The sequence below is a fragment of the Amborella trichopoda genome, chromosome 13 (genome assembly GCF_054954075.1).
Source record: "Amborella trichopoda isolate Santa Cruz 75 chromosome 13, AtrichopodaSantaCruz75HAP2 v2.0, whole genome shotgun sequence".
In the NCBI taxonomy this organism is placed as follows: domain Eukaryota; kingdom Viridiplantae; phylum Streptophyta; class Magnoliopsida; order Amborellales; family Amborellaceae; genus Amborella; species Amborella trichopoda.
The window spans coordinates 9,270,441-9,342,529 of record NC_142348.1 but is presented as its reverse complement, the minus strand read 5'-3'; the positions used below and the strand labels follow the sequence as shown (position 1 = coordinate 9,342,529).

Genomic DNA, 72,089 nt, shown 5'->3' with positions numbered 1-72,089 from the left:
TCTAAATTATCTATTTTCAAGATTTTCATGCATTTATATATCTGCTTGATTTGAAGTATTTTTGGAATTCAAAATTTTATGATGAGAAACAAAAATAGATTTTCACATCATCCTAAGAGTTTTCGACACCAAAATTATGTCTCAGGACAAAGTGTAGGGAGCATCTTTACTTGGTTGTTTAAGGTTGCAATCTTATGTAAACCACACACTTTTAAGTTAAGGGCAAGCTTTATATGTTTCCTCTACAATATAAAACTTATATACTTCCCTTTATCCAACCGTCCAGTCAGAATGGAGGGCTAAGATTGCCCCAATCACAATGTCACATCTTTACACTATTTTATTTTTAATGTTTTTTTTATAAACTATTTTGATACCAAATTTTTGGTGTCCAATCCTCTATTAAACTTGCACTAGTAAAAAATATAAAAAAAATATTTTCAATAAAATAAAATGATCAAAATACCCTTAAAATTTTCAAGGGGTATTTTGTTCATTATACTTTATCAAAAAATTATTTTTAATATTTTTTATAAGTGCAACCAAATGAGAAGATGATAGGTACGAAATTTCATATTCATACAATTTGTAAAAAAAAATTAAAAATAAAATACTTTAATACGTCGGATCTAAGATCAAATGGTGAGTGGTTCTCTTGATCAAAATTGGATGGCTGGATGTTAAGGGAAGCTTAGATCTTCTATGCTGTAGAGGAAGTATAGAAACATTTCCCTTAAGTTAATAGGTACTATTATTAATATCCATTATAGAAGTTGGAAATAGTGAGAAAGTATATAGGGATTATGACATCATTGAAGGTATGGCCCTTATTAAAACGGAATAATGGGCCATGAGTCATGTAGCTTACCTTAATTATTTAGGAGAAAAGCTTTAACACTGATACCGATGATCATTCAAGGCTCAAATTCTTTTCAAAAATAAAAGAGATCGTCGCCCTAACTACTTGATATTTTATTTTACCAATATTTTCCTAATAAATTTATTCGTATCTTGTTTTTTAGATACCATTGGATGGGTACTTCATATCTCATTTTTTATGTTTCGCGTTGATATAATTTAGGGGTCCTCTGGGTACATCCCCAAAACGTGAAACTTACCTTATGTGGTGTCGTTTCATCAAGCCTAAATTTTTGCTATCACGAAAAGGGAGATTTTGTTTTTATATAAATGAATTCACAATTGCCATTCAAATCATAAAATAAATTGGGATGCAGTTTCTATAAGGCTTAGTAACAAAAAATAAAAAATCCTAAAGCCTCACCTCTAAATTTCATTCGAAGAGACTTTGGACATGGGAAATTTCTATGATGCTCGAAAATCCATTTTTACCATCGATTATGGAACATGTAGCTCAAATAATAATACAAATCTTGTGGATTTGTGATTACTTTGAAATGGGATCTAGATAATGTGTGATAATATATGTTATTTTTAATACTTGAAATTTTAAAATTTTCACAACCATAGTGGTGAAAGTCAAAATTTGAAAGTTTTTCTCAACAAACATAGCAATTTTCTATGAGTTTTGAAGTGAGGCTTTCTTATTTTGATACAGTTCCAGCCCTAAAAATTATATTTCATAAATTATTTCATAACTTCACAATATTGGCACAAATTCCAATGTTCATCGGTTTTTGCCCCAAAAACTTAACCAAGAGTTACAGGGCACATGGTGAAATGCATATGCCTATAAAAACTAAAAATGGCAACACTGACTATTAATGGCTACTTTTCAAAATTAATCCATTTACTTGGAGAAAAAGATTTTTAATGATGATGACTATTCAAAAGTATAAAATCCATCAAAATCTAACTTCTCCTCTCTTCTTCGGCCTCCGTACCCATCTTTCTTCCTTATTCCTCTTCATTAATTAGGTAAGGTTTGCCTTTATATTTTCAAATCTTTTTATTCCATTTTTTGTCTTTGTTAGATTTCTCGTCTTTGCATTCTCATTCTATCCTTTCTAATCCGCATTGACTTGGCCACAGATGTTTTTTAATTAACCCTCTATTTCTTTTTACGGGAAATTTAGATACTGATTATGTTGTGTCAAGTACAACATGAAAACACGTTTATGTCAAATTATAGGCCGTACCTCTTTCTTTGTTCTTTTTTTATTTTTTTTGCATTTTATTTTTTTTATTTTTATTTTTTATTTTTTATAGCTAAGCCTGTCCAATAAACCCGAATATTAGGTGGGTTTTTTAATTTGAATGAAAAACAACTACCTTCTAAATACCGGGCAGCCATCTCTCTATTCTTTTTACCTTGCTAATACGTATTCTTGGTCCATAAAATCTGTCTCTAAAACCATTCCAAATCTATTGTCTGCCCCCGCTTTCTCTCTGTAGCTCTCTTTCTCTCTTGTCTACCTCTGCTCTCTCTCTCTCTCTATCTGTACGTCTCTTTTCTCTGCATAAACAAAGGAAGATCATCACCCACTCTCGCACCATTATCCTGACATAAAATCTTTCGTTCATTAACAATCCAAAGGAATGAGAATTTTCCATTTTAAAAAGGAGAACCACAGGAATCACATGATATAAAAATACTTCCTCGAGAACCCTCATACATATTCCAACAATGGCCACTGTTGATTGTGATGTCCAAGGCCACTCCAATCGAGAATTACGTAATTCGGCATTTTTGGCTGTCAATTTTAGAAGGGATTTCAAAGATTACAAGTATTGCGAAAATTGCAGTTGCCCATCATTCAGCAGAGGAGTCATTTGCTGTAAATCAAGCGATCTTGGAATATAAAACCAACTGCGCCCTTTGTTACAAAAAAAACCTTTACTGCAACAAACCCCATCATTCTCTTTCTCTCAAACAATCAACAAATCTTCAATGTTTTTAGAGACATAAACCCGGTTTCATCATTCTCAAAGAAAATCCACAACCCGGGAGCCATGGGAACCAAAACAAGAAGCAACAAAAAAACCCATGGACCTTACACTCATTGCTTCTTTGTCGCCTCCATTCTCTCAAGTAAAGTTGCATTCTCCGCTTCCATCCTCATCTTCAGATTCTGGTAATCACAACATAAAAACAACCACCTTTGCCAACAGCTGAGGAACAAATTTCTTTTAATGAACCGAGCAACCATTTTGGTTGCTCTGGTTGTAGAGAGAGAAGAAGGAGAGAGTGTCGTATAGAAGAGAAATGAGGGAAACAAATGGTGAAGTTGGTTTTAGGTTTCAGAGAGCTGTTAGGTAATTGCATTATCGAACGCTTGTTTTCGTTCAAACTAAAAAAACTCATTTCAATGTTCGGTTTACAAGAGGAGATAACTTAAAAAAAAAAAAAAACTTCTCGGAAGAGAGACAGCCGCCCGTAACTTTGGATAAAAGTGTTCCCATATTTTATTTAACGCTGCCAATATGACCTTCACATAAATTTTTCTTTTTTTTATTATTACTATTATAGAGTAAGTAGGTGGGGGAGAAGGACCCTACCTATTTTTCATTAATAAAAATTAAGACAGGACAACTTCATTATTTTTCACATAGCCTTCACTTTCATGTCAAAAACTTAATAACATTAAAAATACTTGCAAAAATCCATTTTGTCATATTCTACCTTGGCAAATTCCCAATTTCCTCAACATCTCAAGGTAATTTGATCTCTATATAAGTGCATACTAACCACCAAGGTTGCAAGAAACAAGAGGGACCATAATGGCTTCTTCCCAGTGGCGTCTACATTCGATGGCCTTCATTATTTCCCTGGCTTTGCTTTCTCAAACTTGCAAGAACATGCCATGGTCAATATTGTAAAATCTCAAATTCAAGAACAATTTTTAGCTTTTGTTTAAATTTTTAACTCATTTTTTGTTTGGTTTTGATCAACAGTTTGGATGAAAGGATTGATGACAAAACTGGAGCCACACAAGACGTGGGGATTATTAAAATGAGGCATATTTTAAAGGCACTAAGAGAACCGGTGGCGAGTCCACTGCCTCCCAGATTAAATCCGCAGAGTCCGTGGTCCAAAGCTCAGGATGGTCCAAACTAATCGCAATGTCAATTATATATATTATCATCATATATGAGACCACATATGGATTGTGTTATTCCTAGAATTATATATAAAAAATGATATTATTTGGAGAAATCTCTAATTGGATGGAACAATTATCGCTCTTGATTTCCTCTTTCTACTGAATTTACGTGTGCTCGTACATTATTCTTAAACGTAGAAAATTTATTGAAAAATATTGTATTTTAATGCTTCTTAATGGTACATTTGTTTCGCTCTTCGGTTGTTGCACAAAGTTTGAGAAATTTTTGTTTTTTTTGTTTTTAACTTTGAGTTTAGTCAATGAAACACTCTCAACCATCGGATTTGAAATCTGACAGACAAGAATGATTGTGATCTACATGTATTAAAAGTAATTGGTCTCTTTATATACTTTTCCCGAAAATAAATGTTGCCAATGGAAAGCAAATGATGTATTGATCATTTCCTAATTAAAGGATAAACAATATTAGTTGCTTTGGAAGTCCAAAGAAGCTCACCACCATGCTCAATTGTAAACAAACGATCAGGAAAACTCCAGGAACTAATATTTAACCAACAGGTCGCTTTAATTAGGGAAAGCATCGTTAAAGGTTGGGGTAGAAGGGGAGGGAGAGGGGCTGTTGGCCCATAATATTATTGCTCACCAATGAAATCCGTGGTCAATTACAAGTTTCATCTTGAAATCATGACAAGATTTTATGTACTTCAAAATTTCAAATATCTCTCTCCTAGAAAAAAGGTTTATACCTCCGAGGGTTATTACGCCCTTATGACAATGTGGGCAATTCTGTATGGCGAGAATCTTCGAATAGAGACTCAAGGGAAGATCTCCTCTTTGGAGAGGAGAATGATGGCTTAGGAGGTAAAACTAAAGTTTGCGAGTTACCATCAAGCATTTCAACCACCTTCATCATACTTAGACGGTCAGCAGCGTTGGTCTGTATGCATCAGAAACCAACCACAATCATCCTTTTTTCCATTTTCTTTTCCTTTCTTTTGATATCTCCCAATTCAAGATCTCCTCCACATTCAAGGTGAGAATATACCCAATCTGGAAAGTATGCCTCGCTAGAATTAGTCGCTTGTTGATCAAAATTCTTTCTCCCACCAACCATTTCCAAAAGCAACATTCCAAAGCTATATGCATCTGATTTATGTGAAACAACCCCAAATAATCTTGAATATACTTCAGGAGCCATGTAACCGATCATTCTTGGCACGCCAGTTAGTGCTATTACACTTAAATTGTTGGAGTATAGCTTTGCGAGACCAAAATAAAAAATCTTGGGGCAAAAATCTTCATCCAACAAAATGTTATGAGGCTTGATGTCGAGATGGAGTGTGCGATTTTCGCAACCACGGTGCAAATACTTGGCCCACGACTTGTACCAAGTGCTACTTTGTGCAGTGTTTCCCAATGGAGGCTGTGGCTTCACGGTTTGTCAAAGAAAATGAATCTTTCAAGCGATCCATTGGGCATGAAGTCATATATAAGTGCTCTTTTCCAACATTGCTCAAAAACCAATAAGGCGAACCACATTTATGTGGTGTATACAGCCAATGGTTGCCACTTCATTAGTAAATTCTGCATCACTACCCTTTGGTTCTACTAGCACCTTTACAGCAATGAGGCGCCCGTCAATGAGTTTACCCTTGTAAACACTTTCAAAGCCTCCCTGACCTAACTTTTCTCTCAGGTTGTTGGTCATTTTCTTGATGTCCTTATATGAGTATCTTGTGGGCATTTAATTTCCATAATTATTAAGGAACTCCTCAACATTCTGGCCCTTAACTCCTTTGGACATTCTTAATGTTCCTTTGGACGTCTTGACAGCTGCTATTGTTACAATTAGTATTGCTCCCATTGCAATTGAAACACATGTAAGAAGAGATAAAACATTTATGAGCAACAATGGCATAGTGGCAAGATGTCTAGCAAGAGTGAGATCTGTGAGATATGGGTAGGAATCAAAAGTTTGTAAGGATAATATCGGAGGATGATAAATAAATTTTTCAAACTCCAACATGGAAGGTCATGCTGGTCCCAAGCCCAAATAAAAGAGGAGGATAGCGTTAGTAGGCGGTCAGTATAATCTACATATTTTCTTGAATCCTAAACTGGTGGAACAAGATTCGTGTAACCAACCCCAAATAGTTGAGGTAAGGATCGGATGATGATGATTATTATTATTATTTAACTTGGTTATTGATTTGGATTATTCATTCTAAATAAGTGAAATTTGCACTAAACATCAAAAATATATCCATCCAATTAGATAGTCATTGGAGAAGTCAGAATAGCTGGAATAATACGGATGATAGACAGAGAGAGAGAGAGAAAGAAGGTCATTGATTTGGATTATTCATTCAAAATAAGAGAAATTTGCCCCAAACATCAAAGATTCGTCCATCAATTAGACAGTCGAAGGTAAAGTTCGAATAATAGGCATACTTTGGGAGAGAGAGAGAGAGAGAGAGAGAGAGAAGAGATTTTTGCTGCCTCTGTCATTACCTGCAAATTAGCAATCCAGATAAACAACATTAGAGAGAGGAGAATAAAATGAGTAACTGATAAAAAAATTAAAAAAAAAATAATTACTACATATTTCTATGTCAAACCATGATGAGATCGCCATGAATGTTTCTCAATAAACCACAAAATTAGATTAGAAAAATGAAGATCTTGTTATACACATCATTTACTTGTTGGGCAAGTCGCAACGAAAAAACTTAAACTTGACAACCAATAAATATAGAGAAGATAGAAATTTCTGACCCCACGAAATGATTCACATTTCTCCAAGATATTACTTCTTTTATGAATTTTTCAGGAGTACTATTATCAAACTCAAGGTCATTGATTTGGATTATTCATTCGAAATATGTACAATTTATACTAAACATAAAAAATCTATCCATCCAATCAGATAGTCATTGAAGTTTAAATATAGACATAATTGGGATGTGAGAGAGAGAGAAAGACCTATTATCAATTACTGGCAAAATAGCATTCCAAAATAAATATTATAAAGAGGAGAATAGAATATATAGTTAATTAAAAATGTTAATTACTTAGTACATACTTATATGTCCAACCATGATGACATCACTAAGAATGTTTCTCAATATTCCACAAAATTAGATTAGAAATATAAAGATCTTGTTATGTACATTGTTGGCTTGGAGGGCGAGCCACAATGGAAACAATAACCTAATAGCTAATAAATATGGAGTAGAGAGAAATTTCTTACCTCGCAAATAATTCACATTTGTCTATGACTTTGCTTCTTTTACGCTTTGACACACTTACTTTTCAAAACTCAGAGGGTGACTTTCTCATCCTCAAGCCAAATTCTTGAAAAAAAGACACATATAAACAGTGCAAATCCTTGAGTCTCAAAGAAGTAGACTCAAGAAATTCATGCGACAAAAGCCAAGAGGAGAGTGTGTCCTAGCCATCTCAAATGTGTCAGTTAAAATCTATTATTATGACTCCAAAATATAGAGGGACAAATTCCTCCTTAAGTTTCATATAATAGAAATAATGGTTTTTTATATAAAACTGGGCTTTGCAAGGAGTTCCAAGGACTTTCATCCCTTGTTATATTTTACATCACACCTCCTTATCAGTCAGGGCACCATTGATTTGGGTCTTGAAGCATATACCTAAAAACTAAGAGACCCAAGTTAAAAGGAATCTAATCCCATATAATAGGGATTAAGAATACAAGATAATTATCAACAGATCTCAACCTTGGCTTAAATTCTAAAAATAAAATTCATTGTCTTCTCCACACGCACCCTATAGGTGTTTACCATGGCGATACATTAATTAAGTGCAAGCATAGCTTGAACTTCTATAATAGAACCAGCTTTGTCAATATATCTGCAACATTCTTTTCAATGTCAATCTTCAATAAAAAAGATATTTCCTTAAGTTATTATCCCATGGATAAAATGATACCTGACATCAATATATTTTATCCTTGCATGATATATTTGGTTCTTTGTCAAATGTATTGTAATAATCCCTTTCTGTTGTAACCTCAAATTACTTACAAGCCCTTTAAGCCAAATGGATTCTTTTACAGCCTTAGTAACTGCCATGTATTTTGTTTCAGTCGTAGACAAGGCAATAACGGTTTATAGCATCAACCTCTAACTGATCGGAGTTCCTACAAGTGTAAATACATAACCTGCAGTAGATCTTCTACAATCCAAATCACCTGAAAAGTCAGCATCAACCACCAAATTCGTTATCTTTATCAAAGACCAGACCTACATCTTATGTACCCCTTAGGTAGCGAAGAATCCATTTTACCGCATGTCAATGCTCCTTTCTTGGATTAGCCATATACTTACTAACAACACTAATGACATGAGAAATACCTAGACGAGTGCAAATCATTGCATACATGAAGTTTCCAACTGTACTCGTATAGAGAACACGTAGAATGTATTCCTTCCAGCATCTGAACTTGGAGATAATGCTGCCGACAATTTGAAATGAGCAACAAGAGGAGTACCCACGGGCTTTGAATTTTCCTCTCGAATCTAACGATGGCCTTCTCAATGTACTCTTTTTAAGATAGCCACAATTTATCCAACTTTCGATCTCTGCAAATCTCCATGCCCAAAATTTTCTTCGCTAAACTTAAATCTTTCATTTCAAATTCTCTGGCAAACCGAGTCTTCAATTTACTTATTTTTGAAGAACTCTTCATAGCAATAAGCATATCATCCATATAAAGCAATAAATAAATGAAAAAACCATCAGTAAATCTCTTAAAATAGACACAGTTGTTATACTTACTTTTGATATACCCGTGTCCAATCATGAATGTATCAAAATGCTTGTACCACTGCCTAAGAGACTGTTTTTACAATGACTTTTTCAGCTTGCAGACATGACCCTCTTTTCCTTTAACAACAAACCCTTCTGGCTACGTCATATAAATCTGTTCTTCTAATTCTCCATGAAGGAATGCAGTCTTAAAATCAAGTTGTTCTAACTCCATATCAAACAATGCAACCATGGCTAGTAAATCTCGATTAGAAGTGTGTTTCACAACTGGGGAGAAAATCTCATTATAGTGAACATCTTCTTTCTGTGCATGACTTTTTGCAACTAAACGCCTTAAACCGATCACCACCAGTCTCAGGTGACTCATCTTTCTTCTTATAAACCCATTGACAGCCAATGACTCTCTTGCATTTAGGCAACTTCACGAGATCCCAAGTACGATTCTTTTGAGAATATTTTATTTCTTCATATGTGGCTTCACTCCACATGCTACTGCCACTATCTTGTGTAGATTCTTTAAAAGTTGATGGCTCTTAGCATGTGGGAGCCAAGCCATCATTTCCTCATAACCGTACTACACCACTGTCTTTTTTATTCTCTTTCTCTTTCCAAGTTGAAGCTCTTTCTCAAGTGGAGTAGACTCAACAACCTCTTCATGGAAAACATCTTCTTCCACTCTCTCACAGGGAATTTCTGACACATATTTTGAAGTATTTTTTAGAGTTGTCAACTTAACTTCAACTGCATCACTATTGCTGCAATTTTCTTTTTCTACATCTTTCTGAATGTGCTTTAACATGGCAGGCTTATCAAATTTAATAAACTTACTGACTTAGAATCTGGGCATCACATTCTATAGCCCTTAACCCTATCCATGTAACCAAGGAAAATACATTTCTTTGATGTAAGACTCAATTTGTCTTCCTTCACATGAACATAAGTAGGACAACTAAAAATTCTTAAATGAGAATAAACAATAGGTTTATCATACCATACTTCTTGCGGTATTTTGTAATCGATTGTTGTAGATGGTGACCTGTTGACGAGGTAACACGCCATATTGACCGCCTTTTCCTAAAAGTCCTTTAGCACATTAGCTTTACTCAACATGTTGCGGGCCTTCTCTAGAAGTGTCTTGTTCATGCGCTGACCAACTCCTTTATGTTGCAGCGTCTCTAGAGTGGTGAAGTGACAAACGATTCATTTGCTCTTACAAAAATTCACAAACTCCGTTAAAGTGTACTCTCCACCATTATCAGTCCTCAAGCACTTAACCTTCTTTCTAGTCTATCTTTGGACCATAGCTTTCCAATATTTGAATGTTTTAAATGCATCTGCCTTTTTCTTTAGTGTGGAAATCCACACCTTCTTAGAGAAATCATCTATGAAGGAAACAAGTATAGAGATCCACTTTTCGAGACAATGGAAAGTATGGCCCCATACATATGAATGAATATAATCAAGAATGCTTTTTGTGGTATGTTCTGATGTGCGAAACTGCATCATACACTGTTTACCATAGACACAGTGCTCATATAAGTCCAACTTGCACTTCTTCATGCCATTGATCAATTGGCGTTTACTAAGTTTCGTCAAAATTCTCTTACCTCCAAATGCATATGCCACAACTGAGTCAAGTCAGAATCACCATCATCAAATACGAAAACTATTGCTTTATCTGTGATAACATTCCCAAGCAACACATAAATTTGGTCTGATGTTCTTGCCTTTCATTACAACCGGAGCACCCTTAAGAATCTTCAAGACTCCACCTTCTCCAAAAAATTTACAACCATTGAAGTTTAAGGTGCCCAAAGAAATAATATTTTTCTTCAAAGCTGAAACGTGTCTAGCATCAGTAAATGTTCTGACAACTCCATCATACATCTTGAGAGTAATTGTCATAGCACCAATGGTCTTGCAAGCTGCATCATCCACCATTAATGCTCTTGTATGTGGTAAACCAAACCCGATGATAGCACATATGATAGGAACATCCTGAATCAAGAACCCACGAGTTTTTAGAGTTGTCAAGACCGACAACACATTATATGTTCCACTTACTCAAGCTTCTATCAAATATATTGGCTGCATCAAAAGCTCGTCTTTCTTTCTCTTTGAGTTCCAACAATATTTTTTAATATGCCTTTTTTTTTTTTGCAATAATTGCAATAAATATTATATTTTCTTGATCTAGATTTGGATCTGGACCAACCCTGTTTTCCATGTCTCTTTCCAGTTCTCTCAACATGTCTCCCTCAAGCCATTAAACCATCTGCATGTGGCAGAACATTATCCTGTCTCGTCCTCAATCATTAAAGAAAAGAGTCGGAGTCATATCTTCCATTTCTATGGTATCTTTTTCATATAGCAATATTGTGACTAGATGCTCATATGAATGAAGGAGTGATGATAACAAAATTATAGCCTTATCCTCATCATCCATTTTAATACCAATATGCAATATTGACAAATAATTTTATTAAAATATTTCTGGTGTTCATGGATATATAGATACCTTCATTCATCCGCAGGGTATACACTTTTTGCTTAAAAAATAATTTATTTGTTAGAGACTTCATCATTTATAAACTCTCAAGCTTCAATTAAAAACTTGATGTCGAATCCTCATTGACGATAGTAAATACCACTGCACTCGAAAAGAACAATCGAATAGTGCTTATAGCCCTCAAATCTAAGTCTTCCCAATCCTCATCAAATATAGATTTCGTTTTCTTGGACTTTCCTTTAAGAGCTTTATGTAAATCTTGTTGCACTAACAAATCCCGAACATTCATTTGCCAAATTCCAAAATTATTTTTGCATTCGAACTTTGCCTTCGAAACATTTATTGCTATTCCGAAAAACCAAAACCAGGCTCTGATACCATTTGTTGTGCGTGAAAGCTCCAAACCTCATAGGGTGATTTTTGACAAATAAAATATGAAAAATATAGAACCGACAAAAACAAAAAACAAGCAACAAAAAAATAAAGTAAGAAAGAAATAACATAAAAAAAAAAAATACCAGATTTTACGTGGTTCGTTACGTATGTGATTACATCCACAGATGAAGACGGTCGATGTTTTTCACTAAATCAAATGAAGAAAATTACAAGGCAACTTACTTGAGAGGACTAGAGATTCAATCTCCCATAACTCATTCTTCTATACAATTTTCTCTCTCTACAAAAACCTTCAAAAGTTTCGCTCTATTTTTCTCGATATTTTGCTCTTTCTAATTAAACCAATATATAGAAAAAGCAAACCACCCAAAAGAGGCATACGTGATGGCCTCCCTTTTTTTCCTAACTTTATCTACTTGTAGACCCAAGGCCCCATCCTAATCCAAGTAAGACTTATCCATAAACTTAGATTCCAAATAATATGCTCTATTTAAAAAATAGTAGACCAAAATTAAAAAGAATCCAATCCCATAAAAGAGGGATCAAGAATTTAAGACAATTATCAACAATATCATAGATGTTGTTGAGACGATTGATCAAAAGAGTGTGCCGAGCTTGTCAAAAATCAGAAAGATGACTTTGGAGATTTTTAGAAAGGCAATTGTATGAGAGAACATGTGGGAAAGAAATAAAAGAACTTCTATTGATGGAATTTCTTTGGATGACGATAGCATTAAAATAAATCTTGCAAATGCTATGGTGTGGGTTTGGCATAAATAAGGTGGGAGAAGGTGTTTCAATAGCGGATCTCGAAGAATTTTATTAATCAATTCCCTACAAAGCGAGGCCTAAAGGGAGATAGATACCACCATTGTCGAGGTGCATTAAGCTTAATTTTGATGAGACTTCTTTAGGGAACCCGTTGGTATTGGTTCTAGTGGCGATATCATTTTTACTATGCGAAAGGGCGGAACTTTGTGCTCTCTTACAAGGTTTGAGGATAATTAAGGAAGGTAAATTAATAATTACTATTTAATAGACTATCTTAATGTTTATAGATATTGGAGTCAGTACTCAGTGCATATTCTATCTTCTGGATCTTATCATTTAGTTTACTAAAATGAACTTGCAATTTAATTGAAAGGCTGCAAAGAAATTTTCTATGGCCAAGTGTGGCAGAAAAAAGGGTGTTCATCTTGTTAAATGGAACGCAATATAGTCGATTTTAATAGTGCATGAATGATGAAGTTGGTATAGAGAATCTTGGTAATATTTCTATATGGGAGGTCAAGGCGAAACCGTATTATTCCCATGCTTGGAAGGGCATTCTATTGGGTTTATCTCATCTGAAAGATAATGTTCAATGGATTATTGGAGATGGTCAGCTTGTGAATTTTTGGGCTGATCCCAGGTTATCAAGACAGTTCATATGAGATTCCTATGGTGGCAGTGTACGTGTGTATCTAGGGGACTTCGTTGGTCAGAAAGTTTCTAATTACATCGACGGATCTCCTCAGTCGTGGGTTCTTCCTTGACCCACATCAGATTCCCTGGTCAGATTATGGGGCGAGGTTGAGAACTACACTATATCTGTACAACTTAAAAATGATTTCTTAGTATGGATAAACTCTGCGAGTGATATGTTTCGATTAAAGAAGCTTGGTATTTTATTCGAAATAAAGGACCATCGCAACCTATTTTTTTGTGCCCTTTGGTCATCCAAATGTTATCCTAGGCCAAACGGTTTTTTTGGCTGGCCCTACACAACTGCTTACCCATTGCTTTTTTTTTAAAACAACATGGTATGGATCTAGATTCTGTATGCCCTTTTAGTAGGAACCATGATTATAGCCTTTGTCATCTCCTGTTTCACTATGCATTCTCACAGGGTGTATGGAGATTAGTTGCATGAGGGTATAGTAAGGGATTCACCCCTGGCATTTCTACTCCTGGTATGTTGGGAAGTTGGTTAGTATTCAAATTTCAATCTGATGGTCTTCTTAAATTTATTTTTATTTTCTTCACAACAATTTGGTTTTTATGGGATGAGTGAAATAGGAGAATTTTTCAGTCAACATCTACAAGAAGGGAACATTTAGTTAAGTGAATTTCGACCCATATTAAGGAGTTGGCAAATGCAAAAAAACTGGGTTTTTCCATTTGTCAGAGAGAACAGTCATTGATAATTTTCGTATCACATGGTGTCACCAGAAGCCTAGATCCCTTATTCCAGTGGCCTCCTTACTTGTGAATGTCATCCATGACCGTTGTTGTGCCCCATGGAAGTTACAAACAGTTACAATTAATTGTCAGAGCTCACTTTTACCACATTTATGCTCAATATCTCATGTTTTTCATGAGGCCAATATGGTAGTCGATGCCCTTGTTAAGAAGATTTTTTTGAATTCTGGAGCTACTATTTGATGCTTTCAACCGTCAGACTTTATTTCTCTGCTTTTACTCTATGATTTGGTATAACTGCTCTATTATAGGGTTGTAAAATAATGAACTATTTTTTTTTTATTTTTTATTATTGAAAAATGGATAAGAGTCTACTCCCCCACTCACTTACATAAAAAAAAAGTAAAATAAAATAAAATAATACAAAACACTATCTTAATGTCATCAATTGGTGCAAGAAGCCCTCAAATCACCGTAGATGATGAGGAGGATTTCGCTTGAAGGATGGACATATGTGGTAATTAGAGGTTTTCTAAATTATACAACGGATTGTCTTTGAAAAGAGAGGATTACGTCTTGATGTGGCACGAGTTCGGGGTGTATGAGCTGTATTAGGCCCCTTTTGTTTTATATTAATAAATACCGGATAGGGCCTTTTACCCTGTTGAGTTTAAATATCTATAATATATATATATATATATATATATATTTTAAAAAGAAAATTCTGTTTCAGATGACCTCTCTTATTATAATGGGAGGTCGAGGTCTTATTTCAACCTTTTCCTTTGTCTACGATAAATTTCTCAAAATTTTGAATATGCTTTCCGTTGTTCCCCCAAGGAGAGAGAAAGACCGAGAGGAGAGAGAGCTTGGTGTTCATCCTCTCTCGCTCTCTCCAACACGGCAGGTGAGAGAGCATGAGGGTTTCACACGATTATAATTATCTTGTGGAATTCTGTTTATTTGGAAAAGCGAATATCATTTTCAACGCGGAGCTGCACAAGTCTTACAATCCGGAAGTTTTTTTTTTGTCTTTTTTAATACATGTGTGTGAGACTTTATAAATACAAATTTTCATTGAAGAGTAAGTTTTGTAAACAAAAATTTTATTCCCCGTCTGCCATGGTTTTGACCAATGGTTTAAAAACTGGATCGGTGACCTGGATCGGGCTTTTCAAAAAACCGATCCAGATCGGCGAATCAGCGATTCGGATCGGCGAATCGGCGATCCGGATCGACGAATCGGCGATCCGGATCGGAATCGGGTGAATCGGTCAGAATAAAGCTTCAAAAAAATCCGAAAAAATTATTAAAATTCATTATAAATATTGTTTTTTAAGAATTCAATAAAAAAATGAGGGTACTCCATTAAGAATTTTCATGTTTTTGCATGCACTAGGGACACTAGTGCATGCAGAAACTTCTCCCTTAACTCCTGCCAAGTGTTGCTTGAACCTATGTACCCCACTACTTATCACTCTTTGACAGTAATTACAAATAATTTTGTCTTTCTTGTTGGGATCAAGTCTGACCCATGTTGCCATGCAGGGTCTTCTGTAGATCTTGACATGATTCAACTGTTTAAGATGTAAAAAGTTTAAATTAACCTGACAGTTCAAAAAGAAAAATAATCACCATATGTAGTGATAATATGTTGCGGTAGTTCATGTAGTCATATTCGTTGTTATTTGTTATTGCAAAATACCTTTTTTGACAATAATATTTTCGTACATATCAATTACAAACATTTAGAATAATACAAAATGCAAGCTCCAAACATGGCTACAACTCAATTATCAAGAACATACATTTTTTGCATTAAAAAATTAATAATAAAAACAATTCTTCAAAGAGCCGGCTAACATCAACCATCCAACTAAAAAATCCATGAACAACAGATAAAAAAAATACAGTTTTGTATTGAAAATATAATAACATGCATTTTTTTGCATAAATAATCCATCAACATACAATTTTTTCAACAAAAACTTTAACAATAAAAATTTAAAATATGGTTTAATACCTCATGATAATTAAAACCTTGTCACGATTTTCACATCTTTTCGGAAAATCATCATTTTTCAAAAAATTCGATCATGGAAAAAAAAAAAAAAAAATTACAGCAAACTCAAACAATAAAAATTAAAAATTGGGTTTAAATGTTTAATACATCATGATAATCAAAACTTTATCACGATTTTCACATCTTTTCGAAAAATCATCATTTTTCCAAAAATTCGATCATGGATAAAAAGAAATAAAAAAAAAAAAGTACAGCAAATTTTCAAAAAATTCGATCATGGATTAAAAAAAAAAATTAACAAATTTTCAGAAAGTTCGATCATGGATTAAAAAAAAAAAATCATAAATTTTCTAAAAAATCGATCATGGATTACAAAAAATTCGATCATGGATTACAAAAAATTCGATCATGGATTGCAAAAAATTCGATCATGGATTACATAAAATTCGATCATGGATTACAAAAAAAAAAAAAAAACATAAAAAAACAAAAAATTCGATCGTGGATTACAAGAACAGAAAAAAACAATTTGATCATGGATTACATAAAATTCGATCATGGATTACAAAAAAAAAAAAAAAACATAAAAAAACAAAAAATTCGATCGTGGATTACAAGAACAGAAAAAAACAATTCGATCATGGATTACAAAAAATTCAATCATGGGTTAATAAAAAAAAAAAAAAAACAAAAAATTCGATCATGGATTACAAGTAAAAAAAACAAACATTTCGATCATGGATTACAAAAAAGTCGATCATGGATTACAGAAAATTCTATCATGGATTACAAAAAATTCGATCATGGATTACATAAAATTCGATCATGGATTACAAAAAAAAAAAAAAAAAAAAAAAATTCGATCGTGGATTACATAAAATTCGATCATGGATTACAAAAAAAAACAAAAACAAAAAATTCGATCGTGGATTACAAAAAAAGAAAAAAACATTTACATCATGGATAACAAAAAATTCAATCATAGATTACAAAAAACTCTATCATGGGTTACATAAAAAACAAAAAACAAAAAATTCGATCATGGATTACAAAAAAAAACAAACATTTCGATCATGGATTACAAAACATTCGATCATGGATTACAAAAAATTCTGTCATGGGTTATAAAAATAAAAAATAAAAAATAAAATTCGATCATGGATTACAAGAAAAAAAAACAAACATTTCGATCATGGATTACAAAAAATTCGATCATGGATTACAAAAAATTCTATCACGGGCTACAAAAAAAAAAAAAAAAAATGTTCTTCACAGAGTCGTTTTACATAAGCGATTTTAACTCAAAAATTCACCTCTAAGTGAATAAATTACATCCAATTGAGTATATTTTCTGATAAACAACAATATAAGGAATCAAAAACCTAAATTTTTAACACATTATTTCTAATATATCATGAAAACAAAATCAAAAGGCGGAAAAAAAAAAAAAAAAACAGCGGAATTTGGTTCCGCAGACATCTCACTGTTCATATCAAATTTCTTGCTGTAATTGACTAGATTACGTAAAATTGAAAATTTTAAATCATACTAGACACAATAAAGATTAAAAACCCTAATTATTGAACTCATTTTGTTCAAAATATGCCGTGAAATAAATCAAATGGCGGAAAAAAAAAAAAAAACCCAAAGTTCTTACCTGTTTTTGTGAACCGAAGCCTTCAATCTCCAAAAAACTCTGTTTTTCTCAACGATTATCACAAATTAGTAATAAAAGGTTTTGATTCACAGCTTTAAGATCAAAATTCCTACAAATTTTGAAAGATTCATGCCCTATTTGGCATGAAATTTCAGAAAAGGCGGAAACCCTAAACCCCGAAATTTTCGTGATCCAAAAGCAACCAATTTTTCCACCATTTAATTCTTGAAAAAGCTGAATAAAGCTGTTTACAGCCTGCAAATCAGATCACATGCCAAAAAAAACAAAAAAAATGATCAAAAAATGACAAATTTGAAAGAATCCGTGAAGAACACTGTGCAACCCGTGTTCTTCACGGACTCGCCGATTCCGCACAGTGAATCGGCGAGTCACTGTGCGGAATCGTCCGGTTCTCTCTTGAACCGGACGATTCCCGATTTTTGAAACGATCCGGTCGGTTTTCGTGAAATCCGAGTCGAACCGGGCGAGTCCGGTTCGACTCGGCGATTTTTTAAACGCTGGTTTTGACCTTCGAAGTTTGAGGCCAGAGCTACTGTACCACTGTTGACCCTTGTTTTGAAGTCGTATAATCAATCACAGTTATATTAGAATTTTCCTAACATGTTGCTTGTGATCAGATGGAGATAATCTCACATTACATTTTGCTGCTCTGGTTTATCTTCATCTCTATTTAAATTCAACCCAATGCTTTCGCGCTGCTTCATGCTGCTCTTCTTACTCCTTGTCACTTTTAATGGCGAATTTGCTTCTGCAGATGCACAATCCCAAGCTTGTTTCTCGCAAGTTTGTGGTGGTTTCAATATCAGTTACCCATTTTGGTTACAAACAGAGGATGGAGCTTACTGCGGCTACGAAGGGTTCGAGATCAAATGTTCAAAAGCAAGGCCTATTTTAGATCTTAACTCCGATGCATACTTTGTCAAAGGAATCAATTACAATTCAAAGACTCTTACTGTAATCGACACAGAATTGGAGAGCAATGCGTGCCCACGACCTGAAAAAAACGTTAGTTTTGGCAATTCACCCCTTACTTATGCCCCCCAAGACACTGAGTTGTTCTTCTTCTTCAATTGCTCAAATGATATCATAGTTGCCCCTCCGTCAGGCTATCTATTACCCTGCCTCGTTAACTCTGATAATCATTCCTCTTATGCTTTTCTCACCCGACCCGCAATGGCCAATTTATATGATCACTGTGAAGAGGTGGTGGTTGTTCCTATATTGGAGAGTGCAGCATCGGACTGGTCTGGTGGTGTTGGTGGGGTGGTGGATAAGGGGTTTAATTTGACATGGGGCTCTGATGACTCTGGTTGTATCAGTTGTGAAAACTCTGGTGGGAGCTGTGGTTACAACACGAGTACAGAGAGCTTCGTCTGTTATTGCAAGGATCGACCACACTCAAGAAACTGCAGTGATGGTATGCTCTGTTAATACCTGGTTTAATTCTTCTTGGTTTCATATTGGCCTGTTCATACTAAGTTTTAACTGTTCTCGTTCCTGCTTATACCCATATTAGTACTTGATTTGGTTCTTGATGTGATTATGCATCTAGTTAATAGTAATACCATTGTTTCTTGACTTCGGTTCTCGGTCCTGGCCCAAGCCGAATAATTCAGATGAGTCCGAGTGGATCTGTCAGTATTGTTAATTCTTTGTACCCAAATTTGATTTGGTCTTTGCTAATTCTTGCTTTAGTTCTCATGATGAGTCTGTTAATAGTTTCATTCATGCTAGAGGACCTGCCTGTTAGTGCCTAGTTTAACTCCTCCTTTTATGACTGGTGCTAAGCCTGTTGACCCAATTTAACGTTTGTTTCCACATTGATTAATTTGAGATCCTTTAGATTTTAATGTGGGTAATGTTTAATGCTTGTGATTCTGGTAGCTGGTTGGTCGAAAATCTGTTTCAGGTACACCATTAAAAACCTTTTATTTTTCCCATCTGATAAATGAAAGAACTAAAACCTGCAAAAGGGTGAAATGTAGGGAAAATAAATAATGCAGAAAGGTAATTGGGTTTCTGGTTAAATTTTTTGGTCTTCTATTTGAAAAGTAATAAGGGAAATCGCAACAGCCATTAATTTCCTTCTTCTTGACCCACGAGTCTTTTTTTTATACGGTTTCGGCACCGAAATTTCACAAGTTGATTTCGATCAATTGTCATCCGATAGTGTTCTCATTTAATGGATAATATTCTCTTGGGTCGTCACCTTTCAGGCTTAAAATTCCGGGTGCATCTCTCATCCTCTTGGTTTTGATTTGTCTAAACAATGTCGAAACCTAAACTTCTGACCCTTCTAAATTCAACAGATATTTTGGGATAAGGTTTGAATTCTCCCTTGCTGTTCATATGATAAATGAAGAACAGAAATAGACTTTGAGATTTCCAAACCGTTGAATGACAACAAGATGGGATCACAGTATCAGACCTCTCTACCCCTCTCTCTCTCTCTTTCTCTCTATATATATATATATATATATAATAATTACTCAGAAATGTCGATTATTAGTTTACAAATTATCTTTATGATTCTTTAATTAACTTGAAGTTAGGAACACCTCAAAGCGAAGTTTTAATTGGTGGAGTGTATATTAGGCCACCGTTGGAATTTGTCCTTTTGAAATATTATATTTTTTTAGGGTAAATCATAGGGCTGGCATTGGACCGGACCGCCGGCCTAGCCTAAAAAAGTAGGTTATGGGATGAAAACAGTTGCCTGAGGGCTGGGCTAAGGCTAGAGCCGGTTCGGTTTGACGGGCTTGGGCCTTATTTTTTTCTTCTTCCTCTTTTTAGTTTTTCTTGCTTTTGGCCGAACCTGCCATGGCTCGCCCGGCCGGTCGCCACCCTTGGTTTTTCATATTGGAATATTATAGAAAATATATCTATCTGGAAGGGCTTTCTGCAGAGACAGCGAGGGAAATGAGTGCTCACACGCCTGTCAGCATTGGACCTTGTCATTTCGAGAGACTTTGTCACCATGAAATTCAGAAATTACCAGTTCTTTTAAGAAGTTTCTCTTAGAAGACACTTTGTTAACATTGAATTTAAGAGAAGGTTTGTATTGTGGAAATGCAAAAATAATTATTTTGTATGATTAGGTGTGGAAATATTTTTATATAAAGGAGTCATGTGTGTTTTTTCACACCAATTGACAGTTAATAGTTGTAAAAATATTCTCGCATCTAACTACATGAACAAATTTTTTTATACAAAAATATTTCTCCATAAATAGTTTCACAAAACCAAATGTGCCGTTAGGTAAAAGGAAAAGTTTATATAGAACCGAGGCTCTAAACAATCAAATTTGAGCCACCTCAAAAATTTCACTAGAAGAGGTTGTTTTGATTTCCAAATATCCTTAAATCAATCATCTCGATATCAAGATCCATGAACATGAGAAAATGGATTTGGAGTTTTGAAAATTATGTATTTTATAATGTATTTTTTGACCATCAATATTCAAGATTTTCAAGTTTTAATAGATCGAAGCTTTAAACTTTATAAATAAAAATGAAAGTATATTTTAAGCCTATCACAAATATTTTCAACATTCAAACTACATTTCTCAATACTATTTGAGAGCAGGCTCTAATTTGATTGTTTAGAGCCTAGGCCCTATACAAACCGCACCCATAGATAAATAGACTAAAGAGGGACTCCTCTTCTAACAAGGTCAAGCCCTTATATTGGAAAATATACTAAACATGGACTCTTCTTTTACCAAGATCTAGGTGAACCCGCTCCGAATACCTTGTTATTTTAAAATATTATATAATATTTTTATGTATAAATTTATAAAAGTTAGTATAATAATATATACATACTCTTTGATCTTCTTTTGGCACTCTTTATATATATATATATATATATATATCAACCATTTTTATGTTATATATAAAATATAAAGGTTATATATATTAATATAGATTATTTTATACATGCTTTTCATTTTTTTTACAAATCTTCTTATTAAAAAGTTGATAAATTATTGCCCAAGTGTTTTTGGTAATTTTTAGTAATTTTTGGTACACATTATTAAGTAATTTTTAAATTTTTAGCTATTTTTCTACTTTTATGTATAATCCGAGAGGTCTTCTAAATAATTTCTGGGTCCGGGGCCCGAGATCTAGACCCGACCGGGTCTAGATATCTCATGTATGAATTTCGGGTCGGGTCGCGTCTTGATCCAGCTCCAGGCATACCCAGACCCAACCCGACCTATTCCCACCCCTATTTTTAAAAGAACCCAAATATTCTCACTTTATAGGCAATAAACCCAACCTGGTCAAACTATGGCGGCTCGACGTATTTTTCCTCTCCATTAATGCAATTCAAACCAGCTCCATCACTCGCCAATCTCCTCCAATAACCGAGCACAACTTCATACGAATGCGCGTTTCAAAGTAAAAACCCATTAAATAATGAATGAGGAAGAGATCGTCGGGTTGCATCCATCGAGCTTTCTCTCTCTTCTCTCTGCTTCTTCAGGTCGCATCCATCGAGCATTCTCTCTGCTTCTTCCTGTTCTTGCCACCATGCTTGGGTTTCTCTCTCTAAGCACCCACTTGATGCTTGGGTTTCTCTCTCTAAACACCCACTTGCTTCGTTCAAGACCACCTGTTGCTCTACTTGTTTTCCTTCCTCTCTTTTGGGTTCCTGTTTTCTCTGCGGATTCCCGGTATGAGGCCTGTGGCGCTTACGATTGTGGTCTCATTAGTATCCGCTACCCTTTCGCGGTCGATGACCAGCGGCCTGAATTCTGCACTTCTAGTGGCTTCAATCTCAATTGCACCAACAACACCCCCCTCCTAAACTTGAACAATCAATTATACCAAGTGACACATATCGATTACCAGACTAGCACCATTTCCGTAGTAGCTGAAAGCATAATTAACACTACGGAATGCCCCAATCCTAGACATAATGTCACCCTCGACAATTCTCCATTCCAGTACTCCGCTGGAGTCATGACGCTTCTGGTTTACACGGATTGTCCTGCATCGCTTCGTAGCTTGCCACCGGCGACTTGCCTCGGAGAAAATTCTTTTGCCATGCCTTCTGGCGCGGCTTATCCAGATGATTATCGACGTTGTCGGTTTTTGGTGGAGGTTCCAGTTTTAGAGAGGTCGGATTTGAGACTTTCTTCCGACTCTTATGCAGCAGTTGTGGAGGCGGGTGTCATGGACTGCAGATGGGTGCGCACCGTGCATGGAGTCGGGTGGCCGGTGCGGATATAATCAGAGCCCGCCAGTATTCATGTGTTTTTGTGAGGACCGGCCTTATCCTGACGCATGTCGTCCACTTGATACCAGTAAGCCCATCCCTAACCCATTCTCTTCATTGCTTGCGCTGAGAAATAGGAAGCATTAGATAGAGCTCTTCCCCATAATGCTTTTACAATAACCAAAAGTAAAACCTTTCAGTAATTTAGAATCTCATCTCTGTTTTGGAAAATTAAGCTATAAGAGGATTCAGTAACATTCCCAACATACCCAAACTTTTGTCTGAAATTGCCCTGTTTTTTTGTAGTTTGTGCTTGTTATATGTCCTATGTGACTACTGCTTTGTATTTGTTGTAAGGCTCTAGATGCCCAGGTTTTAGTTATTTCTTTTCACTCTTATTGGTGAAGTGATTGACTTGCAGATAAAGTTTTTCATATTGTGATGATCTACAAAATGCAGTACAGTTGTTGCTTTCATTCCTTTGGATTGTCTCCTTTCCATCCTGGCAATCCAAATTTAAGTTCAGGTTGCTTGAATATGTGAGAGAGCAGAATGAAAAGGATGTGTTGTTCATTGTCAAGGATGAGAGAGAGAGAGAGAGAGAGAGAGAGAAGAGAGAGAACCTATTTCGTATTCATGTATACATACATATAAATCATTTACAGGTCGTGTATGTATGGTGCCTTGTCCATATGTAGGTATCTAGTCATAGACTCTCTCTTCTTTAGCTTTGGGCTATGGTCTTCATACCCAGGGATGAGGAGCATGAGTTTTAGTGAGGACCCAAATCTATTCATTAAGAATTACCCAACCACTGGAAACCCCTTTTGTTAAGGTATATGAGCGTTAGCTTTACAAATAAAATGCTAAAATGCCTTACTTTTCATTAACGTTTGCACTGATTATTTCAATCCTTGGTATCACTGGTCAATTTCCTCCTAGGGTCCTCACAATTGGACGTGTGGCTTTATACTCCTAAAGAGAAAGCCCAAATTCAACTGTTGTATGGTTAAAAGTAAAATGCAATTAATGAGTAAGAAAGCGATCTTTCAGTTGGGCTACCCTTTGAGCATTCTCTTTCTACTCCTGGTTTCTCTCTCTTGCCACCATAAAAGCTACCAGGCTTAGATTTATCTCGCTAAACACTCAAGTATTTGACTCAGGTCTTGTTGCCCTATGCTTCTTGTTTGCTCTCTTGGGATGTCCTGTCTTTTCAGCAGATTACCAGTATAAAGACAATTGCAGTCCATGATCACCAGCCAGTTATTTTCACTTACAATGGCTTCAATCGCACCTGCAAGGACTACATCCCCTTTCTTAACCTTGCCAAACAAATATACCAAGTAAAAGATATCATTCACCAGCCTAGCACCATTCCCATAACTGCTTAACTGCTAAAGAGAAGGTAAGGAATGCCCCAATCCTGGTCATAATGTCACCCTTGACAATTCCCCGTTCATTAAACGTCAGAAATGCCCTCTGTCCTTGGCGTCAGCAGTTTCAGTTTCTTGACTTGGAGACTCTTAAGCAACGCCTTGTGGTCTGGCTTATCCAAATGAATGTGGAGTTTGTAAGCCACTGGTGGATGTTCCAGTGTTGGAGAGGTTGGCTTCGAGACTTTTGTCTTCTGGGGGTTACACAAGGATTGTGGAGGCCGGGTTCAATCTGTCATGAACTGCAGATATGCGCAAACAGTGCATACGGTCGGTTGGCTGGTGCGGATCATATAATTGACCTGATTCCAGTAAGCCCATCCCTACCCAATTCTCTTCATTGTTTGAGCTAAGGAATAGGAAGCATCAGATGTAGCTCTTTTCCATTATGACTTTCCAACAACTAAAAGTAAATAAGATAATCTTGCTGAAACTAAATATTCCCTATATACCCCAAAGTTGTCTGCTTGTCTTGATGTTTTCCTAATTTTGTAGTGCGAGTATAACCTCAGAATGATCGTGTGGCAGTTATCTGATTCCTTTGATTTTTTTTAGTGGAATGAATCCCAACAATTTCAGATCTAATGATCCGGTTATCAAATTTGTTTCTAGTTTATTATATATTTGCTGGCTTTGGTGAAGCTCATTGTTAGTGTGAGAAACTTCCACCCAACCATTGAAATAGAGATTTGAAATTCATTTATTTTGCCAAAGTTTACACTGGAACTCCAGGGTTGCATTGATAGGACATTATTGGAGAGAAAATTTTGATTTATCCAACTTTCCGAATGAGTGGTCCATATTTCCTTTGTTCTTCTAACATGCCTCAAGAGTTAAGGCCTCTCTCCTTTTATTATATGTTTTTTAATTTTTTATTCTGCTATATAGATAAAGGGTCAAGTCTTCCTTGACTCCCAAGGGGCAGAGCTCCCATATTTTAAGTCTCTAGCCTTAAGTGGTGTGGGTGCGGAGTTTCTCATCTTGAACATCACTCAGTGCCTCACTCTTGCTCAATAATCATCATCCCACACAGTGGTGAACTCCTCCCTCTCTCTCTCTTTCGCACAAACTCACATGTTCACACATGGTGAATCCCCAACAGTTTAGAGCCACCGGTGCTGCTATGACTACATGCTTTCTGTCTCTTCTTCTTTCTTGCATTCTCTGTCAGGGTGATGATCTTAATATTTACAAACCCTTTGCTCCTTTCAATTGATCGGGCATACAGTATAGAATATCCTCTCTGCTGCTCCCAGTCCAGGATTCTGTGGTTTCTCAGAACTTATTGCCCGGGGTTAAGCCAACCACCAGCTATCAAATTCATGGACAAAAACATTGATTTTAACTACGTATTGTATTATAAGCACATGATCCACATCACTATTCCTGTATTCGATTGAGTACTTTGACAATGGGAATCGTTTCGTCCCCTGACAATTCCCTTCCGTACCACATTGAGGGTTTCTACCTTCCTTGCTCCTATGTTTACATCAGCATCTCAAGTGTTCGAATTACACTGAAAACATTAACCTCACTGAAAACTTGAGGGTTGGAAAGCACCACAAGTTTTACTGCAGTTATAATCTTAAAATGTAGGAAGTTTATGTCTTCCACCTGATTCTTCTTGGACTCCACATCGTCTGCGACGATCCAGTCTTGAGGCTATGAAAGATGGCATTCAATTCTGGAGATCTGAGATGATTTGAGAGACGGGAATTTCCCTTCAATGGGAGCAATTTCCTTCAGAGTGCTTGAACCGCACGAGTTCTGGTGGTTGCTAATGCCACTGAAAGAACCACAACTGCTTGTCTCCCAAAGATGGATAACCTAGTAGGGAAGCCTGGTGAGGTATCCTTTCACAGATGACTTTCGTCATCTCATTATTCTACTGTGTTGAAGCATTTATGATTCTTTGGTAGCGAACCTCATAAATAGCTTTCAGTTTTAAGTGAATTTTATAAGACAGACTTGATTTTGCATCAGCATGATGCTTCTTTGGCATTTTTGTTATTTTTATGATCAATGCCTGTCTATTTTCAAACAGGTCACGTCAATTTTCTTGTCACTTTAGCAACTGTGGATAGATACATTGAATAGGAAACATGTAGATTGAACCCTGGATTGGTCTTCTTTCCTCATCTTACTCTGTTTCTGTGTTTGATATATTAAGCACCTCATGTTGCTGTAGAATTTCATGATAACATGCTGATAGATACATAGTCTCATGAGTTCGAAGATCGAAAATGGGTGGACCAAAAGGCTTTTACAGTAACTTGATGGTCTTGTTGAAAGAACATGCCCCATGCTCACCGTTTTTGTGAATCATGAGCCAGCCTCTGAGTTGTCCATGCTCACCTTGCTGAAAAAGGGGGTCCCTGGTTATCACCAAAATAAGTTTTATCATCAATCTAGTTGTAATGGTTTCAATCTAGACGTTAGACCATGTTTTTATCATCAATCTGGCGAAGATTTGTTAAAATTTGTTTGTTCTATTTATTGGAAATTGCATTTTCCAATCCTTATGCACCACATTCACTTTTCATATACAAGGAGCCGATTGCTCTTTGCGATTTGAATAGAAACAAATGCCTTTATGGTACAATCACTATTAGAAAATAAAATGCTTTTGTTGTTGAAAAATGTAATAGTAATGGTTTTCAAATCGTGTCTAACATATCACAATGTTATGTAATTGCTTGTAACTTAGTATTCATGTATTTTGAACCACGTATAACCCTAGTGAGAGAGAGTTTGAAGTGTATCCTGTTGCAAAGCAAATAACTTGATAAAAAATTGCATCGTAAAATTTGCTTGATAAACTGCTGCATTATGGCACTAGTAATTGGGTTTCTTTGGATATCTTCTTCCTTTACATAATGGGTTGTGTATAAATCAAGGTTGCTGCATTTCTTTGAATAACGTAGATTAATGGGCTCCTCTCTTTCTTAGGTGTTTGAAAACTTGTGAAGTTTAGTTTCTATTGCTTACTAGCTTGTTTGTTTCTATTCTTGAATTTGTTCTTCACTCAATGGTTTTATTTGTTCTCATTATTTATTGAAATTGCTTTACTTTTTTTTTTTTTTTTAGAAATTGCTTTACATGTGGTGTCGTCCCTTTTTCCTTTTTTGTTGATAAAATGCTATAGGACTTTGTCAATACATCTGGTGTGGGAATTTTTTCCATGAGTAGATAACTATGGGAATATTAGTTTTTTTTTTTTCCATGAGTAGATAATTATGGTTATCAAACACAGAAACCAAGAACTTCTTTAACTTCCTAAGTGGTTATCAAACACAGAAACCAGGAACTTTTCTAACTTCCCAATGGTTATCAAACACAGAAACCAAGTAGTTCTTTAACTTCTCAGGAGGTTATCAAACACAGAAACTGTGGACTTCTTAAAGTAACTTCTATCTTCCCAGCAAAGAGGAATTTCTAATTTACAGTTCATGAACTTGCTTCCAGTTATCAATCAGGCCCTATATAAACCTCACCCTTAAATAAAAGAAAATTGTTTCATGCGGGCTGGATCACATTTCTACAATATGCCGTCCATAGGTAAAAAGCATCCATCTTAGAGATGGATGCAAATAGGTGGTTCATCTAAAAACAAATGTAATTAACAGTCCAAATGTTTTTTTAATATAATTATTATTTCTATTTTTCAAATTTTTTTTTAATATTCATGATCTCCATGTTAAAGATTTTATATTCACTAAAAACTAAGATCAAATTATATTTAAAAATATATTTATTGCCAAGCCCGTATTTCTACAATATGCGGGCTGGCCACATAAAAACCATGTCCTTCAATAAAGGAAAATTGTTTCATGCCGGCTGGACCGCATTTCTATATATGCAGTCTAGAAATTGTAAAGCATCCATCTTTAAGATGGATGCAAGTAGGTGTTCCCTTTAAAAACAATGAAAAGTAACGGTCCAAATGTTTTTTTACTAGAATTATTATTTATAGTTTTTAAAATTTGTTTATTTTTTCATATTCATGTTCTCTATGTTAGAGATTACATGTCCTTAAAAATTAAGTCTTAAAATCCATCTCAAAAATAGATTTACTAAGAGGCCCGCATTCCTACATATTCGGGCTTGGCCGCATAGAAACCGGGTCCTTAATAAATAAAGGAAAAAGTGTATATAAGGATGCTGAAAAACCCTTTGATTGATCATCTCGACATCGAGATGTATGACTATGAAAAATAAAAATATTTCAAGTCTTAGAAATAGTGCATTTTACAACATATTATCTATACCGTCCATTTTCAAGATTTTCATTTGCAACCTGAAACAATCCAATCCGGCGCAACTTCAAATTTTGTCCTAATATATAGTTTTTTTAAAAAACACTTCTTAGAATTATCTAAAAATCTATTTTCATGTCTAATTATAAAATTTTAAACTTCAAAAATGGTTAAAATCAGATATATAAACATATGAAAATCTTGAAAATGGACGGTATGGATAATGTGTTGCAAGAGACGCTATTTTTAGGACTCAAACTCTTCTTTTTTTCATACTCATGTTGAGATGATCAATTAGGGCGTTTTCAACATTAAAACTACTTTTTTCAATGGATTCTTTAGGTGCATCTTTATTTCTACATTTTAAGGTTGCAACCTTACATAAACTTTTTTTCGACTCTGGGGCCAGAAGCCAACCTCTTGTTTTTTCTTTTTGTTTTTTTTTTTTTTTTTTTTGTTTTAAGTAAATGGCTTAACAGTCAAGTCCAAAGTGTTCAAAATTTTAAGCTCTCTCTCTCCTGTTTACATATATGCACATGAATTTGGCCAAGCCTATAACTCGCTTACTCTCTCTCTAGAAGTGACTTGCGGTTGACGATCTCTCTAGGATTCTAGAGGTTATTACCAGTTGGTTTGTGTTGAATTCTGTTGAGGGCACCTCTTACACACTGATTCCTTCATCTTCTCTCGGTGTCAGCCATGGCTGCTACTCTACCTGCTTGGTTTCTCGCTCTTCTCTTTTGTTGTATTCTCTCTCGAGGTTACGATTTTAATCCTTATGAAGAATGCGCTCCTCTCAATTGCTCGGGCATCAATATACACTTCCCATTCTCTGCTGCTTCCAGTCCAGAGCTATGTGGACTCTTCAAAATTGATTGTGGAGGGTTAAGCTCCCCAACCACTATCAAATTCCTGGACAAATCGTATGATGTTAAGAACATATCCTACCCTGAGCGCACTATCAATATCACTGCTCCCTTATCTGATTTCTTTGACAATGGGAAATGTAATTATTTCCTTCACAAAATTACCCTTCCAGACCACATCGAGGGTTTCCATCTTCTTTCCTCCTATGTTAATATCAGCATCTTCTACAATTGTGATACTCACTCTTCCTTCAATAACCAAGAAACCATTTGGGCCTTTAAAGGGTGCGAGAAGAACCAGGAGATTTATTACACTGATAAACAAGAAATAGTAAATAATTTAACTCCTCCATCTGCTTGTTCTTGGATTCAGTATCCTGTGCTAGAATCCAGTCTTAAGGCTATGAAACATGTCAATAGATCCTGGACCCTTCTGGAGCTTTTAAAGGAGGGTATTGCCCTTCAATGGGAGCAATTTCCTTCAGAGTGCTCAAATTGCACTAGTTCTGGTGGCCGCTGTGCGTTGAATGCCACTGATAGAAGGACGACTGCTTGTTACTGCAAGGATGGGGAAGCTTGTGACAGCGGTATTCTTCTATGGTTGATTTCATTCTTATCCATGTTCGGTTTCTTCCACAGTTCTTTTATAATTTTTTTAAAGAAATTTGTCGTGACATATATAGTTCTTTGGTTACTTAGCTCTTATATTGCTCTTGGTTTTTGTGAAATTGATCATATACTGGATTTTTTATCAGCATCATTATTGGTGAACTTTATCAAACCAAACCTAAAAATCCTAATTTCAATAATTCATTCTTATAAATAAAATTAACAAAAATAAAATTAAAATTATTAGCCACTAGATTTTGATCTGCATTAATTTTTGTTGATATTTTTTATCAATTACTTGTGGCATTCATGATTCGTGAGTAGCTTACCTCATTGCTTTTGTGAGACCATATAATTGTTTTTGGATTGGCAGGATGTTTCTTTGGTTAACCGTTAACCACATAAAAAATGCTGGTTTTACGTGTCCTGATTAGTTTGAATGGGAAAGGGGATCAAGTTATTTTGCATTCTCGAAAGAGGTTTTGTGCAGGTCACCAGGTCCAAGTAAATTCTGGGTTCAGGTCCGGATCCAGGTATTTTGGATTCGACTGGGTCCAGTTCTGGGATCAAGGTATTCTAGGCTCGACCGGGTCCAGTTCCGGGTCTGGGTCCCATGTATGAATTTCAGTCTAGGTTCAGCCGTACTAGGACCCTACCGGACCCGTTCCCACCCCAATAATAGTGGTGGGTATTGTTGCCTATATTTTTGAAAGAAAAATATTCACACTTTATAAGACAATTAAAACCGTGGAGAAGAAACCCAACCTGGTCAAATTATTCCGGCTCCGATTCTACATAAACAACTTACTTTTTTATCTCTATCAATTCAAACCTGCTTCATCACTCGCCAATTTGAAATGAATTGTGCCTATAAAAGTAAACGCCCATTAATTAAATAATGAGGAAGAGATCTTCAAGTTTCACCCATCGAGCTTTCTCTCTGCTTTTTTCTCCTCTTGCAACCATGCTTGGCTGTCTCTCCCTATACACCCACTTGATGCTTGGGTTTCTCTCTCTAAACACCCACTTGTTTCATTCAAGACCGCTTGTTGCTCTACTTGTTTTCCTTCCCCTCTTTTGGGTTCCTGTTTTCTCTGCGGATTCCCAGTATGAAGCCTGTGGTGCTTACGATTGTGGTGCCATTCGTGTCAGCTACCCTTTCACAGTCGATTACCGGCGGCCAGAATTCTGCACTAACATGGGCCTCAATCTCACCTGCATCGACAACACCCCCCTCCTAAACTTGACCAATCAATTATACCAAGTGAGATATATCGATTACCAGACTAGCACCATTTCCGTAGTTGCTCAAAGCATAATTGACAGTATGGAATGCCCCTATCCTAAACATAATGTCACCCTTGACAATTATCCATTCAATTACTCCACTGGAGTCATGACGCTTCTGGCTTATATGGATTGTCCTGCATCACTTCGTAGCTGGCCAACTGCGATTCAGGTGCCTTGCCTCGGAAATTCTTTTGCCATGTTTTATGGCTTATCCATTGATTATCCACGTTGTCGGTTTTTGGTGGAGGTTCCAGTTTTAGAGAGGTTTGCTTTGAGACATTCTTCCGATTCTTTGTGGAGGCGGGTTTCAGTGTGTCATGGACTGCAGATGGGTGCGCACCATGCATGGAGTCGGGTGGCCGGTGCGGATATAATCAGAGCCCGCCAGGATTCATGTGTTTCTGTGAGGACCGGCCTTATCCTGACGCATGTCCTCCACTTGATACCAGTAAGCCCATCCCTAACCCATTCTCTTCATTGCTTGAGCTGAGAAATAGGAAGCATTAGATAAAGCTCTTCCCCATAATGCTTTTACAATAACCGAAAGTAAAACCTTTCAGTAATTTAGAATTTCATCTCTGTTTTGGAAAATAAACAATAAGAGGATTCAGTAACATTCCCAACATACCCAAACTTGTCTGAAATTGCGCTGTTTTTTTGTAGTTTGTGCCCTGAAAATATTTTATTAAAAGCTCCGAGTGATTGTAGACAAAAAGACCCGTTATGGGCTTTTCTTGAGTTTTCAATTTCGATTACTTTAAAATTGTTAAAAGAATATGGTCAATTTGGTTACTATTATGTTAAAAATATACATGAAGTGGGTTTGGGTCCTTCGCTTCGATGATAGATGAGGGAGGGGGTTAACAAAGACTCGAATGATAAATTTTGGAGAGGGAAAATTAATGCAGTTAACAAAAATTATTTTAAGAAAAAAGTTTTTATCAAGCTCGTAATTTTACTTGTAAACGTAAAGTTGCAGTAACCTAAACCGTCGATTTTATTTAAAAGCAAAGTTGAGGCCTGTTTCCAAGGCCACCATCGAGGAGGTACAGAGTCTCAAAAAATGAGTTATGTGACGAACTGCGGCAATAACTTTCACAGAGGATCCAAGTATAATACTGAAACAAAGCACATATGCATTAAGCATGATTGAGCATAATCATAACACATATTCCCACTAGCTGAATGGCAGATACTTTGACTATGTCGAGAGATTGAGAGATTTGTAATATAATCATATCAAGGTATGGGTTTTAGGAGTCCTTGATTCTATTCATGGTCATACTTATTGTTTATAGAATGAGTGTAGCAGATATGAGGATGTTTAAATGGATGAGTAGTAAGACAAGAAGAAAAGAATTCGAAATGAATGTTGTGTTTATACGTCCTTTAAAAGCCTTATGAGAGTTTGTATGAGCATTTTATATAGTGAAACATAAGCTCAGTGGGAATGTGGTACTCTTGTGGATCATATTGGGCAAATGTGATTTGTCAATACTTTTGACTAGGCTCGACGTGCTAGGCCAGCCGAGTTTGGAAAAACCCAAGATACCTGGGCATAGAGATCTATTGAGAAAGTTTTTGTATGTTAGCCTTTGATGATGTCGGAGTATGCCCAGATGAGAGCTGAGGGACTGTATGGCCCTTCCGTGTGATAAACAACTTTTAGAAGCATAACTAAAAACCTCATCTTTATATCATCTCACGACATGTACATAGATAACCATATTGAGACTCACCAATGAGGGTGAAACGTGTACATGTGCGAAAGATTACCCCTATTCACCATAGAGTCATGGTTGCATCATGGTCTGAAGGACTATAATTTTTTGGTCTCTAGGGGAGAACCTGAAATCCATGTAATGGGATTGCGTCCCTTAGTCTATCGGCTGATTTTGGTAGTCCAATCATGAGCCCCTGCAGTGGACTGTGAGTCATGGAAACTGTTAGGTTAGTTTGAGAAAACTAGGTGGATCGTGATCCGCAGTTGAAGGTGGAGTGTTCCTGTATATTGATAAATTCCTAGATCTAACGGATCCCATTCCCATCAAAATTAATTAGCTTTAATTAATTTTATGATATATGATTTTTAGAATGTTTATTTGAATTTTTGTGAATCTTCTGATATTTTATTTTTGTCATTTGGATTTATAAGTTAAGGAAAATTAATTTTTCAATATTTTAAATAAAATATAAGATTTAAAAATTTCAAATACAAAATAAAATATTTTCTAAAAATATATGAGACCTCCATAAATATGGGGGCTCAATTTTGAACATGTGGGATTGGGTGGGCCAACGTATGGTCACCAAAGGGTGGCACGCCCCACCCATTGTGACTAACGTCTTCACCAAGATTGGGTGATAGTTGTCCCCTTGTTTGTTGGCTTTTTCTTTTGGTTATAGCTAACTTATGTGATAAGATTAAATATTTGAAATATTTAGTAAATCTTTGAATCAAGATTGCTTGATCTAATAAATAAGAATTAGATATTTTAAAATAGAAACTTTCCTTATTTGAAAGCTTTGATGGGAATGGAACTAGGAAAGGGAGGATGAGGCTCTAGCACACCCCTTTGAATCTTGATGGTGGATCAAAGGGATGAATCACTCACATCTCTCACCTTACAAGTCTCCCTAGATCTACAGTCAAGATTTGACCATACAAATTGATGCAAACCCTAAGACATAGAAAATCTATAAAAAGATGCTCTCCCACTTTATAAAATCTCTACACCTATTATCTCTTCTCTCTTTATCTCTCTCTAAAAAATTTTAATTTATATACACCGTGTTTGATTGCATAATCCAACTTTCAATGAATACATTTGGGAGAATTTAGGCGTGACACCAATAAGCAATTAGATGAAAGAAAGTAGACTTACATGTGCTAGCCATGGATAGCGCAGACCCAATACAACACCTGTTAGGAGGTGCGAGCTAGTTCAAGTGGAATGCTTAAGAAAGATAAAGGATAGGCCCGAAAGGACATAGTTGCAAATAGAAAAGATATGAAGACTTTTGGCCGCATTGAGACTATGACCCATATTAAAGAATAATGACGGACCAAAATTTGTGTAGCAGATGCTAATTACATAGAGAAATGCTTTGATGACGACTCATTCTATCTGTGGATGTTATATGGATCTTTTTCCATTTATACGATTGTTTTATCTTGTTATGTATTGCTCATGCACAAAGGGTTTGGACATACATTTCACATGCACAAGGACACATGATATTTTTTGTTTAAATCATCAGAAAGTGAGGTTCAACACTCACATAGCATTAATCACCTCAATTCGAGACATAGGTAGATGAAACATACGTGTGATTTGTAATTATGACATCGATGAAAGGTTGAGGCTCTATGTCAGGAACCAACATGTTTCATGTAACATACGTCTTAATAAAAAATTGTATACGAAAGCCAAATTTGAGCTATGTGGTTCATATTTCTTCAAAGTGGCAACCAGGTGGTACAGGGCCCCTAAGCTCTGTGGTTCATATTTGTCTAGAGTAAGTTGATCCAAATATTTTGAACCACATGTTGGCTGCTTTATTTTATTTTATTTTCTCTTCAAGGGCTCCATATATTCATTTGATCTTAGTTTGTTTAAGAAACCCTTTTTCCTTATTACTATGTAATTAGATCTTTTTTGTTTTTTAAGAAACCTTTTTTCCTTACTACTATGTAATGAGATCTTTTTCTTTTTCTGTTGTATGATTTTTCATCTCCTCATATTTTTTTGCATTATCTAGGTTTCGTTCGTCGGGTTTTGTGACGTTATTCTCAACTAAGAAATATTCTTTCTTTCTTTCTTTTGCATGCAAACCCCAATTTGGGTTTTTTTTTTTTCCAATTTCAGACCATTATGTTGCTTGCATTTTTTTTTTGCTGAGGATGTTGGTGTTTTCACTTTTTTTTTTTTTTTTTCTTCTGATTGTTTATTTATATTCTTGATTGCATAGTGAACCTGATGCCTCCTCATTTTATCATTGTTTGCTCCTACTGTTTTGACAAAAGTTATAGTTCTTGCTTCTATGAAATTGTTTTTGCTACCAGATCTGTAACTATATCTTTTTATTCCTGGTTTTGTTTGAACTGCTTATACTATCATTTAAAACCTGGGTTTTGTTTGCCCTTTTCAACTGGCTTGCTTACCTATTCAGTATTTCCTTTTGCAAAATCTCAACTCTTTTTATTTCTTTGCTTTTATTTTGTCACCGCTCAACTTCTAAAATTTGAAAACCTTCTTATCGTCAGATTTTTTTTTCTACAATGATCCCTTGCTGAGTGAGATGCAGTCTGTAATCCCTATTTATCAGCCAAAGTTAAAGTCTGCATTTTTCTTCCTTTTACATTGCAAGGTGCAATTATTATGCACATTTTGATTCTTGTTTATAGCATTTTATTTGTTGTTTATCAAATCTCATTTTTGTACCCATTTGCACATTGACAGTGGTTTTGTTACCCTATTTCTTTCGTAATATATGTTAAAAATTTCTATTATTGGGTCACCTCCTCAATATTAATGTGTGTTAATGATTTCTTTTGCCGAGTTGCCTCCTTGACAGCCCTGATGGCATCATATTTCGTGCATCTTTTGACATTTTCTTGCTCACAAGGATAAGAGCCAAATTAATTTTTTTTTTCTTTTTGTCTCTTGTGATTAGTTACATTTTGGTCTAATAAGGGTGGAGACTTTAAACTTTCCCTTAACCCATCCCAAGTCCGGATAAAGGAGTTGGGTTAGTTAGGCAGGTAGTGTAAAATTTTGCCACATCTTATCATAGAGGAATATGATTCATATAGTCGACTTCGGATAATTGGGATAAGGTTTGGATGATGATGATGATACAAAAGCAAAGTTTGAAATGGGAATGTTTATGCTGGGCCGACCTTGGAGCAATTAGTTAAAATGAGGCAAAAATGGGATGCGATTTGACTAAGACCTGCATGTAGTGCATCCGACGTGCATCCTAGTTCTTTCTATCAATTACACCACGATGTGTGATTCAGTTGCACTGGCTTAGCGAGACCACTAATATTGATATTATAAATATTTGTATATACATAAAAGGTGAATAGAATGATCTTAACTCTTATTGCACTGAACGCGAAATGTTGATCATCGAGTGACCTTGTGTACTCTCACTATCCTAAGATTATATTAAAGAGTGGAGACTTGATGTTGCTAATTAACTTGCTACCATATCGTGATAATTTATTTAGCAGGAATAGGGGTAAGAAAGTTGTCAGGTGAAAAAAGAATAATAACATGGTTGGAGTAAGACTATTGGCATCACATTATATTTGGTATACAGTGACATTCATATATAACATGATACTTATATGTTGTAATTATATAAGTTTTTACTGAGTTCATTCTATTAAAGACAATTTTGGGAAAAGTATTACATGTGATATATGTCCTTTTTGTAAATGATTTCTTAGACTCCATGAGCATGTTTGATTAAATGATGAGTATTAGCTTGCGTAATGAACCCAAAACTTTTAGGATTGCTAAGATTTGAAACCCATGAGATATATAAAGTTTCATAAGACTAGCGGAAATGCTAATTTAATCATAATTTTCTGGTGAGCTTGATTTTGACATAATCCTATCAAAACTAAATAAATGATTAATTTGGATGAGTGTAATCTATGTCAAATACCATTCAAATTAGGAGGAGAAGAGAAGTTGTCTTATTGTTAGCAAGTCTATGATATAACTTATTATTAAGATATAATGGGAAAAGAATCCAGTGGTTAACACGACATCTGTTCCTCCTTCCTTTCCCTACACACTTCTTCCTTTTTCTCCTTGTACAAAAATAATAGGCTCTATCTGTCATTTTCTCTCGCTTCTGAAGAAATATTGACTGTTGGATGTGTTTTTTGAGCTAAAACGCAAGGAAAAACACACTTTGAATCTCCACAATTATAGGAAAGAGATAATCTTAAAATGATAAGAGCCCAGCAGTTGTCAAACCCATATATGTTTAACATACTATAGGTCATGATGAAAAGCTAATGTACATGATTATAGAATATATTTGCACAATACACTTCAAATATCTAGCTAGGTGTAGCAAAATGAGGACTTGCCATCTAGGGCCCTGATACATCGTAAAACCCGGTCATATATCTTGGTGAATGGTTTGTTATAAAAGACTATCAAATAATTTGATATGAGATCAAAATCTGGGACTTATATTCCAAGAGTCCCTAAATGCCACTCCGCATGATATTAGAGGAGATTGGTGTTATTTGTTATGTATTTAGATTTGTCGTTCATCAAAGAGGGTTTGACATCTGGACCTTGTGAAACCTCAGCAAATCATATCAAAATGAGGTGTTTCTTTGCAGATATTGACGATACGACCTTATATACCTCTGGTCCAAGAATTATACAAATTAGACATCATTTGATACATCAACGAAATTCATTGGTCGCCATAAGATTCCCTAACTGCCATTTCCCTAATGTTATTAGGAGATTGATCCAAAACTTTTGGAAAGTCATATGTAGGTATAATAATCCTCTCCTAAAGTTTACGATTAGTTGGAGATTATCGGACCCTTATCTGTACCTATGGGCAACCAAGGCTCATATCAGTCATCTACGAGGTTTGTACTCATGAGCTAGGTTGACCTCTCGGCACTATTATTGAGATATCTCCCAATCTGCAAGTAGTTTTCTCATGGGGCCTAGACCTTTGGGTTCTTGCCCCAATGCCCTATCAATTATGGGAGGGTGGCAATCTATGGATCTGGCGTGTGGATGCAATTGAAGCTACAATAGAAGTCATAAAACTATGCAAAAGCATGATCGCCAAACCTAAATATCTACCAAGATATGGAGCGTTTTGGCTCCAAATTTTGTGAAGATATGCATCATGAGCCCTTCTACTAGATTATCAAGTTCCCAGGGTCCATAAGTCCGTGTGATGATACGATTGTGCCCCCAATGGTCAGTTCTACTGTTGAAATATACGATAGAAAATGCATCAACTTTGAATGGAAATATCTGCCTCGTTGCTATTTTATTTCAGGTGAGACTTGGATTGTTGGATTCGTCTTTAAGTCCTCTATCATCATGTAAATTTGAAGTCAATAGAACTAGTCATTAGAAAGTAGCATCAATTAGACTTAGCCATGGTAGTATTGCACACTGGTTTGATTGATAATAGATGTAGATATGCTTCAAAACCTAAATCAATGGTGTTCTGACCGCTATAAAGGTCTAATGTAGCCCCAATTTTCGAAAAAAAATCATTTTTTTTCCATTATATGAAAGTTAAGGGGAATTTGTCCCTCTATAGGTTAGTTCTCTTGTTCCTTAAATATTCTTTTTCTTTAAATATTTTGGGGTCATAATAATATATTTTCACATACACATTTTGGCAAACACGGACAAACTCTCTTCTTGGTTTTTGCGCAAGAATGTCTTGAGTCTACTCCTCTGAGACTCATGGATTTGCATTATTTATAGGTCTTCAGCTCAAGATTATGGCCTAACGATGAGAAAGACACGCTCTAATTTTTTAAAAGTAAGTGTATTTGAGCGAAAAAGAAGCGAAGTCATGGAGAAATGTGAATCATTTTGTGAGGTAAGGAATTTCTATCTGCTCCATATTTATTGGGTATTGAGTTGTTATTTTTGTTGTGACTTGTCCAGTAAGCGAACAATGTATATAACGAGATCTTCATTTTACTAGTCTAATTTTATCGTAAATTGAAGAACATTCTTACCGATGGCATCACGGTTGGACATATAAGTATGTACTAACTAATTAACATTTTTTTATTCACTATTCGTTTTATTCTCCTCTCTCTAATGTTGTTTATCTGAATTGCTATTTTGCTGGTAATTGATAGTAGGTCTCTGTCTCTCATCCCAATTATGCGTGCATTCAGACTTCACCAATGATTATTTGATTAGATGGATAGATTTTTTATGTTTAGTGCAAATTGTACTTCTTTAGGATGAATAATCCAAATCAATGACCTTGAGTTTCATAATAATAGTCCTTAAAAAAAATCATAAAAGAATAAAAATTAAGGAGAAATGTGGATCATTTCTTGGGGCAAGAAATTTCTATCTGCTCTATACTTATTGGTTGTCAAGTTCTGATTTTTTCCGTTGCGACTCACCCAGCAAGTAAATGATGTATATAGCAAGGTCTTCATTTTTCTAGTCTAATTTTGTGGTATATTGAGAAACATTCCAGATGATGTCATCATAGTTAGTTATAGAAATATGTTGTAAGTAATTTTTTCTAATGTTCTATATTAACTACTCGTTTTATTCTTCTCTTTCTACTATTGTTTATCTGGATTGCTATTTTGCAGGTAATGACCGAGTCAGGACAAAAAAGAAAGTAATAATAGGTCTCTTTCTCTCTCTCGCTCTCTCTCTCTCTCTCTCTCTTTCTCATCCAAATTATGCCTACTTTTCAGACTTCACCTTTGGCTGTCTAATTGATGGATGGAACTTTAATGTTTAGGGTAAATTGTACTTATTTTAGAAAGAATAATCCAAATCAATGACCTTCTCTCTATCTCTCTCTCATCCATATTATGCCTGCTAATCAGACTTCTCCAATGACTATCTAATTGGATGGATATATTTTTATGTTTAGTGCAAATTATGCTTAATTAGAATGAATAATCCAAATCATTGATGTTTAGTGCAAATTGTAATTCTTTAGAATGAATAATCCAAATAACTGACTCACTTATGATTATATTCAACATCATCATCGTCTTATCCTTATTTCAATTGTTTGGGGTTAGAAATACTAATCCCGTTCCATTAATAAGTTCAAGATTCATGAAAATATGTGGAAAAGTTTTACAATGTGGCTGCCTACAAACAGAACCCTCATCCTTTATCTGGGCTTGAGATTGGCATGACCTGCCATGGTGGAGTTTGAAAAATTCATTTATCATCCTCCAACATTATCCTCACAAACTTTTTATTCCTACCCATATCACACAGATCTTATTCTTGCTATACATCTTGCCACCATGCCATTGCTGCTCATAACTTGTTTTCTCTTCTTACAGGTATTTTAATTACAATTACAATGGGAGCAATACTTATAACAATAGCAATTATTATGATGTCCAAAGGAATAATTAAAATGTCCAAAGGAGTAGAGGGCCAGAATGTTGAGGAGTTCCTTAGGAATTATGAAAATGAAATGCCCACAAGATACTCATACAAGGATATCAAAAAAATGACCAACAACTTCAGGGAAAAGTTAGGTCAAGGAGGGTTTGGAACTGTATACAAAGGTAAGCTCATTGACGGGCGCCTCATTGCGGTAAAGGTGCTAGCAGAGCCAAAGGGTAGTGGTGAAGAATTTATTAATGAAGTTGCAACCATTGGCCGTATACACCACATAAATGTGGTTCGCCTTCTTGGTTTCTGTGCTGATGGTTGGAAAAAAGCTCTTATATATGACTTCATGCCCAATGGCTCTCTCGAAAGATTCATTTTCTTTGACAAACCGCGAAGCCATTGCCTCCATTGGGAAACACTGTATAAAGTAGCACTTGGTACGAGTCGTGGGCTCGAATATTTGCACCGTGGTTGTGAAACTCGCATACTCCATCTCGATATCAAGCCTCATAACATTTTGTTGGATGAAGACTTTTGCCCCAAGATTTCTGATTTTGGTCTCGCAAAGCTATACTCCAATAAACAAAGTGTAATATCACTAACTGGTGCTCGAGGAACGATTGGTTACATGGCTCCTGAAGTATATTCAAGATCATTTGGGGTTGTTTCACATAAATCCGATGAGTATAGCTTTGGAATGTTGCTCTTGGAAATGGTTGGTGGGAGAAAAAATTTTGATCAACAAGCTAATTCTAGTGAAGTATACTTTCCAGATTGGGTGTATTCTCGCCTTGAATGTGGAGGAGATCTTGAAGTGGGAGATATCAAAGGAGAGGAAAAAGAAATGGCAAAAAGGATGATGGTAGTTGGTCTTTGGTGCATACAAATCAACCCAACGGACCGTCCAAGTATAACCAAGGTGGTTGAAATGCTTGATGGTAACTCGCAAACTTTAGTTTTGCCTCCTAAGCCTTCATTCTCTTCTCCAAAGAAGAGATCTTCCCTCGAGTCAGATTCTGGCCATACAGAAATGTCCATATTGTGATAAAGGCGTAATAATCCTTGGAGGTATAAACCTTTTTTCTAGGAGAGAGAGATTTGAAATTTTGAATTACATAAAATCTTGTCATTATTTCAAATCCAACTTGTAATTGACCACGGTTTTCACAGGTGAACAATAATGTTATGGGCCAACAACCACTCTCCCTCCTCTTCTACCCTAACTTTCACCAATGCTTTCACTGAATAAGGTGACCCGTTGGTTAAATATTAATTTGTAGAGTTTTCCTAATCTTTTAGTTTAAATAAAGCTTTCTATTTTTGTTTTCTTTTATAGCTTATTTTTCTGTTCATTATGGAGCATGGTGGTGAGCCTCCTTGGATTTCAAAGCAACTAATACTATTATCCTTTTATTAGGAAATGATCAATGCATCATTGCCCTTTTATTAGCAATATTTATTTTAAGGAGAAGTATGAAAAGAGACCATTTACTTTTAATACAAGGAGATCATAAATATTCTTGTCCGTCAGATTTCAAATCCGATGATTGTGAGTGTATCATTGACTAAACTCATAGTTCAAAAAAATAAAAATTTTTCGAACTTCGTGGAATATCCCAATTCATCAAATTTAACATCTAATAGTTAGTAGCAGTTATGACCTCCTTGTGACAATGATAAATAGTCTCATTGTGTATAATCCCTTGATTTCCAATTGGTTTCATGATGTTCGTTAAGTTTAGCGAGCCACCAAATGCTGTAGCTGAAACATATGCCCAAAATTTCCTTTGGTTTTCTCATAGGGTAATAAAAAAACCTCAGCCAATCATCTCTACCAATTAATCACATTTGGTCATACCTTAGTCTAATCAAGCCCTCTGTCAAAACCACATTAAGAAGACAACTCGTGAACCTAGGTATAATCCAATACCACCATCTCCCTTAACTTCATTTTGAGAATGATGGATGCAATCTCTTCTTCTGTTTTTATACTTCTTTCCACCTTCAATCTCTTTGCTTGATCCCTACAAGCATATGATATGGCATTGGTCATATGAGTTCAGGTGGATTGTTGCTTGGGTGACCTAATGGAAAAAGTAATGGCTCATTGGCTTTCATGATGATGTAATTGCAAAGGATGCTGTAATAAAAATGAAACTGTAGGATTTCAATTTTGAGAACTAATTTTCTCTTTCTGTAATTTCAAAATCAGGTGAGTTACTCAGCCTCTACCTCTGACCCAGGCGAGTACGTTGCTTGGTCTCACTCCAAAATGGAAAATGGGATTTAAGGGAGAGAGAGGAGATGAGGAAAGTAAAACTGGGATACAAAGACGGGCCTGAAGAATATGCAGAGAAAACCAAGACTCTACGTCCATCAGATTCCAATAATGGAAAAGTATACAATGACATCATTTATCTTTTGTGTAAGGTGGTCACGTTTAATCTTTGACCATTGGAAGTGAAATTCGGTGGTTGTATTTATTTTATTGACCAAGCTCAAATGAGTTATTGTGACACACCCAAGCTATCAGATTTTACATTGGATAGTTGTAAGTAACTGTGACCTCCTTGTATCAAAGGTAAATGGTCTAATTTCTTTTTTCTCAACAATGGTACTTTGGGAATACTGTAGCAACTTGCCTAAGTGTTGTAAAGATCATGCCGAGTTTGTGGTACTCGTGTGAGTTGCTACTGTAATCAGGCGAACACCGCATAGGTAATTCAAGGACAATTTTGTATCGAGATATTCTTTTTAGTTTATCTTGTCCAAGCCGAGTAACTCAATCGAGTCCAACTCGAATTCACCAAGTCTTGAACACCTACCTTCACTCCCTCCCTTTCTCCTAGCCCCATGCAATCTTTCTATTCGCCATGTGCTGTCTTTCTCCTAGGCACGTGACCCAAGCTCTTCCTTTCTTTTCCACGAACAACCCCTCTAAAAAACAAAAAATAAGAAAAAATGAAAAAAAATCTCTTTCCAAATTTTTTGTTCCCCCAAGGATTTTTCTAGCTTGGGTAAAGCCCTGGCAAGTTCATTCGGGCTCACCAAGTGACAGGGATTGGGCTAGGGCTCAGCCAAGAGTTAAAGTCTGATTTGAACTAACGGGCTCCTTTACAATTGCTATGTTAAATATGAGCTGTGGGTGCGGTTTGTATAGAGCTGAGTCTCTAAACAACCAAAGTAAAGTCCTCCTTCAAATAGGGTTGCGAAATTCGGTTTCAATACTAAAATTCTTTGTGATAGATTTAAAATATATTTTCATCTTTAAATATAAAATTTAAAGCTTCAAAAATAGTGTAGATCAAGCTGATCTATAAAAATTTGACAATATTTAAAATTGATGGTCCAAAAATGTGTTACAAGATTGCATTATTTCTAAAACTTGTAATCTTTTTTTTTCAGATGTCTATGTATCTTGATGTCGAGATGATTAGTTTGAGGATATTTGGGCATTAAAATAACCTCCACTAATGAAATTTTTGAGGTCGGCTCTAATATGATAGTTTAGAGTCTCAACTCTATATAACTTTTTTTTGATAAGACATCTCTCATTTTCTTTTGGGAATGGCTGTTGTTATCTTTTATTGATTCACAAAATGGACCTTTGTATTTCTTAGGGTTAAATTCATGGTCCAACGATCTGCTGTTACGGTGGTTATGCTGAACAGCATCTTGTTATTATAATGGTAATAACAGCTTGATATATCATATAACCACAGTGGGTTTTGTTTGCAAGATGCATACTTAATCACGTGAGAGAATTTTTTTATATAAAAATGTCTAAAAACAATTTCATGTGAACGAAGCTGCCATAAAGTTTCAACTTCTTTCCTAATATGCTATACATTCAGCAGTATATTTTTTTAATAGCTTCGTTTGGCATTTCTCTAATAAAATGCCAAACGCAATATCAATCTCCAAAGCAAACATAAAAAGGCCAAATCCACACATACGGGACGGCCAAACAAACGAAACACCATCATTAATGTGTTTAAGAAATGATTAATGAATCTTAAATTAGGGTTTGTTGGCCGAGGGCCCTTCACCCCTGAATTTGGTAGGGCTTAGTTTGCACGAGGCTTGCCTAACCTCAGACCCAGTTGTTGATCGGGTCAAGCTCCAGCTCGTACCCTATGCACGATGGGCACTTATGAGCACTCATTTTAGAGATGGCAATGGGCCTGGCCAGACCTGACCCTAGCCAAGCCATGATCTTTATAGCACAATCCGGTATCTGCCCTAGCCCAAACTAGATTGAAATGACCTTAGCCAAACCCCGGCCTTGGTCCAGTCTTGGCTGAACGCTAGGCTAGGTCTAATAGATGCAATTCAAAAAAAAGAAAAAATATAGGGGAAATATGGTAGGACTGGGCTGGCCATATCATGGCTTTGGCTTGGCCTGACCCTCTAGCTGTGTTGGCCCTTCCCTCAAGCCACATTTTAGGATGGACGCCCAAGTTTTTGAGGGGCAGGGCTACCCAGGCATCGGGCCATTGTAGAAATTTTAGAAACCTACTTATCAGTCTCTTATCAAGACCGTCCCTTTCAGATTTTAGGGCTTATAATTAAATTCTTTGGTGTATTTCTACTCAAATGTGGGTTCCTTCCAACAATAAATGTGAAAGATGAATTTCAGATAAAAATTTTCTCAGGTTGATAATCTCAATCACTACAGTAAATATGAAAAGACAAATAATCGTGAACCTTAAAAATAAACTATTTAAATTTTTGGAGGTCATCCAATTCCCACTAAACCCAATCATAATCGGATAGATGGGTATGGGCTTGGGCCTCACGGGCCATTCCAATAATATGGCCAGGCTAGGGGTGGCAATGGGCTGGGTGGCCTGGCTTGACTTGGTCAGCCCGGCCCTAAAAATTAGGGCCTGGCCCACAAAATGTGGTCTAATGGCCAGGCTTGGGTTAGGCCAAGACAGGCCCAGCCCGGTCCAGCCTTATTTTTTCATCTTTTTGTTTTGTTTTCTTTTAATTTTACCCAGCCTGGCCCAACCCTGCCCTGAAGTCTGGCCCAGGCCCGAGCCATTGCCATGCTCTGATGCAGCATGCTTCCCAGCTGGGCTTCGGCAGGAGAATGGCTTCTTGACCATGTACTGGCATACTTGGGGCTCAGATTAACCCCGATCCAGCTCCGACATGGCCCGTTATCACCTGATCTTCGACTTAGATGAACATTTCGGCCCTCGCAAAAATTAATTTCAAATCTGAATAGCAAATGATTACAAGAAGAAATTTGATTTTGACAACAAACATCAAACAAATGGCCATAGAATAGAACATAGGATCCTTTCGGAGTTTAAATGGACATAAACAATGCAACGTTAATGAAGACAGGGGTTACTAAGTTTCTTGCATTTTGGTGGCCAAAGAATTGCAAAAACAAACCATATAATCAAAAGTTTCTCTCCCTCTTTCTCACATTGATCCACAGTGATGTCAATGTATGTATCAATGGCCGGTTTTCTTGCCAGAATTTCCCTCCTTATCTCTGGCCTCAAATCATACACTTCAAGACCAGTCTTTTGAATCCTGTCCTCCATTCCACTGTGGAAACTTTTCCAGCATAAAATTTCCATTTTATAGAAATGATGGTTGGAAAGACTGTGGCCTCCCAGCGTTGGGCCTCACCTGTGACACAGACCAAGCTTCACTATATTCTGGAGGCATTGTCTATGAAATTGACAATATCTCAACCGTTAACCGTGAAATCCGGCTTAAAAACATTAAATTTGTGAATAATCTTATTTCCGGCAACTATCTTCCAACACAAAATACGATACTAGTTTTCATCCTCTTTCGCCCAATATCGATCTATACATCTTTGAACGCCGGTGAGTTTCACGGTTGTACCGGTTCCTATCTTTACTTTGACCATTATGTCCCATCCTCAGAAAGATGGTGAGAATAATTGCCAATCCGTGGTGCTTTTTGTTCAAAAATCCAGTTATGAAAGGCACAGGGATGACCTCCCTTCAGTTTTTTGTATTTTGTATTTTAGAAAAAAAATTAGCATATATATATATATATAGAAAAAAAGGAAAAAAGAAACCTTTGATATTTGGACAATATAATGGAGATTGGGGCCTTTTTGTTAGGCAAATAAATGATTATTTCTTGGAATACTTAGCTTGCATCATGGAAATTCCTAAGGAAACAAAGGCATTTTTGTAGAAATTCTATTTTTTTTATGAGTAATGATCCTATGAGACCCTCCCACACCCATGTGTATAGGATCCCAAAGGATCAACATTAAATTTGACACAGATATATAAAAAAAGTTAAGTTCCATATCCATATGATAAATTTTTTAGAGATTTGTGTCAAATTTAATAGTAATCCTTTAGGATCCTACACACATGGATATGGGAGGGTCTCATAGTATCATTATTCATTATTTATTTATCACAAAAACTTATTGTTCAGAGTCTCTAGACCTGCCAAACATAGAGCAAAACAAGAAAAGAAATTGTTATATGAAGCATCTGCATTGATCAAATCTTACGAAGCATTTGCATTGATCAATCTTTGGATTTTCAACCTCATGTTTATATTTAGAATAATGACTTAAAACACCCGTCTTATTTGTAGGTCTCCGAAAAGACTAAACGCTTCAACATAAACGCAATTTTGTTTTGATATTATCCCTAATTTTTTATTCCATTAATGGTTCGTTTTGCTCCCTAATTAAACAAACCCAAGTTTTTAATCGTAACTTTATTATGCCAACTTTCGTTATGTTGAAACTTGAAACATGATTGTTTGGATAGCTATGAATTGTACCTGGATTATGCCAATCGCATCTTTGGATCGTCTGATTGCATAACCTCGATTACAATTTATTGAATAAATTATTATATATTACTTTGAATAATAATAATAATAATAATAATAATAATAATAATAATAATAATAATTATTATTATTATTATTATTATTATTATTATTATTATTATTATTATTATTATAATTATTATTATTATTATTATTATTATTATTATTATTATTATTATTATTATTATCACATAAATAGCAATAACACAATAATACAACAACAATATTATTATTGTTATGATGTTGCCAATAATATTACTATATAATATTGTGATATTATTAAATGAAAAATAATAATAAATTTATTATAATAACAAGCATTGTAATAATATGATAATATTATTAAGTCACTTCATGGAGACTATTATTATTATTATTATTATTGTTGTTGTTGTTGTTGTTGTTGTTGTTGTTGTTGTTGTTGTTGTTGTTGTTGTTGTTGTTGTTATTGTTATTATTATTATTATTATATATTAATATTATGCATGTTATTATATTATTATTGTCAATAATGTAATTATTGCTTTTATAATAACTTTACATTATTACTAATAACATTATATTGCTCATATTAATTATTAGAAAAAGTATACAAAAAGACTATTTATTTTTAGTAGAAAGAGATCATAACCATTCATGTCCATCAAATGGTTTTAAGTGTACTTGTAACTAAACTCAAAGCCCAACGTATCCCAAGCCATCTAATTGGACATCTAATGGCTAGGATTAATTGTGACTTCTTTGTACTAATGATAAATAGTCTCATAGAATACGATCTCTAATTATTAATATAAAAGATTGTACACAAAGATCATTTATTTTTATTACAAGGAAGTTATAATCATTTCAACTCATTAGTTGTCAAATTGGATGACTTGGCCAAGTCATAAAGCCCTAGAAATTTTTTTATTTTTAACTTTTAGTCTTTTCAGTGACACTCTTAAAACCATTCAATTTGAAATCCAAGGGACAAGAAGGATTGTGACCTCCTTGTACAAAAAGTAAATGCTTCCATTGTATATTTTTCCTTAATATAATATGATAATACTAATATTTCGTAGTAATAAATTAGTAGTACTATTCATATTATTATGATTCTCACTATTAATATATGCTACTATTATTTTTATAATAGTATTATAATACAATTATAAATACTATAATAATATAATAGTATTTATTTCAATGTTAATATTATTGATTTTTTATTGTTATGTATTACATTAATTTATCATTGGTAACTTAAAAAGTTGTCTTTCATCATTTGTTGGATTGATTGGTTGTGTGTGTGATTGAAGGTATTCTCATCATTGTTATTATGTATTATATGAAGTAATATACATTGCACATGTTGATTTGTCTTGTATTCCAAAATAAGTCTCGGTTAGGTTTCTTTATTTTGTTGGGATGTTGGGATGTGAGTCCTAAATTTTAGGAAACAAATATTTTTTGGATATCTCTAAATCTCTTTATATTTCTTTTTTATTTGAGTAGAGCCGATTGTTTATTATCTAAGTCTATAGATAAGTCTTACTTAGATTAAGATGAGGTTTTGAGTCCACATAGATAGAAATAAAATTTATTTTTGATAAATTAGTGAAGTTGAGATTTGATACTTGTCTTTTGGGCTTTATTCTCTCTATATAAAGATGCTTTTCTAGACAGAGAAAGTATGTGTAGAAAAAGTAGGTCATACGTGGGTGCACTTTTGATGTCCTCTCTTATTGAGATATATTGTAGAGAAAAAGTGCATAGAGAGAAAAATAGAGGGAAACTTTGGGGGGTTTTGTAAAGAGAGAAAATTATAGAGTAGAAGATTTTGTGGGAGATTAAGTCTCTCTTTCTCTCAAGTAAGTTGCCTTGTAATTTTGTTTCTTTGATTTAGTGAAAAACCTCGATCGTCTTCGCCCGTAGATGTAGGCACATCTGTGACGAATCACGTAAATCCTGGTGTTTATTTTATGTTATTTATTTCCTGCTTTATTTTTGTTGTTTGTTGCTTGTTTTGTCAATTCTTTTTCATGACTTTATTTTCCAAAAATCAACACATAGGGTTTAGAGCTTTTGCATACAACAAGTGGTATCAGAGCCCGGTTTGGGGTTGTCAATATGGCGATAAAAGCTTTAAATGCAAACTTTGATGTCAAAAATAATTTTGAAATTTAGCAAATTAATATTCGGGATTTACTAGTGTAACAAGGTTTACATAAAGCTCTGAAAAGAAAGTCGAAGAACCATAATCTATGTCTGATAAAGAATGTGAAGAATTAGATCTGAGAGCTATGAGCACTATTCGATTGTGCTTATTGAGTAAAGTGCGATTTAATATCGTCAATGAGGATTGGGCATCAAGTTTTTGGTCGAAGTTTGAGAGTTCGTATATGACGAAGTCCCTTACAAATTGATTATTTTTTAAGCAAAAATTGTACACCCTGCGGATAAATGAAGGTACAAATATCCATGAAAACTTGAATTACTTTAATAAAATTATCTGTGAATTATTGAATATTGGTGTTAAAATGGATAATGAGGATAATGCTATAATTTTGTTATCCTCACTCCCTCATTCGTATGAGCATCAAGTCACAACATTACTTTATAGTAAAGCTACCATAGAGATGGAGGATATGACTTCAACTCTAATCTTTAATGATTTGAGGAAGAGACAGGATAATGCTCAGCTACATGCATATGGTTTAATAGCTAGAGGGAGATATATTGAGAGAAGTGAATAGAGACATGAAAAACATGGCTGGTCTAGATGAAAATCCAAATCAAAGAAAAATAATATTTATTGCAGTTACTGCAAGAAAAAATGACATGTTAAGAGTGATTATTGGAAACTCAAAGAGAAAGAAAGACGAGCTTCTGAAGTAGTCAATTTAGTTGAAGTAAGCTAGGTAAGTGGAACAGATAATGTGTTGTCGGTCTTGATAAATTGTGAAAACTCTAAAGACTCGTGGATTCTTGATTCTGGATGGTCCTATCATATGTGCCCTCATCGGGATTGGTTCACCACATATAAGAGCATTGATGGTAGATCAGTCTGATGGGCCACGATGCAGCTTGCAAGACCATTGGTGTTGGGACAATTGCTATCAAGATGTATGATGGAGTTGTCAGAACCTTGACTGGTGTTAAGCACGTTCCAGATTTGAAGAAAAATATTATTTCTCTGGGTACCTTAAACTCCAATGGCTATAAATTTGTTGGAGAATATGGAGTTCTGAAGATTCTTATGGGTGCTCTGGTTGTGATGAAAGGCAAGAATATCAAACTGAATTTATACATGCTGCTTGGGAATACTATCACAGATAGAGCAGCAATTTCCATATCTGATGATGGTGATTCTGACTTGACTCAGTTGTGGCATATGTAATTCGGACACATAGGTGAGAGAGATTTGGCGGAACTTAACAAATGCAAAATGATCAATGGCGCGAAAAAGTGCAAGTTGGACTTCTGTGAGCATTATGTTTATGGTAAGCAGTGTAGGGTGCAGTTTTGCACGTCAGAACATACCACAAAAGATATTCTTGACTATATTCATTCAGATGTTTGGGGCCCTGCATCGATTATCTCAAAAGGCAGATCTCTATACTTTGTTTCCTTCATTGATGATTTCTGAAAGAATATATGAATTTGCATATTGAAGAAAAAGGTAGATGTATTTAACACATTCAAACGGTGGAAAGCAATAGTCGAAAGATAGACTGGAAATAAGGTCAAGTGCTTGAAGACTGATAATGGTGGAGAGTACACTTCAGCAGAGTTTGTGAATTTTTGCAAGGGAGAAGGAATTGTTCGTCACTTCACCACTCCAAAAACGCCGCAATAGATTGGAGTTGCTGAGCACATGAACATGACACTTCTAGATAAGACCCACGACATGTCGAGTAATACTGATTTGCCAAAGGATTTTGGGCTGAGGTGCACAATACGGCATGTTACCTCGTCAACAAGTAATCGTCTGCAATAATAGATTGCAAAACACCAGAAGAAGTATGGTTCGGTAAACCTGCTACCTATTCTCATTTAAGAATTTTTGGTCTTCCTACTTATGTTCATGTGAAGGATGATACGTTGAGTCTAAGGTTAAAAAAGTGTATTTTCCTTGGTTATGCGAATGAGGTTAAGGGATATAGAATGTGGTGCCCAGATCCTTAAGCATATAAGTTTATGCCCAGATCCTTAATCATCTAAGTTTATTGTCAATTGTGATATTAAGTTTGATAAATCAGCCATGTTAAAGCACATTCAAAAGGGTGCAGAAAAGGAAAATTGCAGCAGTAGTGATGTAGTTGAGGTGGAATTGATAACTCCAGAAAATACTCCAAATTATGTACCCAAAATTCCCTGTAAGAGAGTGGAGGAAGATGTTGACCATGAGAAGTTCATTGAACCTACTCCATTTGAGGAAGAACCTCAGTTTGGAAAGGGAAAGAGAATAAAAAAGTCAATCGTGCGATACGGTTTTTAGGACATGGTGACTTATGCATTGGTTGCCACAAGTCAAGAGACATCCACTTTTAAGAAAGCTACACAAGATAGTGACAGTAGCAGATGGAGTGAAGCCATGGATGAAGAAATGGAATCTCTTCAAAAGAATCGTACTTGGGATCGTGAAGTTACCTAAAGGCATGAAAGCCATAAGGGTTTGTTGACTCAGCCATAAGGGTTTGTTGTTAAAGGAAAGGAGGACCATGTCTGCAAGTTGAAGAAGTCATTGTACGGCCTAAAGCAGTCTCCTAGGCAGTGGTACAAAAGTTTTGATACATTCATGATTGGACACAGGTATGTCAAAAGTAAGTATGACAATTGTGTCTATTTTAAGAACTTTATTGATGATTCGTTCATCTATTTATTACTTTATGTGGATGATATGCTTATTGCAGCAAAGAATTATTTAGAAATCAGTAAATTGAAGATTCATCTTGCTAGAGGATTTGAAATGAAAGATTTAGGTTCAGCAAAGAAAATTTTGGGCATGGAGATACGTAAAGATCGAAAGTTGGATAAATTGTGGCTATCTTTCAATGAGTACATTGAGAAGGTCGTCGCTAGATTCGGGATAGAAAATTCAAAGCCTGTGGGTACTCCTCTTGCTACACATTTCAGATTATCGACAATATTATCTCCAGTTCAGAGGCTGAAAAAGAATACATGTGACGTGTTCCCTATGTAAGTGCAGCTGGAAGCGTCATGTATGCAATGGTTTGCACTTGACCAGATATTTCTCATGTCGTTAATATTGTTAGCAAGTATATGGCTAATCCAGGAAATGAGCATTGACATGCGGTAAAATATATTCTACCTTACCTGAGGGGTACATAAGATAAGGGTCTGATGTTTGATAGAGCTAACAAGTTTGGTGACAAGTTTATTGGTTATGTTGTTGATGACTTTGCAAGTGATTTGGACTATAAGAGATCTACTGCAGGTTATGTGTTTACACTTGCTGGAGCTCCAATCAGTTGGAGGTCGATGCTACAAACCACTGTTACCTTATCTACGACTGAAGCAGAATCCATGACTGCTACTTAGGTAGTGAAAGAAACCATTTGGCTGAGAGGGGTTATAAATGATTTGGGCTTAGAATATGATGTGACTGTTTTTTATTGTGACAGTTAGAGTGCAATACATTTGGCGAAGAACCAAGTATATCATGCATGAACAAAGCATGTTGATGTCAAATACCGTTTTATTCATGAGATCATAGCTGAAGGTGATATCTTGTTGCTGAAGATTGACACCAAGAATAATGTTGCAAATATGTTGACAAAGCCGGTTCCATTACAGAAGTTCAAGCTCTGCTTGGACTTGACTAATGTGTTCCCAAGATAAGCGCCTATGAGGGCGCGTGTAGAGAAGATGGTCGATGAAATTTTTTTGGAATTCAAGCTAAGGTGGAGATTTGTCGATTTGCCTTGTATTCCAAGATAAGTCTCGGTTAAGTTTCCATATTTTGTTGGGATATGAATACTAAATGTTAGGAAACGAATATTTTTTGGATATCTCCAAATTGGCAAGAGATAGGGGCATAAAGTTTTTTTACCTTACATGATCTCTCTAGGTTTCCTATTTATTTACGTAGGGTCAATTGTTTATTATCTAACTAGGTTTCCTATTTATTTGGGTAGAGTCTATTGTTTATTATCTAAGATTATAGATAAGTCTTAATTAGATTAGGGTGAGGCTTTGAGTCCACATGGAAAGGGATAAAGTTAGGAAAGTTGACATTGGTATGACGTAGTTGTCTTTGAGGCTTAATTCTCTCTATATAAAGATCCTTTTCTAGAGAGAGAACGCATGTGTGGAAAAGTAGGCCATACATGGGTGCACTTTAGGTTTTGTCACCTCTTATTGAGATATATTGTAGAGAGAGAAAGTACATAGAGAAAAAATTAGAGGAAAACTTTGAGCGATTTTGCAGAGAGAAAATTGTAGAGAAGAAGGCTTTGTGGGAGATTGAGTCTTTTATTCTCTCAAGTAAGTTATCTTGTAATTTTTTTTGTTTGATTTAATAAAAAACATCGATCGTCTTTACCCGTGGATGTAGTCAGATGTGAATAACCACTTAAATCCTAATGTTCTTTTTCTATTATTTATTTCTTGCTTTATTTTTGTTGCTTATTGCTTGTTTTTATCGATTCTTTTTCTTGTACTTTATTTGCAAAAAATCAATTCATCGGATCTAGTCAAAACTAGTCCAATCACTAAGGGAACCGGTTAAATTGAATTTTAGAAAGAAAAAAAACATATATAATAGTTCAACATTGTAAATTTTATTAAAAATATTTACCTAATTTCATCTAGATGGTTGAACCAGTTAAAACTAACTGATCCGACCGGCTAAAAAAATGTCAAATATTGGTTTTGACTGATTTTCGATCTCGATTTTTAATTTAGACCAGACCAATCAAGGTAAAAAATAAACATATGAAATCTTTCAGCATCAATAGAGCATACTATATACGAGATTATCTAATGGTCTAATATTAACTCAAAAATGATAATAAATCGGAGTGTTGGTGAAGCTTATGTCAAGGAGAGAAGTTTGGAACATATGTTAACTTATTAAGATTAAGGCTTTTAAAAAACTTTCTAGCAAGATTATTGGAAGATTTATGCCCAAGAATAAGTATTTCATCGACAAAGAGAAGTTGGAGGTGACTATTAAAGAGATGGTGGACCGGTATCAGCCATAGACGTATGATCACTACTTTAACTAGGTTAGGAGATGAGGGCAGAGGATGAGATGAGCTTAGTTTCAAGCACAGGTACTGGGAACATAAAGGTATTGGGAGAGGGATGGAGTTGGCTGTTGTGAATTTGTGATACAAAAAAATAACCTCATGAAATATTATATCCTAATAAACAAAAATAGTTTTTCAAATTAACTCAAGCACTTGATATCCTTTTGGCCAAAAGAAGATCCAATAAAAATGCCTGGATGAGCCCGGGTGTCAAATTTGTGTTTAACGATGGGAGGGGAGGGGATGAGATGAAATTAGTTAGTGGGAACACAAAGGTATTGGGAGAGGAATGGAGTTGACTGTCGTGATATGAAAAAATAATCAAGCACTTGACTTCCCTTTTGACCAAAATGAGATTCAATAAAAATGCCTGGATTAGCCCGGGTGTCAAATTTGTATTTAATGGTGGGATTGTGGGCATAGAAGTTACAAGTGATAGAAATTACAATAAATGTTAAAGGACAATATGATATTTAACAAAGTCAAACTTGCTAAAAATTCAAGAGATTCACAAGAAAAAAAAAATGTAATGCCAAAAAGAAAAACAACATGAAAGATGTAACATGTTTGGCTGTGATATTTGTTAAAGCAAATATAAAAGTTTAGGTTGAGCACCGAGCCCAGGTATGAGAAAGCTAGTAAATATAAAAGTTTAGGATAAGCACCAAGCTCAGGTATGAGAAAGGATGTATCATGATGTTGGTGATCATAGATCTCGGATCTTCTTTCAGGAACCTTTTAGGGAGAGAAAAGCATCTTCCTGTGCTTAAACAAACTATATAATTCCATGAGATTCTTCCCACGAAAATAGGATGGCCATGTGAGGCCCCATAACCACACATACCAACATTACGTAATTTGAGGATGTTAAAGCTATATTATTCTCATTATATATGCTAATAATTTCAACATGAAGTTCACCCTCTTTAACTCTCTTTTCAAATATTCACAACTTACTTGCAACTGTAATTGTTGGAATGATGGCGGCGACATTTACAGTATTGATCTTCATTCTCAAAAGGTCCTGATGCAAAACCTGTACCTTCTTTTGCATGAACGAATTTCAGAATGACAAATATGTGGAAGAGTTCCTAAAGAATTATGGGATCCAAACGCCTCAAAGGTATTCATATGTCGAACTAAAAAGAATGTCTAATTTGTTTAAAGAAAAGCTTGGACACGGTGGATATGGCAGTGTTTATAAAGGAAAGCTCTCAAATGCAAGCCTTGTAGCATCAAAATCTTAGGGGATTCATCAAGTAGGAGAGAAGAATTCATCAATGAAGTAGCGACTATAGGAAGAACAAGCCATGTGAATGTTGTTCGACTCCTTGGGTTTTGCTCCAACAGAAACAAGAGGGGTTTAGTCTATGAATTCATGCCCAATGGTTCTCTTGAGAAGTTCGTATTGTCTGATAAACCGAAAGGAGAAAGATTCAGTTCTCAGATGCTTTATGATATTGCGATTGGTATTGAGTATTTGCACAATGGATGCGACCCACACATTTTACATTTTGATATAAAGCCAGACAACATCCTCTCAGATTACAACTTTCATCCAAAGATATCGGATTTCGGGTTAGCAAGGCCATAGTTCTCATGAAACCAGCAAAATGATTACACTAGGAGTGAGGGGAACCTTCGGATACATGGCCCCAGAAGTTCGTTCGAGAAATTACTCTCACATAAGTGTGATATTTCCCGTTATGGAATGTTATTGTTAGAGATGGCAGGGCAAAGGAAGAACAGTGATTCAAGAATGGGGAATCCAAGCCAAATATACTTTCCAGCTTGGGTTTATAAACAACTTGTTGGAAGTGGAGATTTGAAGCTTGGGAACATGAATGAAGAAGAGGAAATGTTGATTAAGAAGATGGTAATTGTGGGCCTTTGCAAGTGACTTGGATAAAACATTTAAAGGATCATATGGATTATTGGATGGTTTTTTGAAGCATTTAGCAATAAATGGAAAACACCGGGATGCCATGGCAGAACAAAGGATCTATGGATTATTGGATGGTCTCATATCATCACTACAATATGGATGTCCAGAAACAAATGTCCATTTGATGAAGGCCGGCCAATGTCTCAACTTCAATGGTCAAAGAAATGGATTATGGAGTACATCTCTTCAATAACTTCTAATTGGAGAGAATTCAAAACAAAGTTTGTGAGTGATTTATCACTCATAAGAAGGCTTCATAAAATCCAGGGAGTGATGCGTTCATCTTGGAGGTCGTATGGCTTCCGCCTATGTCTGGATGCTCCAAACTCAATATAGATGGATGCTCTAAGGGGAACCCAGGACGGTCGGGTTTTGGAGGTATATTAAGAGATTCTTCATGACTCGTGCTTGGTTATTTTTCAGGACCTATTCCTATATGAACAAACTATCTCGCGGAGCTTAATGCATTTATTTATGGTGTCAAATATGTCATTAGAAAATGTTTCACAAATGTTTGGATTGAATGTGATTTTTTTGGTATTATATTGGCCACAAGATCCAATTTGGTACTTTGGTGTATTCAAATCAGATGGAAAAATGCAATTGCTTCCTTAAACAAAATCTCACGGAAAATCTCACATGTGTATAGGGAAGCAAATGCCACAACAGACAAAGTGGCGAACATTGGTTGCCATATGTATGCATATCAAGAGTGGGATACATACCCAAATTCTGTTGGATATCATACCTCATGGGATGCAGCTGGAAGACCGAGATATAGATTTAAGTAATGGATTATGTGATGAAGAATCAGGTTTATAAATATGTCCTGGAGATTGATCATGGGAGTGTGAGTTCGGTGTTTTTGTCATGACTTCAGTCCTCATCGCTACTGGTTATGCCGTAGGCGATAATATCGAGAATTTTGTTCTCCAATACTCAATTGCAATGTAAACCACCCTCTGTATATTTTATATTCTTTTTTAATGAAAATTACTTACTTCTAGCAAATATATATATATATTTATGTATGTAATAGATATTTATAATACACTATATATTATATATTGTTTAATCTCTAATATAACGATAATATTAAATATTATGTAATATTTAAATAAACATGACTTTATATTTCAACGTGTTGTCAAACAAAGGTAAAACATATACATTTAGAACTTTTTTAAATAACTTCTTTCTTTTCAGCAAAGAAGAACTTCCAATTTCCAGAGAACATTTGCCTTGCAGTTATCAAATACACCCAAAGGCTAAGAAGTGGATAGAGATTGTCTTCACTATACACTTTGCTAGTAGTTAACCTTTTTAGTGCTCCAGGCCTAGTGAAAATTACAAAAATAATTACGAATAACCATATGGTAAAGAAAAATCAGTGGTCATGAACAATTTCCGGGAAAAATTGAGGTGCCAGGGTTATAGTTTATTCAAAGGATTCTATATTGGAATGTAGGCCTATTAATAAATCTATTTCTAAAAAATTGCGGTGCTCGCATACATTGAAATGCAAGCCTATTAATAAATCTATTTTTGAGATAGATTTTTAGACCTAATTGAAATGTAATCTCTACCATGGAGATCATGAATGTGAAAAAATAAGTAAAATTTAAAACTATAAATAATAATTCTAGTAAAAAAACATTTGGACCGTTAGTTTCCATTGTTTTTAGATGAAACACCTACTTGCATCCATCTTTAAAATTGATGCTTTACACTTTTTGGACCGCATACGTAGTTATGTGGTCCAGCCCACATGAAACAATTTTCTTTCTATATTATGGGACCATTTACATTTATTTTAAGGATATCACAATCGCTATTAAATGTCAAATTAAATGGCTTGGGGTATATCAAGAATTTGAGAAAACTTTTTGTTTTAAAATTTTGAGTCCAGTCAATGAGCTCAATTTAATATTGATAGATAAGAATGATTGTGATCTCCTTGTATTAAAATAAGGAAAAAGTTTATATGGAGCCAAGCCTCTAAACAATCAAACTAGAGTCCACCTCGAAAAGTTCACTAGAAGATATTATTTTGATGCCCAAATAAGCTCAACTTGATATCTCAACATCAAGATGTACAGATATGAGAAAACAAATGGATTTCAAGTTTTAAAAATAGTGCATCTTGTAACATATTTTTTTACCATTAATTTTCAGATTTTTAAGTTTTCATATATCTGCTCGATCTATACTATTTTTAAAGATTTAAATTTATAATTAAAGATGAAAGTATATTTCAAAACTATCACAAAGATTTCTAGTATTGAAACCATATATCTCGACACTATTTTAAGGTGGGCTTTATTTGTTTAGAGCCTCAGCTGTATACAAACCGCACCCTTAAAATAAGTAGTCTTTCTTATAATTTTCCTTATTTGTCACACTCTCAACGCTTACGTCCAACTAAAGGAATTGAAATTCGAAAACAAAGGACAAATAATTCAGTCATGGCAGTGCTCAAAACAACTACGTTACCATTCCTGGTCGTGGGACAAATAAGCCTTCTTGACTCCACTAAATCACTTTGTCGTCCTAGGTAGCCTTAAGAACCACTAAACTCTTACTTTGTTTAAAACATACTTGACCACTTACTTAATGATGCAACTAATCCATCTTTCATAACCCAATCAGCACGTCCATTGCATTGTTTGATTATACATGTATTATTCCTTCGAGATGAGTCAGTCAAGCAGTTATTAATTTGAACCAAAAGTCTATTGCAGCCCCCCTGGTCAACCAGATTTTGGTAAGATGTTACATCATTTGATATATCTACAACAAGAAAGAGAGAAGAAAAACTAGGTTAGGACTAGTGTTGGAAAAATCGAGCGGTTCATATCGAAACCGCGTTAGATCGAAATTGGTTGGTTCCAGTCTGGCCCAATTTTGGTGAATTAACGGGGTATTTCAGAAAAAAAAAAAATTACTTATATATTTGTTATAGTTTCTGTTATTACCAAAATATCAAATAGTTTATGTTATTATTGGAATATCCGTTTTTTCACTTCATAACGAAAATTTTTTAAAAAAATAGAAGTTTTTTACCTTTTTTCGGCTTTTGAACAATCGAAATGGCTGGATTTTCGGTTTTACAAAAATCGAAAATATGCTAATTTCAGTTGTTGAACAACCAAAAATAGCGGGGCTCAATTAAGTTTTTGGAATACACAATCCTATTTTATGTTGTTCAACAACAAAAAATATAACATTTTCAGTTGTTGAACAATCGAAAGTAAGAATGCAAATTCTAAGCTTCTGTTTTATTTTCGGTTAGTCAACAACCGAAAATAGGGCATTTTCAGATGTTGAACCATCGAAAATAGGACATTTTCAGATGTTGAACAATAAAAATGTTCAACAAGACATTTTCGGATGTTCAACAAGACATTTTCAAATATTGAACAACCGAAAATGTTCAACAATACGCAATCTTGTTTTCGGTTGTTCAACAACAACAAAAAATAGCATTTTCGGATGTTGAATAAACGAAAATAGTACTGCATATTCCAACAAGCTTCTGCCGATTTTTTGTTGTTCAAAAACCAAAAAAAAGGTAGAAAAGTAGTTTTTTTAAAATTTTCGTTATGAAATGAAAAAAACAGACATTCCAGTAATAACATAAACTATTTGGTATTTTGATAATAATGAAAACTATAACAGATATATACGTAATTTCCCTTTTAAAAAAAATAAAAAAAATTTATAAGATCCCAAAAAAATAAAAGATTTTGTTTTTAACGTATTTTTTAATGTTTTTCATCATTTTGAAAGAGATTGGAAATTGTTTTGACCATTAATACTTATTTTTACATTTTTCCATATTTGTTTTGAAAAATTTCAAAAATACTCCTGGGTACAAATCTATTCCTTAAAATCTATTTTTTTCATTAATTTTCAACTTCATTTAGATGTACTTTGTTTAATCATGGTTTAAACATATTTTTTATATTTTATTTTTTAATTTTCTGAACACTTTTTTTGACCACAGACCTGCCCGGTTAACCATTCGGATTAGATTTTTGCTCCATTGGTTAGGATCCAGAAGAGAGAGATTCTCAACGCTATTTGTATTCCTGTACGTGAAAGGTAGATACTCTGTCGTGGTGAAAAGATTTCGTGCTTCTGGGACTATATTGTTCATTTGCACGCATGGGCAAAACTCACGCTGATATTTTTTGGTATCCCATGAACAATTGTTAACTTTTTCCCTTTTAAAAGGTTGTTATTTCTACTTCACATTCAGGATTTTGCAGCTCTAAAATTATTGCATATATGTTAGTACATGAATAAAATAAATAAATAGTCCATAAACAAAGTCTAAAACAGTCTATTTAAGTTTCAAAATGCTTTTTTGGATTCATGATTGTGGCGGTAAAGATTATCGACATGTAAAGTATTAGTTTTTTAGTTTAGCTCTATACTGGCTTTTTGAAATGAGATTCTCATCACAATGATCAATAGATTGGGAACTGAACCGGTGAGGAGTCTGATGCAGTAAAAATCGGCCCGATAGACGGTCAGACAAATTTGACCAGTCTTTATAAATATTTATAAAAATAGGAATAATAACTTAGAAATATATAATATTTTATAAAAAAGAAGTTGCCCATTTTGTTTGGCTGGTCGAACGATCGAAATTGACTTATTGGACTCGTTAAAACCGGTCAAACTGGTTTTGAAAAGTTTTTGACAAAATCCAAAGTTTAGTTTGAACCAAACATACTAAGATAACACTGATCGGCGGTCTGACCAATTGGACTACCAGTTCAATTTGGTCATGAAATCTATGCTTATAGCTTCATTTTTCATAAATTAAATCAGTCTTTTCCCACCTGGTGTCCATGGAAAATATGACTATTACATAACGGTGATGGGCCTATCTAATACGATCCGATATAAATGTATTCTCGAATTGAATTTATCATTCAAATTGGGGAAAATGCCTAGAAAATGCAGGATCACCTTGAAAACAATTAAGACAGACGAATTCGTCTCTAGTTTGGTTTTTGAAGCAGTGTCAAAGGTTGTCAAAGTTATTTTGAGGGAAATTTATCAAAAGTATTCGAACTCAATACTCCGCATTTTCATATAGTTATTTTGAAATAAAATCAAAAAATATGAATGAAGTGTTAAATTATCCATCTCTTATGAGTAGGCTGATAAATTTCTCTTATTTTAATTGAGATGATGAATCCATTTCAAGACCTATAAACATTGAATTTAGTAAAAATTTCCTAAGATTTCAAAAAAAAATTCTGATCTATTTTCCTTAGACATGGACCACATTATTTTAGAGAGAAAGAAGCTCATAGGGGTATGGGTGAGGAACCTGTGTTTCATCTTGGTCTTTGAGTCAAAAACATGTGGTCTGGATTGGGGTTTAATTTATCCCCAATTGTCTTTCAAACTGACTCAACAAATTTCACATCTATTGGTCATCTTGGCATTTAAGGGGTTTGTAGTCCTCGGTCAAGGTTGAGCCCAACTGTTTCTATGGGGCATCACCTTCATGCATGCTCCAAATCAAAACTTGGGTGTTTGTCTCGAATTTTTATGTCTATCAAGCAGGTTCATGGATTTGCGAGAATTCTTTTATTTATGATAGATAACCATGGAAAAAATTGCATTAAGATAAATAAATAAACAAATTTGACGAATTCGATTTTTTTGATGTTGGACAAACTACTAATTGATCATCTCAATATCGAGAAGTATAAAGAGGAGAAAACAATAGAGTTAAGTCCTAAAATTAGTACACCTTGTAATACATTATCTAAATTATCTATTTTCAAGATTTCATGCATTTATATATCTGCTTGATTTGAAGTATTTTTGGAATTCAAAATTTTATGATGAGAAACAAAAATAGATTTTCACATCATCCTAAGAGTTTTCGACACCAAAATTATGTCTCATGACAAAGTGTAGGGAGCATCTTTACTTGGTTGTTTAAGGTTGCAATGTTATGCAAACCACACACTTTTAAGTTAAGGGCAAACTTTATATGTTTCCTCTACAATATAAAACTTATATACTTCCCTTTATCCAACCGTCCAGTCAGAATGGAGGGCTAAGATTGCCCCAATCACAATGTCACATCTTTACACTATTTTATTTTTAATGTTTTTTTTATAAACTATTTTGATACCAAATTTTTGATGTCCAATCCTCTATTAAACTTGTACTAGTAAAAAATATAAAAAAAATATTTTCAATAAAATAAAATGGTCAAAATACCCTTAAAATTTTCAAGGGGTATTTTGTTCATTATACTTTATCAAAAAATTATTTTTAATATTTTTTTATAAGTGCAACCAAATGAGAAGATGATATGTACCAAATTTCATATTCATACAATTTGTAAAAAAAAATTAAAAATAAAATACTTTAATACGTCGGATCTAAGATCAAAAGATGAGTGGTTCTCTTGATCAAAATTGGATGGCTGGATGTTAAGGGAAGCTTAGATCTTCTATGCTGTAGAGGAAGTATAGAAACATTTCCCTTAAGTTAATAGGTACTATTATTAATATCCCTTATAGAAGTTCGAAATAGTGAGAAAGTATATAGGGATTATGACATCATTGAAGGTATGGCCTTTATTAAAGCAGAATAATGGGTCATGAGTCATGTAGCTTACCTTAATTATTTAGGAGAAAAGCTTTAACACTGATACCGATGATCATTCAAGGCTCAAATTCTTTTAAAAAATAAAAGAGATCGTCGCCCTAACGACTTGATATTTTATTTTACCAATATTTTCCTAATAAATTTATTCGTATCTTGTTTTTTAGATACCATTGGATGGGTACTTCATATCTCATTTTTTATGTTTCGCGTTGATATAATTTAGGGGTCCTCTGGGTACATCCCCAAAACGTGAAACTTACCTTATGTGGTGTCGTTTCATCAAGCCTAAATTTTTGCTATCACGAAAAGGGAGATTTTGTTTTTATATAAATGAATTCACAATTGCCATTCAAATCATAAATAAATTGGGATGCCGTTTCTATAAGGCTTAGTAACAAAAAATAAAAAATCCTAAAGCTTCACCTCTAAATTTCATTCGAAAAGACTTTGGACATGGGAAATTTCTATGATGCTCGAAAATCCATTTTTACCATCGATTATGGAATATGTAGCTCAAAAAATAATACAAATCTTGTGGATTTGTGATTACTTTGAAATGGGATCTCGATAATGTGTGATAATATATGTTATTTTTAAGACTTGAAATTCTAAAATTTTTACAACCATAGTGGTGAAAGTCAAAATTTGAAAGTTTTTCTCAACAAACATAGCAATTTTCTATGAGTTTTGAAGTGAGGCTTTCTTATTTTGATACGGTTCCAGCCCTAAAAATTATATTTCGTAAATTATTTCATAACTTCACAATATTGGCACAAATTCCAATGTTCATCGGTTTTTGCCCCAAAAACTTAACCAAGAGTTACAGGGCACATGGTGAAATGGATATGCCTATAAAAACTAAAAATGGCAACACTGACTATTAATGGCTACTTTTCAAAATTAATCCATTTACTTGGAGAAAAAGATTTTTAATGATGATGACTATTCAAAAGTATAAAATCCATCAAAATCTAACTTCTCCTCTCTGCTTCGGCCTCCGTACCCCTCTTTCTTCCTTATTCCTCTTCATTAATTAGGTAAGGTTTGCCTTTATATTTTCAGCTCTTTTTATTCCATTTTTTGTCTTTGTTAGATTTCTCGTCTTTGCATTCTCATTCTACCCTTTCTAATCCTCATTGACTTGGCCACAGATGTTTTTTAATTAACCCTCTATTTCTTTTTACGAGAAATTTAAATACTGATTATGTTGGGTCAAGTACAACATGAAAACACGTTTATGTCAAATTATAGGCCGTACCTCTTTCTTTGTTCTTTTTTTATTTTTTTTGCATTTTATTTTTTTTATTTTTATTTTTTATTTTTTTTATTTTATAGCTATGCCTGTCCAGTAAACCGAATACTAGGTGGGTTTTTTAATTTGAATGAAAAACAACTACCTTCTAAATACCGGGCAGCCATCTCTCTATTCTTTTTACCTTGCTAATACGTATTCTTGGTCCCTAAAATCTGTCTCTAAAACCATTCCAAATCAATTGTCTGCCCCCGCTTTATCTCTCTAGCTCTCTTTCTCTCTTGTCTACCTCTGCTCTCTCTCTCTATCTGTACGTCTCTTTTCTTTGCATAAACAAAGGAGGATCATCACCCACTCTCGCACCATTATCCTGACATAAAATCTTTCGTTCATTAACAATCCAAAGAAATGAGAATTTTCCATTTTAAAAAGGAGAACCACAGGAATCACATGATATAAAAATACTTCCCCAAGAACCCTCATACATATTCCAACAATGGCCACTGTTGATTGTGATGTCCAAGGCCACTCCATTCGAGAATTACGTAATTCGGCATTTTTGGTTGTCAATTTTAGAAGGGATTTCAAAGATTACAAGTATTGCGAAAATTGCAGTTGCCCATTATTCAGCAGAGGAGTCATTTGCTGTAAATCAAGCGATCTTGGAATATAAAACCAACTGCGCCCTTTGTTACAAAAAACCTTTACTGCAACAAACCCCATCATTCTCTTTCTCTCAAACAATCAACAAATCTTCAATGTTTTCAGAGACATAAACCCGGTTTCATCATTCTCAAAGAAAATCCACAACTCGGGAGCCATGGGAACCAAAACAAGAAGCAACAAAAAAACCCATGGACCTTACACTCATTGCTTCTTTGTCGCCTCCATTCTCTCAAGGAAAGTTGCATTCTCCGCTTCCATCCTCATCTTCAGATTCTGCTAATCACAACATAAAAACAACCACCTTTGCCAACAGCTGAGGAACAAATTTCTTTTAATCAACCGAGCAGCCATTTTGGTTGCTCTGGTTGTAGAAGGAGAGAGTGTCGTATAGAAGAGAAATGAGGGAAACAAATGGTGAAGTTGGTTTTAGGTTTCAGAGAGCTGTTAGGTAATTGCATTATCGAACGCTTGTTTTCGTTCAAACTAAAAAAACTCATTTCAATGTTCGGTTTACAGGAGGGGATAACTTCAAAAAAAAAAAAAACTTCTCGGAAGAGAGACAGCCGCCCGTAACTTTGGATAAAAGTGTTCCCATATTTTAATTAACGCTGCCAATATGACCTTTACATAAATTTTTCTTTTTTTTATTATTACTATTATAGAGTAAGTAAGTGGGGGAGAAGGACCCTACCTATTTTTCATTAATAAAAATTAAGACAGGACAACTTCATTATTTTACACATAGCCTTCACTTTCATGTCAAAAACTTAATAACATTAAAAATACTTGCAAAAATCCATTTTGTCATATTCTACCTTGGCAAATTCCCAATTTCCTCAACATCTCAAGGTAATTTGATCTCTATATAAGTGCATACTAACCACCAAGGTTGCAAGAAACAAGAGGGACCATAATGGCTTCTTCCCAGTGGCGTCTACATTCGATGGCCTTCATTATTTCCCTGGCTTTGCTTTCTCAAACTTGCAAGAACATGCCATGGTCAATATCGTAAAATCTCAAATTCAAGAACAATTTTTAGCTTTTGTTTAAATTTTTAACTCATTTTTTGTTTGGTTTTGATCAACAGTTTGGATGAAAGGATTGATGACGAAACTGGTGCCACACAAGACGTGGGGATTATTAAAATGAGGCATATTTTAAAGGCACTAAGAGAACCGGTGGCGAGTCCACTGCCTCCCAGATTAAATCCGCAGAGTCCGTGGTCCAAAGCTCAGGATGGTCCAAACTAATCGCAATGTCAATTATATATATTATCATCATATATGAGACCACATATGGATTGTGTTATTCCTAGAATTACATAAAAAAAATGATATTATTTGGAGAAATCTCTAATTGGATGGAACAATTATCGCTCTTGATTTCCTCTTTCTACTGAATTTACGTGTGCTCCTACATTATTCTTAAACGTAGAAAATTTATTGAAAAATATTGTATTTTAATGCTTCTTAATGGTACATTTGTTTCGCTCTTCGGTTGTTGCACAAAGTTTGAGAAATTTTTGTTTTTTTTGTTTTTAACTTTGAGTTTAGTCAATGAAACACTCTCAACCATCGGATTTGAAATCTGACAGACAAGAATGATTGTGATCTACATGTATTAAAAGTAATTGGTCTCTTTATATACTTTTCCCGAAAATAAATGTTGCCAATGGAAAGCAAATGATGTATTGATCATTTCCTAATTAAAGGATAAACAATATTAGTTGCTTTGGAAGTCCAAAGAAGCTCACCACCATGCTCAATTGTAAACAAACGATAAGGAAAACTCCAAGAACTAATATTTAACCAACAGGTCGCTTTAATTAGGGAAAGCGTCGTTAAAGGTTGGGGTAGAAGGGGAGGGAGAGGGGCTATTGGCCCATAATATTATTGCTCACCAGTGAAATCCATGGTCAATTACAAGTTTCATCTTGAAATCATGACAAGATTTTATGTACTTCAAAATTTCAAATATCTCTCTCCTAGAAAAAAGGTTTATACCTCCGAGGGTTATTACGCCCTTATGACAATGTGGGCAATTCTGTATGGCGAGAATCTTTGAATAGAGACTCAAGGGAAGATCTCCTCTTTGGAGAGGAGAATGATGGCTTAAGAGGTAAAACTAAAGTTTGCGAGTTACCATCAAGCATTTCAACCACCTTCATCATACTTAGACGGTCAGTAGGTCTGTATGTATCAGAAACCAACCACAATCATCCTTTTTTCCATTTTTTTTTCCTTTCTTTTGATATCTCCCAATTCAAGATCTCCTCCACATTCAAGGTGAGAATATACCCAATCTGGAAAGTATGCCTCGCTAGAATTAGTCGCTTGTTGATCAAAATTCTTTCTCCCACCAACCATTTCCAAAAGCAACATTCCAAAGCTATATGCATCTGATTTATGTGAAACAACCCCAAATAATCTTGAATATACTTCAGGAGCCATGTAACCGATCATTCTTGGCACGCCAGTTAGTGCTATTACACTTAAATTGTTGGAGTATAGCTTTGCGAGACCAAAATAAAAAATCTTGGGGCAAAAATCTTCATCCAACAAAATGTTATGAGGCTTGATGTCGAGATGGAGTGTGCGATTTTCGCAACCACGGTGCAAATACTCGGCCCACGACTTGTACCAAGTGCTACTTTGTACAGTGTTTCCCAATGGAGGCTGTGGCTTCACGGTTTGTCAAAGAAAATGAATCTTTCAAGCGATCCATTGGGCATGAAGTCATATATAAGTGCTCTTTTCCAACACTGCGCAAAAACCAATAAGGCGAACCACATTTATGTGGTGTATACAGCCAATGGTTGCCACTTCATTAGTAAATTCTGCATCACTACCCTTTGGTTCTACTAGCACCTTTACAGCAATGAGGCACCCGTCAATGAGTTTACCTTTGTAAACACTTTCAAAGCCTCCCTGACCTAACTTTTCTCTCAGGTTGTTGGTCATTTTCTGGATGTCCTTATATGAGTATCTTGTGGGCATTTAATTTCCATAATTCTTAAGGAACTCCTCAACATTCTGGCCCTTAACTCCTTTGGACATTCTTAATGTTCCTTTGGACGTCTTGACAGCTGCTATTGTTACAATTAGTATTGCTCCCATTGCAATTGAAACACATGTAAGAAGAGATAAAACATTTATGAGCAACAATGGCATAGTGGCAAGATGTCTAGCAAGAGTGAGATCTGTGAGATATGGGTAGGAATCAAAAGTTTGTAAGGATAATATCGGAGGATGATAAATAAATTTTTCAAACTCCAACATGGAAGGTCATGCTGGTCCCGAGCCCAAATAAAAGAGGAGGATAGTGTTAGTAGGCAGTCAGCATAATCTACATATTTTCTTGAATCCTAAACTGGTGGAACAAGATTCATGTAACCAACTTCAAATAGTTGAGGTAAGGATCGGATGACGATGATTATTATTATTATTAAACTTGGTTATTGATTTGGATTATTCATTCTAAATAAGTGCAATTTACACTAAACATCAAAAATATATCCATCCAATTAGATAGTCATTGGAGAAGTCAGAATAGCTGGAATAATACGGATGATAGACAGAGAGAGAGAGAGAAAGAAGGTCATTGATTTGGATTATTCATTCAAAATAAGAGAAATTTCCCCCTAACATCAAAGATTTGTCCATCAATTAGACAGTCGAAGGTAAAGTCCGAATAATAGGCATACTTTGGAAGAGAGAGAGAGAGAGAGAGAGAGAGATTTTTGCTGCCTCTTTCATTACCTGCAAATTAGCAATCCAGATAAACAACATTAGAGAGAGGAGAATAAAATGAGTAACTGATAAAAAAATTAAAAAAAAAATAATTACTACATATTTCTATGTCAAACCATGATGAGATCGCCATGAATGTTTCTCAATAAACCACAAAATTAGACTAGAAAAATGAAGATCTTGTTATACACATCATTTACTTGTTGGGCAAGTCGCAACGAAAAAACTTAAACTTGACAACCAATAAATATAGAGAAGATAGAAATTTCTGACCCCACGAAATGATTCACATTTCTCCAAGATATTGCTTTTTTTATGAATTTTTCAGGAGTACTATTATCAAACTCAAGGTCATTGATTTGGATTATTCATTCGAAATAAGTACAATTTATACTAAACATAAAAAATCTATCCATCCAATCAGATAGTCATTGAAGTTTAAATACAGACATAATTGGGATGTGAGAGAGAGAGAAAGACCTATTATCAATTACCGGCAAAATAGCATTCCAAAATAAATATTATAGAGAGGAGAATAGAATATATAGTTAATAAAAAATATTAATTACTTAGTACATACTTATATGTCCAACCATGATGACATCACTAAGAATGTTTCTCAATATTCCACAAAATTAGACTAGAAAAATAAAGATCATGTTATGTACATTGTTGGCTTGGTGGGCGAGCCATAATGGAAACAATAACCTAATAGCTAATAAATATGGAGTACAGAGAAATTTCTTACCTCGCAAATAATTCACATTTGTCTATGACTTTGCTTCTTTTACGCTTTGACACACTTACTTTTCAAAACTCAGAGGGTGACTTTCTCATCCTCAAGCCAAATTCTTGAAAAAAAGACACATATATAAACAGTGCAAATCCTTGAGTCTCAAAGAAGTAGACTCAGGAAATTCATGCGACAAAAGCCAAGAGGAGAGTATGTCCAAGCCATCTCAAATGTGCCAGTTAAAATCTATTATTATGACCCCAAAATATAGAGGGACAAATTCCTCCTTAAGTTTCATATAATTGAAATAATGGTTTTTTATATAAAACTGGGCTTTGCAAGGAGTTCCAAGGACTTTCATCCCTTGTTATATTTTACATCACACCTCCTTATCAGTCAGAGCACCATTGATTTGGGTCTTGAAGCATATACCTAGAAACTAAGAGACCCAAGTTAAAAGGAATCCAATCCAATATAATAGGGATTAAGAATACAAGATAATTATCAACAAATCTCAACCTTGGCTTAAATTCTAAAAAAAAAATTTATTGTCTTCTCCACACGCACCCTATAGGTGTTTACCTTGGCGATACATTAATTAAGTGCAAGCATAGCTTGAACTTCTGTAATAGAACCAGCTTTGTCAATATATCTGCAACATTCTTCTCAATGTCAATCTTCAATAAAAAAGATATTTCCTTAAGTTATTATCTCATGGATAAAATGATACCTGACATCAATATATTTCATCCTTGCATGATATATTTGGTTCTTTGTCAAATGTATTGTAATAATCCCTTTCTGTTGTAAGTTCAAATTACTTACAAGCCCTTTAAGCCAAATGGATTCTTTCACAGCCTCAGTAATTGCCATGTATTTTGTTTCAGTCGTAGACAAGGCAATAACGGTTTATAGCATCAACCTCTAACTAATCAGAGTTCCTACAAGTGTAAATACATAACCTGCAGTAGATCTTCTACAATCCAAATCACCTGAAAAGTCAGCATCAACCACAAATTCGTTATCTTTATCAAAGACCAGACCTACATCTTATGTACCCCTTAGGTAGCGAAGAATCCATTTTACCGCATGTCAATGCTCCTTTCTTGGATTAGCCATATACTTACTAACAACACTAATGGCATGATAAATACCTAGACGAGTGCAAATCATTGCATACATGAAGTTTCCAACTGTACTCGTATAGAGAACACGTAGAATGTATTCCCTTCCAGCATCTGAACTTGGAGATAAGGCTGCCGACAATTTGAAATGAGCAGCAAGAGGAGTACCCACGGGCTTTGAATTTTCCTCCCGAATCTAACGATGGCCTTCTCAATGTACTCTTTTTAAGATAGCCACAATTTTTCCAACTTTCGATCTCTGCAAATCTCCATGCCCAAAATTTTCTTCGCTAAACTTAAATCTTCCATTTCAAATTCTCTGGCAAACCGAGTCTTCAATTTACTGATTTTTGAAGAACTCTTCATAGCAATAAGCATGTCATCCATATAGAGCAATAAATAGATGAAAAAACCATCAGTAAATCTCTTAAAATAGATACAGTTGTTATACTTACTTTTGATATACCCGTGTCCAATCATGAATGTATCAAAATGCTTGTGCCACTGCCTAAGAGACTGTTTTTACAATGGCTTTTTCAGCTTGCAGACATGGCCCTCTTTTCCTTTAACAACAAACCCTTCTGGCTACGTCATATAAATCTGTTCTTCTAATTCTCCATGAAGGAATGCAGTCTTCAAATCAAGTTACTCTAACTCCATATCAAACAATGCAACCATGGCTAGTAAATCTCGAATAGAAGTGTGTTTCACAACTGGGGAGAAAATTTTATTATAGTGAACATCTTCTTTCTGTGCATGACTTTTTGCAACTAAATGCCTTAAACTGATCACCACCAGTCTCAGGTGACTCATCTTTCTTCTTATAAATCCATTTACAGCCAATGAATCTCTTGCATTTAGGCAACTTCATGAGATCCCAAGTGCGATTCATTTGAGAATATTTTATTTCTTCATATGTGGCTTCACTCCACATGCTACTGCCACTATCTTGTGTAGATTCTTTAAAAGTTGATGGCTCTTAGCATGTGGGAGCCAAGCCATCATTTCCACATAACCGTACTGCACCACTTTCTTTTTTATTCTCTTTCTCTTTCCAAGTTGAAACTCTTTCTCAAGTGGAGTAGACTCAACAACCTCTTCATGGAAAACATCTTCCTCCACTCTCTCACAGGGAATTTCTGACACATATTTTGGAGTATTTTTTAGAGTTGTCAACTTAACTTCAACTGCATCACTATTGCTGCAATTTTCTTTTTCTACATCTTTCTGAATGTGCTTTAACATGGCAGACTTATCAAATTTAATAAACTTAGTGACTTAGAATCTGGACATCACATTCTATAGCCCTTAACCCCATCCATGTAACCAAGGAAAATACATTTCTTTGATGTAAGACTCAATTTGTCTTCCTTCACATGAACATAATTAAGACAACTGAATTCTTAAATGAGAATAAACA

The 72,089-nt window shown here is 34.9% G+C and overlaps 1 protein-coding gene and 3 pseudogenes across 18 annotated transcripts; 2 read left to right on the top strand and 2 right to left on the bottom strand.

Moving 5' to 3' along the window:
- Positions 1-4,989: 4,989 nt before the first annotated feature.
- Positions 4,990-5,787, bottom strand: LOC105421711 (rust resistance kinase Lr10 pseudogene; annotated as a pseudogene).
- A 12,349-nt stretch (positions 5,788-18,136) lies between these two features.
- LOC18430587 (rust resistance kinase Lr10) lies at positions 18,137-43,053 on the top strand. Of its 17 annotated transcripts, none has more exons than XR_016047351.1 (5): positions 18,137-19,050; positions 39,670-39,708; positions 40,387-41,512; positions 41,615-41,694; positions 42,657-43,053. XR_016047351.1 is itself a non-coding variant. In XM_088855567.1 (4 exons), exons 1-3 carry the CDS (start codon positions 18,318-18,320, stop codon positions 41,487-41,489), a joined length of 1,875 nt encoding a protein of 624 aa, XP_088711693.1. In that variant the 5' UTR covers positions 18,137-18,317; the 3' UTR covers positions 41,490-41,512; positions 42,657-43,053. The 17 variants fall into 17 exon arrangements, 13 of the variants coding, with proteins under 13 accessions (XP_088711693.1, XP_088711702.1, XP_088711692.1 ...); XR_016047353.1 differs by lacking the exon at positions 18,137-19,050 and adding an exon at positions 21,985-22,944; XR_016047349.1 differs by lacking the exon at positions 18,137-19,050 and adding an exon at positions 28,971-29,998.
- Positions 43,054-55,536: 12,483 nt separating this feature from the next.
- LOC148779014 (rust resistance kinase Lr10 pseudogene) lies at positions 55,537-56,982 on the top strand (annotated as a pseudogene). Its single transcript, XR_016047355.1, has one exon. The product of XR_016047355.1 is annotated as a rust resistance kinase Lr10 pseudogene (transcript).
- A 10,279-nt stretch (positions 56,983-67,261) lies between these two features.
- LOC148779013 (rust resistance kinase Lr10 pseudogene) lies at positions 67,262-68,059 on the bottom strand (annotated as a pseudogene).
- Positions 68,060-72,089: the final 4,030 nt, after the last annotated feature.

Coding starts and splice junctions, on each gene's coding strand:
- LOC18430587 (XM_088855564.1), top strand. CDS start 29,245: ATGGCTGCTACTCTACCTGCTTGGTTTCTCGCTCTTCTCTTTTGTTGT. Junction 29,999..39,669: donor TGGGGAAGCTTGTGACAGCG/GTATTCTTCTAT, acceptor GCTATTTTGCAG/GTAATGACCGAGTCAGGACA. Junction 39,709..40,386: donor AAAAAAGAAAGTAATAATAG/GTCTCTTTCTCT, acceptor CTCTTCTTACAG/GTATTTTAATTACAATTACA.